The 61,988-nt window shown below is 32.5% G+C and overlaps 9 protein-coding genes across 11 annotated transcripts; 4 read left to right on the top strand and 5 right to left on the bottom strand.

The window, feature by feature from the left end:
- Positions 1–3,900: 3,900 nt before the first annotated feature.
- Positions 3,901–10,559, bottom strand: LOC137831696 (Metallopeptidase M24 family protein). Of its 2 annotated transcripts, none has more exons than XM_068639478.1 (13): positions 10,107–10,559; positions 9,230–9,355; positions 9,020–9,139; positions 8,116–8,391; positions 7,747–7,919; positions 7,406–7,660; positions 7,009–7,160; positions 6,484–6,674; positions 6,160–6,268; positions 5,909–6,063; positions 5,297–5,389; positions 4,610–4,690; positions 3,901–4,216 (listed from the first exon to the last, which is right to left on the bottom strand). In XM_068639478.1, exons 1-13 carry the CDS (start codon positions 10,401–10,403, stop codon positions 4,139–4,141), a joined length of 2,106 nt encoding a protein of 701 aa, XP_068495579.1. In that variant the 5' UTR covers positions 10,404–10,559; the 3' UTR covers positions 3,901–4,138. The 2 variants fall into 2 exon arrangements, with proteins under 2 accessions (XP_068495579.1, XP_090159197.1); XM_090303071.1 differs by having other exon boundaries at positions 8,116–8,398; positions 10,107–10,538.
- Positions 10,560–10,992: 433 nt separating this feature from the next.
- On the top strand, positions 10,993–14,100 carry AXR4 (alpha/beta-Hydrolases superfamily protein). The gene is given in 3 exon segments (XM_068639479.2): positions 10,993–12,286; positions 13,666–13,878; positions 13,880–14,100. Coding segments are annotated over 3 exon segments (1,467 nt in total). The 5' UTR covers positions 10,993–11,098; the 3' UTR covers positions 13,946–14,100.
- A 1,803-nt stretch (positions 14,101–15,903) lies between these two features.
- Positions 15,904–18,210, bottom strand: LOC137833508 (Chaperone DnaJ-domain superfamily protein). Of its 2 annotated transcripts, XM_068641853.2 has the most exons (6): positions 17,902–18,210; positions 17,686–17,810; positions 17,505–17,584; positions 16,729–16,812; positions 16,474–16,582; positions 15,904–16,242 (listed from the first exon to the last, which is right to left on the bottom strand). In XM_068641853.2, exons 1-6 carry the CDS (start codon positions 18,103–18,105, stop codon positions 16,101–16,103), a joined length of 744 nt encoding a protein of 247 aa, XP_068497954.2. In that variant the 5' UTR covers positions 18,106–18,210; the 3' UTR covers positions 15,904–16,100. The 2 variants fall into 2 exon arrangements, with proteins under 2 accessions (XP_068497954.2, XP_090159895.1); XM_090303769.1 differs by lacking the exon at positions 16,729–16,812 and having other exon boundaries at positions 17,902–18,172.
- Positions 18,211–23,106: 4,896 nt separating this feature from the next.
- Positions 23,107–25,297, bottom strand: LOC150027321 (Tetratricopeptide repeat (TPR)-like superfamily protein). Its single transcript, XM_090302983.1, has one exon. It carries the CDS (start codon positions 25,231–25,233, stop codon positions 23,266–23,268), a length of 1,968 nt encoding a protein of 655 aa, XP_090159109.1. The 5' UTR covers positions 25,234–25,297; the 3' UTR covers positions 23,107–23,265.
- A 567-nt stretch (positions 25,298–25,864) lies between these two features.
- LOC137831698 (mannosylglycoprotein endo-beta-mannosidase) lies at positions 25,865–32,208 on the bottom strand. Its single transcript, XM_068639481.1, has 11 exons — positions 31,866–32,208; positions 31,638–31,776; positions 31,019–31,246; positions 30,756–30,814; positions 30,612–30,660; positions 29,942–30,172; positions 28,932–29,101; positions 28,623–28,827; positions 27,306–27,974; positions 26,958–27,185; positions 25,865–26,730 (listed from the first exon to the last, which is right to left on the bottom strand). The coding sequence occupies exons 1-11, from the start codon at positions 32,012–32,014 to the stop codon at positions 25,942–25,944; spliced, it is 2,916 nt and encodes a 971-aa protein (XP_068495582.1). The 5' UTR covers positions 32,015–32,208; the 3' UTR covers positions 25,865–25,941.
- Positions 32,209–37,204: 4,996 nt separating this feature from the next.
- PGSIP4 (plant glycogenin-like starch initiation protein 4) lies at positions 37,205–40,658 on the bottom strand. The gene is made up of 2 exons (XM_068641476.2): positions 39,881–40,658; positions 37,205–38,221 (listed from the first exon to the last, which is right to left on the bottom strand). Exons 1-2 carry the CDS (start codon positions 40,620–40,622, stop codon positions 37,317–37,319), a joined length of 1,647 nt encoding a protein of 548 aa, XP_068497577.1. The 5' UTR covers positions 40,623–40,658; the 3' UTR covers positions 37,205–37,316.
- Positions 40,659–46,921: 6,263 nt separating this feature from the next.
- LOC137833105 (Cyclin family protein) lies at positions 46,922–47,866 on the top strand. The gene is made up of 2 exons (XM_068641478.2): positions 46,922–47,389; positions 47,586–47,866. The coding sequence occupies exons 1-2, from the start codon at positions 47,007–47,009 to the stop codon at positions 47,740–47,742; spliced, it is 540 nt and encodes a 179-aa protein (XP_068497579.1). The 5' UTR covers positions 46,922–47,006; the 3' UTR covers positions 47,743–47,866.
- Positions 47,867–49,355: 1,489 nt separating this feature from the next.
- On the top strand, positions 49,356–52,254 carry LOC137831700 (Rrp15p protein). Its single transcript, XM_068639484.2, has 9 exons — positions 49,356–49,468; positions 49,836–50,371; positions 50,452–50,553; positions 50,681–50,762; positions 50,886–50,905; positions 51,028–51,088; positions 51,254–51,333; positions 51,781–51,879; positions 51,963–52,254. Exons 2-9 carry the CDS (start codon positions 49,862–49,864, stop codon positions 52,023–52,025), a joined length of 1,017 nt encoding a protein of 338 aa, XP_068495585.1. The 5' UTR covers positions 49,356–49,468; positions 49,836–49,861; the 3' UTR covers positions 52,026–52,254.
- Positions 52,255–54,826: 2,572 nt separating this feature from the next.
- LOC137831705 (uncharacterized) lies at positions 54,827–59,743 on the top strand. The gene is made up of 6 exons (XM_068639488.1): positions 54,827–55,002; positions 55,080–55,119; positions 55,199–55,279; positions 58,377–58,563; positions 58,955–59,222; positions 59,331–59,743. The coding sequence occupies exons 1-6, from the start codon at positions 54,946–54,948 to the stop codon at positions 59,535–59,537; spliced, it is 840 nt and encodes a 279-aa protein (XP_068495589.1). The 5' UTR covers positions 54,827–54,945; the 3' UTR covers positions 59,538–59,743.
- The last annotated feature ends 2,245 nt before the right edge of the window (positions 59,744–61,988 follow it).

The following is a 61,988-nucleotide window of genomic DNA, read 5'->3' on the forward strand; positions in this document are numbered from 1 at the left end:
TTGTGATACATAGTGATCATGAATCTCTTAAATATTTGAAAAGCCAAAACAAACTTAACAAGAGGCATGCTAAGTGGGTGGAATTCATTGAGCAATTTCCTTATGTGATCAAACACAAGCAAGGCAAAATAAATATTGTGGCGGATGCTTTCTAGAAGATACACCTTGCTAAATCTTTTAACCTCTCAATATCTTGATTTTGATCACATTAAGGAACTTTATCATGATGACCTTGATTTTTCTCCCATCTATCAAGAGTGTCTTAAAGGAGGACACAAAGACTTTTTTTATTCAAGATGGCTTTCTTTTTAAAGGAAAACGTCTTTGTGTTCCCCAAAGCTCTATTAGATTATCTCTTGTTAGAGAAGCTCATGAGGGGGGTTTAATGGGACATTTTGGGGTTGCTAAAACTTTGGATGTGTTGCATGAACATTTCTTTTGGCCACATATGCATAAACATGTTCATAGTTTGTGTGATAAATGCATAGCTTGCCGCAAAGCTAAGTCTAAAATGCATCCCCATGGTCTTTATACTCATCTTCCTATCCCTTCAATGCCTTGGGTAGATATATCTATGGATTTCATCTTAGGCTTACCCAAGACATCAAAGGGAAAGGACTCCATTTTTGTGGTAGTGGATCGTTTTTCAAAGATGGCTCACTTTATTCCTTGCCACAAAGTGGATGATGCATGCCACATAGCAAACCTCTTCTTCCAAGAAGTGGTTCGCTTGCATGAGATTCCTCGGTCTATAGTGTCCGATAGAGATCCTAAGTTCTTGAGTCACTTTTGGAAGACCTTGTGGGGCAAGCTTGGAACTAAGCTTTTATTTTCTACCACTTGCCACCCACAAACTGATGGTCAAACCGAGGTGGTGAATAGAACTTTGGGACAACTATTGAGATGCTTTATTTCAGGGAATCCTAGAGTGTGGGAGAATTTACTACCCCATGTTGAGTTTGCATATAACCGAGTAGTAAATTCTACCACCTCCCATTCTCCTTTTGAGGTGATCTATGGGTTTAATCCCCTAACACCTCTTGATCTTCTTCCTATTCCCCTTCTTGGAGATGTCTTGTGCAAAGATGGGGATGAAAAGGCTTCTTTTGTGAAAACTTTGCATAAAGACATCAAGAAGAGAATTGAGAAGAAGGTTGGCAAGTATGCTGAAATTGCCAATAAAAGGAGAAAAGCTTTGTTGTTTGATGAGGGCGATTGGGTTTGGCTTCGCTTGAGGAAGGATCGTTTTCCTACCCAAAGGAAGTCCAAACTAATGCCTCGAGGGGATGGACCTTTCCAAGTCCTCAAGAGGATTAATGACAATGCTTATGAGTTAGATATGCCTGATACATTCTTAGGTAGTCATACTTTTAATGTTAGCGATCTAACTCCCTTTTCTGTAGGTCTCCAGAATTCGTGGTCGAATTCTCTCCAACTCGGGGAGTATGATGGAGATCAAGCTCAAGAGGACATGGAGGCCAATCAACAAGATCAAGAAGAGGTGGAGGCACAAATGGAGGACGCCCATGGAGGTCAAAGTCCACCTCAAAGGATTACAAGAAGCATGTTCAAAGCTTTGGGAGCTAGAGGACATTTATTTTCTCTTTTTGTAATTTCTGTAGTTGAAGGTGCTTAGAGGGAAACATTAGAGGGGGGGGGGGGTGTATTAGTAGATAGGTGTAGGTGTAGTTTTTGGGAGGTGTCATAGTAGAAAAAGGTCACACCTCCCATGTGACTTGTTTTTTGTGGGAATTTCAAATGAGTTTATTTGAAATTTCCCACCTATTTTTCAGCACCTTAGGCTATAAATAGAGGTGCTTCCTTTGTAAAATTCAGATTGAAATTAATCTAAGAAAACTCTACTCAAATTTTGAGTGAACTTTGGAGAGCTTTTGGAGCCTTCTTCTCTAGTCTTATCTTGATGGATCATTGGAGTCCTCAAGTGGCGGCATCACTCTCATCTAGGAGCATTCCACACTTCTAGTGGCGAGATCATCCAACATTCTTCCATCTTCATGAGCACTCTCTTCTCCTTCCTTTCTTCTCTTTCAATTGTTCATGTTGTCTTGTGTTCTTGAGTTTTTTGGTTCGGTTTTTCTGTTTTTCCAGCACCTATGTTCTGTTCTTGCCTTTTAATTTCAATTCTGTTCGGTTCCTTTTAGTTTCTCCTCTTTTTTGGTTCAATTTGACTAAAATTGGTTCATCCAAATGAGTTTGGGATTTGGTACTAGTTTTTGGTGAGTTCTTGTCTTAGAACAAATGATCCAACTCTAAGAAAAGTGCCTCTATAATGTCCAACTCAAGGTGATTCCTAAGAAGGTCAAGAACCTTTCTCTATATGGCTAGTGGAATCACATCATTATCCATGTGACTTAAAGAGTAGGTGTAGGTGTAGTTTTTAGGAGGTGTCATAGTAGAAAAAGGTCACACCTCCCATGTGACTTGTTTTTTGTGGGAATTTCAAATAAGTTTTATTTGAATTTTCCCACCTATTTTCCAGCACCCTCACACTATAAATAGAGGTGTGGGCTCTTGTAAAATTCAGATTGGAAAATAGCAATAGAGAAACTCTACTCAATTTTTGGAGAGAATTTGTGAGAACTTGTCTTCTCCTTCACCTTGTCTTATCTTGAGTGTATTTGGTTCTCTCAAGTGGCGGCACTAGCTCACTCATCTTGGAGCCTTCACCATCCAAGTGGCGTGATCATCAAACCAAAGCATCCATCTCCATAAGTTCTTCTTTCTTTCATCTCCATGTTCATATGAAATTCCTAAAACATGTTTAGCTTCTTTTTGGTTCGGCAATTCTGTTTATTTTCAGCTTTGCTTCGGTTCATAGTTTCATTGGCTGTTTCTATTTGTTTCTTCTTCAATTGTAGCTGATTTGTTCGGTGCATTTCTATTCTTGATCTTTTTAATCGGTGCTTTTTCCTTTTTACACAATTTAATCGGTTCAATTGGCAATAGATGGATCTTCCATATGAGTTTGGTGTTGGTGCAAGTTTTGGTGAGTTCTTGAAACATAGAACCTTGATCCAATTCTATTAAAAGTGCCTAAGCTATCTCCAACTCAAGTTGATTCCATAGAATGTCAAAGAATCATCTCTTCTTTACTAGTGGATTCATATCACGGTGTCGAGCCGAGTGGGCCTGGTATGATGTCGAGTTGAGTGGGCCCGTGCCGATGTCGATTCGAGCGGTCCCGGGTCGATGTCGAGTCGTTTGGGCCTGAACCGTTGTCGAATCGTCCATGCCCGAGACGGTGTCAAGTCGTGTGGGCCTTGGCTAATGTGGAGTCGTTCAGACTTGAACCGAAGTCGAGTCGTCCGGGCCCGGGCCGATGTAGAGCCGAGTTGGTCCGCGTCCAGGTTGAGTAAGCTTAGGCCTAATTCTAACCTAGTTAGTTTGTGTCCATATCAAAATGGATTTAATGTAATTGACAAAGTGGATTTAATATAATTAACAAAGTGGATTTATTCTATTTTTAATCCACTTTAAATGGATTTAAAAAAAATCGAAATATATATGATCTAGTTAAAGTGGATGTGGATTTTAAATTCAATCCATTTATTTGGATTTGGATTGGATCTAGATTGGATTTTGAAAAATCCAATCCATGACCACCCCTAGTGGCACATTCCTACACACTTCCTTGAGTGTATGAAGATCTACTGCTATGTTTTCAAACACATAGTCCAGATGATGACCAAACAATACTTCATCACACTAGGAGCATACTTGTCCAGTGAGTCCTCCAACATTATGTTACCATGATTTTTTTATTTTATTTTTCTAGTATCTAATATACTAGTCCGATAAATGTAACATATATTCAAATGGATCGTCATTCTTCATTTTATTCCTAATAGTAATTGATACCATGGAAAGCAACAAATGCCATACTTCATAATTTTGTTTTTTTATCATTTCTATAATTCAGAGTTAAGAGTGTTAACTTACGCAACAGCAAAAAAATTACATTGAATCTCATAGAATAAGCATAATCAAGGGCAGCAATGGCTAAATGTTCGCTTTTCCTGCCAAGATCCTGTGATCAAATTCAAGTTGTCCCTATTCGTTTGTGAACCAGGTAAGGGCCAGAATGTGAACCTGGTATTCCATAGCACATTAACATGAATTAAATTCTCTCATGGATGATAGGTCGAGTGTTGCTCCAAAGCCATTGGAGAGCAGAGCCATCCAGCAATGATGAAACCTGTGATACAAGATTAAAAAACAGAAAGTTTGAGTGGGTTTTTGGGACAGGTGGCTGGAGAAGTAAGGGGACTGAGCAGACTGCACAAAGCAGGACTAAGGACGGTTCCATTCCGTGGACAGCTAAAGAGAGAGGGTGATCAACACAAACACAAGCATGCTCTATGATGTTTAAGTATTCTTAAACTGTTGAGGGGCAGTGGAATTAAAAATAGTATTTTAAAGAACCATAAGTCTAAGGATCGGGCAGTTATAAAAAAGCAAAGCCATGGAATACGTTTAAGTACGAGATAGGGAAAAAGGAACTAAGGAGAATCAAAACCACAACAAAAAGCAAGTCTTGGAATACACTAGAAGGAAATCTAATGTACCTAAAATAGACAAAGCAAAATACCTTTTCCCAGACTAGTGAGTGATAATTGTTAAGCCAATCAATCTCAGCAGCCGATAGCAGAGACAAATCAACCAATTTAATCTGCAGGATATGCCCAGGTTAGTAAAAAGAGTACAAAAAGATATATGGCTCGGATAGAGTTTCACTGAGAAGACAAAATGAAAACTGAAAGCATCACTTCAAGTCCTCATAAATTATATTAAAATATAAACAGACATTCAGAATGGAATGAGCAGCCAATTCAAGTTAATGATAAATTTCTTGAGGATACTTTCAGCAATGCAGGTATGTAGAAAATACATAATTTTTAATTTCTGGGTAGTAATTTACCTTTTCTTGTGCTTTATAGGATTAATATTCTATAAAAAAAATCATAATTGATTGACTAAAAACCATTAGGCACTGAATTGTCCACCATCAAAGAGGCCTCAATGACCGCTGTGACTCCCTTTTCAACTCTTATTAAAAGAAAGGACTGTTGTCACTACTACATTGGTATAGAAGCATATTTAGATCAAAACTTATGAGAGAATAAGCTATTTTACATCCTCAATGTCCTGATGCTGAACAATAAGCCTACAAGAGGCATTTTACCTTACACAAACATCACCCAAAAAGAAGAAAATAAAGCTATCAACTGCAGCAACAAAATTATGAGGAAAAGATGACCAACAGGCAACGACATACCTGAATGGGTACATAAGTAAGTTTTTCAAATCCTAGGTATTGGATTCCCCCAAAACGATTTGGTGTCTCAACATTTCTTACATACAGGAGATTCTGCAAGCCAAAAAGTATCATCATCATGCAAATCAGAATATAAGACAGTCAAAATGTTATTTTAACAGTTAGGAGAAAAAAAGGAATAGTGTGGGACAGTATCGTGGCACTTTCTTCTCATTACCAAGTGATGGTAAGAATAATGAAATATAGAAAATCTTGAATCAAGCAATTCACTGCAAGTCTCTTAAAAGACACTCATGGTTGATGGAAAGTTATGCAATGCACACGTGAAATTGAAACTGCCACTTAGTAACCAGTAAGAGAATCTGGAAAATAGCAATCAAGCTTCATAAGATCTCAAAAGAAAGCCTTTCATTAGAAATTTAGGATACTTCTTGAATTCCTATACCCCTCAACTTTCCTTAGGCGTAAAGGGTAAGCTTCTTAAAGGAGATAAAATTACTACAAGTATTAACAACTAATAAAACTAATTGAATGATAATCTAAACAATACAGCAAAACTGGAAGCTAAAGTTAATATTTCAAAGCATATAAGATAGCTTAGAAGAAAATTACCTCAATCCGAATACCAAAGGCATGGTCTTCATAATAGCCAGGCTCATTGCTAACTACCATGCCCTTCATTAGAGGGGTAAAATTTCCAAAACGGTGACTAATACTTTGAGGGCCTTCATGAACATTTAATGCAGCTCCTACACCATGCCCAGTCCCTGAACAGATGACAATTAAGCAAAATTGTTCAATCAATCAATGAATCCATTCGCTTTTAAGAAAATAACAGCCCTCCATTTGAAGTAGGAACGTACCATGCCTGTAGTCAAGTCCAACTTTCCAAAGAAAGGAACGGGCAAAAGCATCCAGCACAAAACCAGGGGTATTTTCTGGGAAGACTGACTGATCAAGAGCTATATGGCCCTGTAATAAGGTATATGGGTTTAGGCAGAATTATTTAAGAAGGTCAAATTACCAGGACGGAGATGTTAAACATTAATGACAGCCATTTTGCATCTACTCGAAAATAAAAACAAATTTGTATGATTGACGCATAACCTAGATTGCTGAGAATTGTGAGGACATTTACATGAATAAAATGCAGAAATAAACCCAGGAAAGAGGTGCAAGCAAGATACCTGCAAGACTCGGGTAAAGCATTCTTTCTCTCTTGCAGTAGGCTTGCCAAAATGAACTGTCCTCGTTATGTCAGTTGTGCCATCAACATATTGAGCACCACTATCCAATAAGAACAATTTATTGGCATCCACAAAACTACAGCTCTCTGGTTCTGGTTTGTAGTGTATGATAGCCCCATTTGGACCAGAACCTGAATGAACCAATAAAATGCGCAAACTATTGGTCAAAACAGAGGAATTGTACTGAAGTCTAAGAGAAATAAAAATATAAATGGAACTACTGGTAAACATAAGTACTATGAGGAATAATAGCAACGTATTTTTATAGAATTACCATATCTGTTACATAGGATTACTAAATGATGTTCCTTTACACTCCCTATTTATAACAGGAGGTATGTTTTTTGAATTTTTCCGTAAAATAATTGGCAGTTAAATAAAACTGAGGAAAAATTACGGCAGTATATTTTCATGTTTCTTTTACCATAATTCAATAGAATATATTAAAAGAAACTGACAGTCTACCACTTATTGTGTCAAAGCTAGTATCCAGGAAATCAGCTTGTTTTGAGCGAAAGTCAAGAAGTTTATCTGAAACCTCTACTTCTGTCAATGTTCTATCCTTGGTAATTTCTGTTTCTAACCAATCCCAGAACTGAGCAAGGGCAGCAGCATCCCTGGAAATGAAAAGATAGAACAATTATATGTACATGTATATGCATGCTTCTGCTTGACAAGTACATTGCTTTAATTTAACATTTTGTCAAACACCTATGAATATCTAACTGGAGGAAGAATGAATTATGCAGCCAGTCAGTCAGCTACATGAAGAGCTCCCATTCAGAAAAGATCATTAAAATACAGATATCGAAACACGCAAAAACCATCCGCAATAATCCTCACAAAGGTAAAATAGGCTTACCTTAAATGACAGTTTTGCATTCCTTCAAGCTCTGATTCGTTTTTTATGGCCTTTGAAATAGAAACAGGAGAGACTTTATGGACAGCAAAGGGTAAATCCGAGCTCTCAATATATCCATCAAAACTATTTGTCCTGGTTTTGTGTTTTTTCTCCCGGTTCTGATAATATTTGTCGCAGGCAGCTCCATAGGCATTTACAATAGCAACATTAACAGATGAAGTGTCCAACCAAAGAGGAGCACCTTGTGCTGCCAATCTTAAAATGAAAATCAAGCTCAATTTCCAAAGCCATGATGCTTTTAAAAAGAATCATAAAAATATGAATGAATTTTCCATAATCACCTTTCGATTTCAGATATAATTGAATTGTAGGGCCTGATCTGTATATTAGCTTTCTTCAAGTGATCCCTCACCTCTTCAGTAACTTTGGAATCATCTACAAATAATTTTGCTCCAGCAATCTCCACAATCAAGTATGCATACACAACAGGTGAATGCGGAATATCATTGCCTCTCTTCAAAAGAAAAAGTCAAAATGTTACTCTCACTGGGTGAAACATTTGAAAAAAGGAACCCATAAGTTACTTTTATACTTAGATCAAAGCAACTTTAATAAGATCTTGAAGAAGGTTTACAGGGATATGTGATAGTATAAACCAAACCATCAGAATATCAAGGAAAAGAAGGTGCAAATAGTTAAAGATACATTACCAAGTTCAACAACCATGCAATTTCATCAAGCATGGAAATGACAATTGCAGAAGAGCCAGCATTGACAAGTTCTGACCTCAAAGATGACAATTTTGATGCAACATCTAAACCAGCATACTTTAAGTCATGCACTCTAACTGGATTATTTGGAGGTTTTGGCCTAGATTCTTTCCATATTTCATCCACAAGATTTGAATTGTACAAGTAAACAAGCTCATGATCTTTCTTAGATATAACCCCCTTAAGTTCCTCTGCAGCATCCGAAGTAAAAAGAAACTGCCTCCTTAACAATATGGAAGAGAACATTGTATTAGAAAAAGAAACCAAAAGAGGGGCATGCAAGATCGAAAGGGGAAAAAAAAGTTTTTAATTGTTCAAGGTAAGTATAAAGATAATACTTCAACATGACATTCAGGATTAGATTAACAATTACAACAAATAACCTAGGCTTTGTTTGGATAAAGAGTTCTTCTTTAGAGGAGAAGAAAATAAATAGAAATAATTAAACATATTAAACATAATTCTCCATAAGCTAAATTTTAACATATGCACAAATAAGTTTTGTAAATCTTTGATTTAGCTTCTCTAAAAGTTGATTTTAACTAGTGTGCATAAACAAATTTTAATTTATGGAAAAAGTTTATTTAATTTTTTTCTTCTTATTTTCTTCTCCTATTTATAGAAAACTTTATCCACACATGACACTACTACTTAATTGGCTACGCTGAGAATACAAGATTGTTCATATGACCGGGCAATAAATAAAGAGAACTTCAGTTTGTTTTGCTGAATGTTAGAATGAAGAGAATTAAACATACAGTTTGCAATAAAAATAGAAAACAATATTTAACGAAATCAGCATGCAACATAAAAAGAAGATATAAATGCCCCAAAGAAAACTCACGGGATCGATGCCAACTCTGCCACCTGGAGCCAAAACCTCATTGAGCCATTCACTCGCAGTAGGGACTCCTGGGTTTCCTGCTCGCATTAAAATCCAATTGGAGCTAAGCTGCTTCTCCGCCTGTGAAATGATAGAAAATAAATCACAAAATTAGTTCAATTCATTCTGGATGAAGATGAAATCCGCAGCTGGAGTCCAATAAAACCTAACCTGGAGAAAATATCTGCCATCTGTCCAGAGAGCAGCTTTGTCCTTAGTAACCACAGCAGTTCCAGCACTGCCAGTAAAACCTGATATGTAGGCTCTCCTCGTATAACACTCGGCAATGAACTCGCTCTAACACCAAATTCAAATTATCATGTATATACACCCGGGGTCTGTTTGGTTAGAGTGATTTAGGAAGAAAAAGAATGAAAGGATGAAGACACACAATCCAAAGGGATGTTTATTTGAACATTTTCTATTTCCAATTTCAAAGAAAACAAAACACAAAGCTGAAAATATGTCTGGTTGAAGATTAGAAAACATTTTCTTTGAATAAATTTAAAAAATATGCCAAAAATTGAATAAGAAACATTTATTCATTGTCTGTATTCTTTATATTTTTTCATTACGGGTAACCATTAAAACCTCTTATCATTACTACCAAGCCCTTACCAAACCATTTAATGGTTTCCATCCCTGACTTCAGAACATTGGTGACAGTGTTTGATAAAACATAAACTTCGTTTAGGTGACCATAAACTCTTGCCCAAAAGCTAGTTGGTGTATTGTCATGTTTTCAACACCAGGGAGGAACCTTGACAAGCAAGGTAACAGTGAGTCAGGAGGAAAGGCACTAGATGCGAAGGTAGGGGAAAAAGAAGGAGGAGTGATACCAAATTGACTTAAGAGACTATTCACTTTAAGGGGAGTGTTTACAATTGTGTACTTTCGCTAACTAAGTAACTTAAGAGACAATATTGATTACTCATCCTTCTTTTTATCAAAAAATCGTGTTCATTTTCTATTTGTTTTTCATTCTTTCATTTTCTTTCCTGAATCAAGAAAATCATTACATCGACAGAGACATTGAAGCAGAGGAAACCTGGTGAGCGTCTTGAGAAGGGATGACGTAGGCGTCAATGTCGACTCCAGGTTGGGAGAAGAGGCGTCGGAGCGCGGTAAGCTTGGCGTCAGGTTGGGATTCAGCGAGGGGTTTTCTGATTTCGGAAGAGGGTTTGACTTTGAAGGAACTGCTGCCGCAATTCCGAACGGTGAAGGAAGGTTTATTGGATTTGAGATTGAAGAAAATTGGGTTTGGGCGTGAGAGGAAGAGAGGGAGGGGAAAGAACAAAGAGCGCGTTGAGAGTGAAAGAGGGGATGAAATCAGAGCGAGTTGCATCGTAAGTTGATAATTTCTGCCTTTTCAGAATTGGAAGAACAAATTGCAGCGATGCAAGAATTTATAGTTCTCACGCGATAACGTTCTTTCGTTCGTTAATAATAACAACCTGAAAAAACAATGAAATGTTCTAGTAAATTAAGGTACGAGAAACATGTAAAAATCAAATTATTATTATTATTTAATATTTCTTTAAAAAAAAGTGAGTGAATATTTTATTGCGAGTTAGGTATGACAAATATGGTAAAATTTATAAAATTAAGATACCGAGAAATGGATGTATATATTATATAATTATGAATTATATAAATTGATAATAAAAATTTATGTGTATAAATATGTTTTATATTTTTTTTAAACAGATTTTTTTTTGACTGTTTTATAAAAATTTGTTTTTTATTTTTATAATTATAATAAATTAATATATTTTTATTTTTAAAATTATATTAAAACTGTATTAAAATTATCAAAAATCTAACGTATAAATGTCAGTGTACACACTATTTAATAATTCCGAGTTTAATTGGGAGAGAAAATAGATTGAAAATATTGGCTCTTTTTTTTTTAAAATATAAAGTACCTCGGAGTTGGAGAGCCGCACTACTACACCCATGAGCAACGCAATGATGGTGTCTCCATAACTATCACTCAAAGCTTCAAAGGTGGTTTCAACTTTCAAGCTCAGAGTATCGACCATGGCTATCATCACAGAAGAACCAGAACCAGAGCTACAACAGCGACAACAAGAACAACCCCGCAAACCCAAATCCAAACCTCCCTCTTCTCCACCACCCCAGAGCAACACCGATAATAGCAACAACAATCCTTTTTCTTTCTGGTTCTACTTCATTCTCTCCGTTTCCCTCCTTTCTCTCATCTTCGTATTCACCTCTTCCCTTTCTCCCCGCGACCCCAAAGCCTGGTTCCTCACTCTCCCCACTTCCCTCCGCCACCACTACTCCAACGGCCGCGCCATCAAGGTCCAAACGCACCCCAACGAAACCCCCATCCAAGTATTCACCTTTCAAGAGGGTCTCACATCGTCTGAAAACGTAGTCATTGTGCATGGTCAGGGTCTCAGCTCATACTCCTACCGCCAGCTCGCCAAATCTCTCGCCGCCGAGGGAGTGCATGTAACCACCGTTGACCTCCCCGGACACGGCTTCTCCGAGAAGTCCGTGGAGGTGTCTGTGGAGGGGGTTGATGGGGTTTTGGGGCGGTTTCAGTACGTGTACAGTGAGATTCAAGAGAAGGGTGTCTTCTGGGCGTTTGATCAGATGGTGGAAACCGGTCAGATACCGTACGAGGAGATTCAAGCGCGTATGTCGAAGAGAAAAGTGAGAAAGCCCGTTGATTTGGGTCCAGAAGAGATGGGGAAAGTGTTGGGGGAAGTTATCGATTCGATGGGGCTTGCTCCTGTTCACTTGGTTCTGCACGATTCCGCGTTGGGGATGAGTGCTGATTTTGTTTCTGAGAGGGCTGAGTTGGTGAGGAGCTTGACGCTTATCGATACGGCGTTGTATGGGGCTTTTCCCCTTTGGGTGCTGGAGGTGCCTGTGGTGAGGGAAGTGGTGTTGGGGGTTTCTTTTGTGTATGCTAAGGTGGTGGCTTTGTGCTGTTCCAAGAGGGTTGATGTGGTGGATTCGGATGCTTTGAGGATGTTGTTGAAGGGAAGAGATGGGAGGAGGGCGGTTGTGAATGTGGGGAAGAGAGTGAATTCCAGCTTTGACTTGGCAGAGTGGGGTGAGGGATTGAAAGGTATGCCAATGCAGGTGCTGTGGTCTGCTGGCTGGTCTCAGGAATGGAGTCAGGAGGGTGACCGGGTTGCCAATGCGCTTCCACAGGCCAGTTTTGTTACACATTCTGGAGGCCGCTGGGCACAGGTGAGATCAAGATTTGTTTTTGCTTTGGTTTTTGTTGTCATGAAGAGATTGTTTAACAGAATTGAAATGGATGATGGGATGAAATTTAAACTGGGGTGGTTTAAACTTTACATTAAACTAGTAATTTATGGATTCTGAAGTTGTCATCTTCTCTCTAGTTTATGAGTTGGTTACGGATGATATTGTTGGTAAGCCTTGATCAGTTGCCAAGTAACTTCAGTATTAGGTTTTGTGTTGCTGTGAGATGTGATGTGACTATGCTCTGATGCTGTATTATGTTGATCTAAACTTTCTTGAAGACTCCTGCTTGCTGAATTTTGAATGAGCTTTTTTATATATTCAAGTTGTCATCGAATATAGATGTTAACTTTTCAACTTTTTAGTTCACCTAGTGATGAAGCTATTGGTTATGCATGCATTTGAACTGGCCTGTGTTGTTTTTTGCATGGCCAGTTTTTGTGGGTTATGGTTTCTGTAATAAGTCAAACGCAGTAGCTAAAGTAGTTCCCTTTTGTAAGGTTTGTTAGTGATGTGGCAGATGAAGAATTCATAAACCTCGAGTCAACTATAATGATTAGATGATGAACAATTTATTGTATTTTATATGATCATACAATATGCTTAAGTATTATATGTGGGTTTTTCCTAAATCCTAATTCGGTGTGAAGCATGAACCATATTCTCCAACTTAGCTAGTGTCTGGCTTTGCAAACCTCTTCCATGTATAAATCTGCTCAGTGTTTACTGTTTTTAAGTTCTGGAGGAGTTCTATATTGCTTTTCAGATATCTGTCTGTCATTGTAATTTGTTGTAGGACTAATTTGTTTGACGAATTTGCTTGCTATCTGTTACAATAGAAATTTTTTCCAGCAACAATAACTACTTGTTGTGAATATTTCCTTTCGATACTGTAATGTATGCACTATGGTTCATGTCGTGGGGAACAAATCCATCATAGTTGCTTCCTGAGAGAAGCAAGGTATCACTACCAACAGATATTAAATACATTATGGTAAATCATAACGCGTCAAATTAAATATAATCATTCCTTGTCTCGTAGAGATTTTCTATATAAAAAATATAAGAACTATGCAATCATTTCCCCTTAGTAGATTAATCCTCATTTCAAGAAGAATGATCTTGGTTCCTCTTGGAAGAGAATGTGAAAGTAGGAGATCTGAGGGATGGGAAAGAAATATGTTTTTGAGTCAATGAACTATTTTTTGGTTTTGCCTGAAGATGCAATAATTAAGAAATCTTTCCTGTTTATTTTCGTATTCTGTCCACTCATTATACTATCTACTTATTTTTCCATATCACATAAATTTATTATTTTACCATCTAATCTCAATGTTCTTTCCTTTTGTTGTTGAAACTAGGAGGATGCTGCAGTGGAGATAGCTGACAAAATTTCTCAGTTTGTGTTGTCATTACCAAAGTCTGTCAGGAAAGTTGAGCAAGAGTCCATCCCAGAGCACATACAGAAGAAGCTTGATGAAGCAAAAAGCAGTGTTCATGATCACCACCACCATCATAGTCATGGTCATGATCACCACCACCATCATAGTCATGGTTATGATCACTATGATGAACTATGATGATGCTCATATCCATGGAGCCAATTATTATGAGCTGGGTCATGGACCTCATGGTTGGTGAAAGTGAGCACTGGATATTACTAGCTAATGTTCACACTTGCAGATAATACTCTACTGCTCATACATTGTATTAGTCAAGAAGCTTAAGCTTGCACCATGCTAGCTAAAGCCTACATGTTGTACTTTATTTATTTGTACTGTTTTACATTTTCAAAATCTTCAAAGGGTGTCACTCGTAACAACAATTACATCACTGAGCTATGCTCTACTTTGGAGCTACTTTTTGAGTTTTGGATTTTTGAAAGAATAGATTTTTATCAGTGTAATTGAGATATTTGAGTAATTTAGATAGCTGATTGTGTGATATTTGTTACAGTGATTAAAATTCTGGTTGCAAAAAGCTAGAATTATTAGAATATGAAAAAGGGGCATTCCTACTGTTTTGACAGGTAATATGATGAGTGATAGTGGTAAAGTATTAAAGTTTAGGGAAAACTTATTGATCCATGTGATAACTTTATTGTGTATTGAGCTGAATGTCTGGTAAAAGAGAATGTCCTCATAAAAAAAGTCTTACAACTCTCCCTTTCTCTCCCTCTCTTGCAATCTAAGAACATACTAAAATTACTATTTTTATGCTTTAACTTCGATATTTCCATGTCTCAGATTAATTAATAATCATCAGATTTTTAAACTAATAATCATTATCAATTCCAAAAACAAAATAAATTAATTGGACAATGTTACAATTAAATTTGCCAATAAACTTAATTTATTTTTTATATCACATCAAATTGATTGATAATCCCGGTTAAAATGACTAAAGTGTTACTCTTAAAAAAATTATATGTAATATAAAGTAAACTATGAATTTAAAATTAAAAATGTTTACAGTTGAAAAAGGTAAGTGCATGGATGCGTTTTGAAAACCATGTAAATCTTTGTACATGTGTTGAATATTTATTGGAACCCGTGTAGTATTCCAAGATAATTGATATAAAAAAATGTGTTTTACAATAGTGTAGAGCTCATCAATGCTTGCACTAATAATATGATAATCAATTTTTTAAGAAAATAGATGAGTAAAAAATGTTTTTAATAAAAATTAATTAATTACTTATAAAAGTTGTATAATCACTACCAAATATGACAAAACTTAGGTTTAATTCCACATTTTATTATTTACCTATAATCAGGGTGTGAATTTTATCCCTACAGTTTTTTTTTTTACATTTTTCCATCATTATTCATTAAATATTTAACTTTGTGCTAATGTGTTATGAAAAAAAAGTTTTTAAAAAAATTAAATAACATCAAAAAAACTCTATTTATAAACTATGTAACAAGATGACAACCCTTTGTTTTTTTTTCATTTTTTGTTTAATTACAAGTTTTACCACTTCATTTTTTAAATTTTGTACTCCAATTTTTTTTGGTCTATTATATTATCATATTTTTGTTTTTTCATATTTTATCAATATGTTGAATGTTTATCGACTTGTTTGTTAACACGTCAAAAAAAAAAATAATAAATGAAACGACATCAAATCATATTTTGTAAAAATGCTAATTATTTTTTCATGACTTATAAATTTACGAAATAATGATGATAGATTTGCAAAACGTGGAATTAAGTTTCATTTGTACACAACAAGACGTTGTAACATACAGGTAAAATACGTAAAAAAAATTAAAAAAATCTGATAATAAGAATTTTGGGTCATAAAATTTATTAAATAATATATCAAATGTAAATTAAAATTTATTATATAATTTTACCGTGAAAAAAGAGATACGATATGGTAAGCAACATAGTAATGAAAAATAAAAATATTGTAAAAAGTAAAATAAGGACTGATCAAGTGCTTGCAATCTAAAAACTAGTTTCCAATAAATCTGTCAAATAGAAAAACTCTCTTTTTCCTATTGATATACTCGAAAGTGTTTCTTATCATTTCTCTTTAATTCTACATTTTTAACTATCAAGATTTTTAATCTGTCTGCAGTTAGATAAACTAGTTTTACACATGAAAATGGACATCTTGCATTGCAACTCTGTAATATCTGCTGCATCACAACCTATGTATAATATGTTCTTCTACTATGTTTCAGACGAGGTGTAAGCCTTCTATAAGAATCTGATATCTAGCCATTGGCACTGTCATGAAAATCTCAGTCCTATTGACTGTATATGAACAGAGTTGGTATCCAAATGTTTAAAACCAATCGACATTTTGGCTTGAACCTTTGGGTTGCCTCTGTGGTTTTTGATATCGGTTATTCTCAAACTTAGCTTTATTTATAAGTGAATACAGCAAATCTGCATCAGCTGATGTATCATAGGGTGCTTCCAGTATACTGCAACATCAACCAAATGGAAACAAGAAATTCATGGAATATAATGAAACTCCGGATTCTCTGATGAATTTGCAAAAAATTGCCACAGAAATTATGGCATTTTATATACTAGTGAAGATTGATGGAAAAACAAGGCAAACTTGTATCCTTTCAATTCTGTCAGAAATAATACATCAACAATATGTAATCCCGCATCTTACCAGAAAAGTTTTGGTGGATGATTAAGGTTACCTGTCAAGTAGCTCCTCCAAGAGAATTCTTTGTGAAGGGGTTACGTAGTAAATGCAGTTTCTAGGGCATTGTCCAACAGCACACTGAACTGGGTAATCATCCCCATGACCTTAAATGTTTGTTGATGGTGGCAATGTAATTAGAACTACGAATAAAATGATGTTTACACAAAAATTTAAAACTAGGTGAAACATATGTCATTCTTTGGCATATGCCTTGCTCAAAATTATGTGACTGAATTTCAGGTAAGAAAACCTTGAGAAGATGCACGTGCTGTTCCAGTTGAAGAGGCGTATGTAAAAGCATGAGGGGCTCTTTTCACACAGGAATTTGAACACGCTACAGAAAATTTAATTTTGTAAATGAAATGGAAAAGTAAATATATATTGATCAGTTCCTAGTTTCCAAGAGCATGTAGTATACACCGATAGTACTAGAAATCTAGCAAATTCTCTTCCTATCAGAGTTTTTTTTCTGCATTACAAATTCGAAGGGTCATCTTCTATCATCTATATAGAAGAGACACGAATACTGATACAACATGGATACAGTGATACAACATGGATACAGAGATATGTAAAAAATTTTAAAATATAGAACACGAAAACACAGATCTATATATTATATAATTATGAATTATATAAATTGACAATAAAGATTTATGTGTAAAAGTATGTTTCAGATTATTTTTTGAAGAAGAAAAATATTTTTTATGACTGATTCATAAAGATTTGTTTCTTATTTTAATAATCATAATAATAATTTATACAATAAAATTTGAATTTTTCGAAAATTAATGTAATTTTTTCTTTTTAAAATTGTGTTAGAATCATGTACTACAATTGTCAAAAATTTAACAAATACTTTTTAAATTGGACATTTAACAAATATGTGTCCTACAGATTTCATACAAGTGTCATTGGATTGGATACTCACACGTCATTTAAGACGTCATAGATCATCACTGTTCTACAGTATAAGAACCCGAGAACAGAAGAGCATAAAGTAAAATTGGAGGGCATGTCCCTTACCTTTGCCGACACAAAGCAGCTGGTTAACAAAAAGATCAAAAGCTTCGCACTCTGGCGTGTCAAAGGGATCTAAGCATTCACTAAAAACGAAACTCCGAATGAAAAACAGAAAACAAAGATTGTGGAAGGTTTCCAATTTCAAGAAGTGAAAAGTTAAAGAAAAGACTGAAATCATCACTACCTTTCAATTAATTGTGATGGGGTGCAGTTGGATAGGATCCGGTAGGCTTCAATTACGCGGCGAATCATAGCATCAGAATGTGTTGTGTTAGAGTGTCTGTTGAGGTCTGGATGGAACTGCTTCACCTTTGGGAGCAAGAGAAAGCGAGAAACAAAGATGAATGAGTAGTGAAATTGGGATGAGGGAATGGAATAATGATGTTGGTGACGGCGGTACTTTGGCTCGAAAAGCAGCTTTCATATCGGCGGCGGAGCAGGGAGGGTCCAGTCCAAGGACGGCGTAAGCCGAAGCAGAGGACAGAGGACCATCATCGTCTCTGCGACTGCAACTCGCTTTTGTCTTCTTCTTCGCAAACTCTGGAAAACCGCCATTTCCAAACACGAGAGATGTAGGGATCGTTATAAAGCTCAAGCTGTTCATTTTCGCTACTCTATTTGTGGTCACAGCTACACAATGGTTGCCAATAGCACTTGCTCTTTCTATTTTTCTTTTCTTTTATAATAACTATTATAAATTAAACTCTTGTGGAGCGGGTATCAAACTGAAGTGGGTCGCTGAAAAAACGCGGAGCGGGCGGGTTGCTTTCAATCTGTTCTCGCATCATTCACATAACTTTAAAATTAGAAAAAATTTATCTGTACTTTTATATTTTTTTTTATGTAGCTTCATATTTCACATTGTTGAAAATTTTAATAAAATCATACTACACTCATAAAAATAATACTATAAAACCATTTATCTAATGTATATAAATAATAAAAATTTAATTTTTAAAAAAAATATTCTTTTAAAAATATTTTTTATCCGTGGATCAATTCTTATGCCGAAACGGGCTACAAAAATTAGTTCACAGATTCGAACCAACCCGGAGACAGGTATCCACCCGCTCCTGACACAAGTGCCACTTGAAGCTACCCTTTATTTTGAACTAAATTAAACGAAAATTGGTTTTCTTTTCTTTAAAATAAAGTATTTCGATAGCAGCTTATTAGTTACCATTAAAATCTGCGTTACCTTTTAAAGTAAAACTTCAATTATAATTAAAAAGTCCAAAAATCACTTTTAAATTGTATGTGAGTTTGAGTCAACATTTTTTTAGTAATTCCTTTGGGTCATCGTGATCTTGCATATACTACTTGGATATATTTTTCATAATTTAAGCAACTTTGAAAAACTTGGGATTATTTGTGTTTGGTAAAAGTGAAGTATTTTAAACTTTTTCAATTAATGAAAGATTAGTAAATTTGCATCAAATAATAATTAAGAATTGAGATCACATGAAATGAAATAAAAGAGGAAGCTAAGAGTTTGGGGTGCTCATGACAGAATGTAATATACTTTTATAAACTTTTATTTGTATTTTAATTTTTTATAATTAAAAATATATTCATTAAAGCACTTTTGTATTCTTAAAATAATCTCAATTTAAGATACACCTATGTCATTTTTTACATATTTGAATGAGATTTTTTTAATAAATTTAAAAACTTTTGTTAAAACCTGTACGTTAATTTAAGAATAAGGATTTGTTATGCATGACATGCATACATATATATTCTCTCACTCTGGATCAATACAGAAAGAAAACATTACATGCCGTTTCTATTCTTCTCTCTCTCTGTGATTCTCTAAACCTTTCATGGTCTTTCATGGTATCACGAGCTTCTTCTTTTTTTCTCTCTTTCCCTCACCATGCTGGCTTCTCTCAAGAACCAGTCTTGCATTCATTTTCTGGAAAGTCTTTATCGGATTCTTCCCTCCAATGGTTTTGCAGTGAATTCTGTAAACTCTCTGCTATTCTTCTTCACGAGCAACAATATCAACGTCTTGTTGTTTCGTTATTCGGGTAGCAATATCAAACCAAATATGACGAGTAGTGGGGTTTTGAGCTAAGCCTTTAGTAAAACTTGAAAATCTTAATGCTATAATGATTTTTAAATCCTCCTAACTATTATCCTATTGCAATAATTCTTGCAATAATTCTTGCAAGAAGAATGTCCATGTTGTGGCAATTCTACCTGGTAGAAGGTAATGTGTTGCTCCTACAACACGTCCTTGTACAATGCTCAAGGCTTTGGGCTGCTTACCAGGAGCAACTTTTAATTTATTATGTGCCTAAACAATGGATTCAATAAGTTCTTGCCAATAACCACACCTGCTGAATAGAAACATTAAACTAAAAGTCCATACAAATGCAGATAATGAAGAACCATACAAATGCAGATAACGAAAACTTAGATTTGCTTTATCAGTATCAATAGTGAACTACGAGCAAATAGAAACCTTTAAGAGTATCAATAGGTAACAAAACATGAATATGATGGACCAAATAATCCGTAGTTCCTAATGGAATAGGTAACAAAGTAACTTCTACTAAATTTTCACCTCCCCAAATAAAACTGGTACTTGTTGCTGCACCTAGGGCTCTTATACTGATATGAACGATCGTGTGTAGAAGCGTCTAGGTCCTCTCGTAAGAGATTTCGAAGAACGATTAAGCTTTGGACAAAGGAAACCTTTAGGTGGCTTCCGATTATACCAAGAACAAGAACAAAGATAGAGAATTGAGTAAAGGAAACAAGGTGCATATATTATTCATATATCAAATAATAGTTCAATACTCTATTTATAAGTACTAAAGATTACAAATGATAAAGATAAATGATAGAAAGATAAATGATAAAATCCTAATAAAATCCTAACTAATTAAATAAATGATAAAATCCTAATAAAATCCTAACTAATTAAATCCTAAAACTTTAGAATATAACAATGCCCTCCCCACAACAACATTCTTGTCCTCAAGAATGGAACAATTGGTACTTTACAGGCCTTTTGTTGACGGGATTAACTCCCTGAATCAAGGGAATATGATGATCATGGCCTGGTCGAAAATGTGGTAATTGTTGTGGTTCTGGAAAAACATTTGCAAATTCGTGGAATAGATTCATGAACTCAGTTGGAATTTCCTTTTGTGCGGCATATGTAGTCAAGGAATGCAACAACATCTCCTCCTTTGCACCAATGTGAATCATAGATAAATGCACATCTTCAAGAAAAGCTTTACTCAATTGTTGCTTGGGTGTAGGTTTGATCTTGGGGCCATAGAGCCACGTAGAACATGTCGCCTTCCTTGTATATTGAACTCCATAGTGAGTTTGTCGAAATTCCATAAAATATCGCCCAATGTTATGAGCCACTCAATTCCTAGCACTAAATCGCAACACCCCAAAGGAAGGAGTAGCATATCAGCAGTAAAAGTTGTGTGCTGAATTGTCCAACTAAATTTTTTGACCACAGGAGATATCTTGATCTTTGACCCATCTGCTACCATGACATTCAAAGGGGCAATCGTCTCAATTATGCACCCATATTTTTGAGCCATTTGGGTATCTAAGAAATTATGAGTGCTGCCACTATCAATGAGAATATGTAAAGGTCGTTTTTTATGATATCCAGTTATTCTCATAGTTTTGAACAATGCGTAGACTGAGATTTGTGGCTCCTTTCTTTGCAATAATTCAGTCGCGTCACTAGGAGGACGATCAAGGGGGTCATCTTCTTCCTCCATCTCCATGACGTGAAGCTGTAATTTCTTGTGTACCCTACTGTGCTCCATTGAGTAGGGTTCATCACAAAAATAACAAAGGCCTTTGGCTCTGCGTTCCGCTATGAACTCTGACGTTAAGTGGCGATTTGGGTTGGGTGTGGGGGCCACATTGATTGGAGCAGACGACGACAGTGGCACTGGTGCTGGACCCAAGACTCCCCTATCTAAGTTGGCTATCGAATTGCTTGAATGGGCTGCTTCATACGTCCTAGCCAAAGTAAACGCATGTTGTAGAGATGTAGGCAGGAACATGCGTACCATCATTTGGATGTCTTGCTTTAAGCCACCAAGGAAGCAGCTGAGAATATGATCATTAGCTAACTTCAATCTTGTAATGATTGAATCGAACTCTTCATGATAGGCATCAACGGAAGTCTTTTGTCGTAGACGCATCAATGCAACCATAGGATCATCGCCAATTGCACCAAATCGATCTTTTAGACTTTTGGTGAATCCTGGCCATGAAGGTGCATCCATATCTAAATTAGAGTTCATAAGTGCAGTATGCCATTGCAAGGCCTTGCCTTCTAGATGCACAAGTGCCAATTGTACCTTGAATTCCTCTAAAGTCTTGTCAATGAGAAAATAATTTTCGCATTGATAAATCCATTGGTTAACATTTTCGCCATTGAATCGAGGAAAGTTGATGCGTGCCAACCGCGTGCCACAAACATAAGAAGACCCCGTTCGAGGTCCGCGCGTTTCATGTGAGGGTCCATGGGAGCGTTCACCTCGAGATTGAGTAAGTAAATTCTGAATGGTGTCTTTCATAGAAAGAGTAAAGGTTTCCTTCAACGTAGTCGCGAGTTCCATAAACCTATTATCCATCCTTTGGGAGATTCGATCTTCCATCTCCTTAGTAGCTTGAGCGAAGCGTGTTGAATCTGCCATTGAAAGTACTGGAAGGTCCTAGCTGATACCAATTGATATGAACAATCGTGTGTAGAAGCGTCTAGGTCCTCTCGTAAGAGATTTCGAAGAACGATTAGGCTTTGGACAAAGGAAACCTTTAGGTGGCTTCCGATTATACCAAAAACAAGAACAAAGATAGAGAATTGAGTAAAGGAAACAAGGTGCATATATTATTCATATCTCAAATAATAGTTCAATACTCTATTTATAGAGTACTAAATATTACAAATGATAAAGATAAATGATAGAAAGATAAATGATAAAATCCTAACTAATTAAATCCTAAAACTTTAGAATATAACATATACCAGGTGCTAAAGTGTGGGTATTTTGTATCCATTTGAGAAAAGATCAATTGTAATTGTATAGCGGTATCTGAAGTGAAAGAATCAACGAGAAGATTAATTGTATTTGACATTTTTCAGAGTGAAAATAATTTTTATTTTGAGTTTTGTATTTTATTTTTGCACTTGTTTTTTTTTTCAAAAGAATGAAAAAAATAAGCTAACAAAAATACAACTACCACCGACAAAAACACTACAAAACTTACCTCAACCACCAACTTTCACCATCAACCATTACAAGACCATCACTTGAAAATGAAGAAGAAAGTACTACACTCTTCATCATAGTCATCATAGTCACAAGAGTATTGTTGAAATTAAAAAAATACAATGGTGCATGGAAATGTGTGAAGGTGTACGGAGAATTTGACAATAAGAAAACAGCAAACGTAGATTGGAGCTCAAACCTTTTCAATATTTATTGCGGTTTAAGGTAGTTAATTGTGATCTAAAAATTATACAGTTATAGTTTATTGTAATGATCATGTTTTTAACACCTTTTAATAAAAATAAAATGAACATTTCTCTAAAAATAATTATTTCTAAACAGCATGCTTGTAACAGTCAATGATCAATTCAATTAAACAGTGAATTGCAACCTTAAACTTGACATCCCCGATCCACAAAATCCACACAAAGCTCTAGGATGGCTAGTTTTCTGACTAAAATCAATAGGGTCCTCACTGGCAAATGATCCATTAGTATATATGCAGACTAATCCATTTTATCCTGATCCAAGTAATAGAGAATACACCTTTTATCAGGAACATAACCTTCATCTTTCAGGTGTTCCAATAACACGGACAAGAGCCAGAATATACTATCAGCTTGAGGATGCATTTTATCCCCTACTACGAAGCTATTTACTTTCTTTTCGATTTCAATCCAACTAATACCCACTTCTTTTGCTACGCCCATCTCTTTCATTCTCTTGATGGCACGTGCTCTCTCTTTCCATTTCCCTTCACTAGAATAAATGTTGGCCATCAATACATAAGGAGCTGGGCTATCTGGTGTAGCCAAGAATAGTTTATCAGCAGCATATTTCCCCATTTCAGAATCACCATGTATGCTACAAGCACCAAGCAATGCTTGCCAAACTAGGACACCAGGATTCTCAGGCAATCCCTCAATAAAAAATTTAGCTTCCTTAAGAAGTCCAGCCCTCCCCAACATGTCAACAACACAGGCATAATGTTCGGACCGTGGACTTAATCCATGATCTCTAGTCATAGATTCCAGAAACTCCATGCCCTTCTCAACTAAGCCTGCATGACTGCACGCATGAAGCAATGACAAAAATGTAACATCTGTTGGTCCTATACCGTCCACTTTCATAGCATCGTAAAATTGAAGCGCTCTGAAACCATCCCCGTAGCGAGCATAAGCTGCAATCACAGAGTTCCATGAAACTGAATTCTTTTGAGTCATCTCACGAAAGATTTGCAGCGAGTCGTACAAATCTCCACACTTGGAGTACATGTTTATGAGTCCGTTACTAACAAACAGATTTTTACTGAAGTTCTTCTTTATAATTAAAGAGTGAATCTGCTTACCGAAAGTCAAAGAAGTACCAAGAGCAAATACTCCGAGAATGGCAGAAACCATGTTAGGATCAACTTCAATTCCCAATTTTACCATTCTCATAAATATCTGGATAGCTTCCTCCTCGAATCCATTTTGCGTAAAAGCTACAAGTATTACAGTCAAGGAAACCTCATCAAGTTCTTCAGCAAACTCAAAAATCTGCCATGCTGCTTCCAAACTTCCACACTTAGAATACAAATCCATCAAAGCACTTTCAATGCATAAATCCGACTGCATTCCCAATTTCCATAGTATACCATGTATTTTACAGCCATCCAATAAAGCTTGTAAACCTGAACAAGCCATGAGTGCACTCAAATATGTCAAAGAATTAGGACTGACTGACCCACAACGCATTTGATTGAACAATCTCAAACCATCCTCATAAAATTCATTTTTTGCGAGGCCAGATATCACTGCCGTCCATGTTACAACATTCCTCTCAAGCATCTCATAAAAAACCTGCTTACCTTCACTAAAACACCCACATTTAAAATATGATGTTATAAGTGCATTCCCCACTGTAACATCCCTGTCAAACCCACCAACAAAAACCAAACCATGGACCATTTTGGTCACACTAGAGAACTCCAGTCCATCACAAGCTGACAACATTGTAGTCAGCGTTGCTTTGTCAAATCCACAACACACTGTCCTTGACTCATTCATTTGCTTAAAGAACCTAAAACCCGTGTCAAGATCCCTGTTCCTTAAAAACCCAGAAATCATTGTATTCCATGACACGATATCTTTCACAGGCATACGATCAAACAGCTTAACGGCATCCTGCAGTTGACCACATTTTGAATACATACAAAGGAGAGAGTTCCAAACAAAAAGGGCATTGCGGGGGGAGCCATCATAATCGTAAAATGGGGGTTGCTTGATGACACGGGCATGGATGGAAGAACCAAGATTAAGGTTTCCATCTCTGCCGCAAACCGAGAGAAGAGAGCTCAAGTCTGCATGGTTGAGGGCAGATTTTGAGGTTGCAGGAAATGGGTTTTGAAAAGTTGGTGCCTTCATGGTGAAGGGTATATTCAGAGAATCCAGCCATGAAGGGAGATGAGCGTTGAAGTTCCATCTGGATTTCATCCATGAAAGGGAAAACAGTGATGCTAATGGGGGCGCCGAGGATACTATTTCGAACAAAATTGTAAATAATGAGACAAATAAGATGAAAATACAATAAAAAAAATGTGTAGATATATGATTTCATTTTTATTTGTCTACAAAAATTAAGACTTTTTTTTGAAAATAATGCATATAAAAATTAAAATTTATTATTATTATATTAATAAAAGAAGTTATTAAATAATTGTATTTTGAAAAGAAAAGTGTCAAAATATATTTTTCAAAAAAATATTTTTATTGGAAAATCTATTTATAACTTACTCTCAACTCAATCACTCAATACTCATATATTAAAAATAATAATAATAATAATAATAGTTTTCCTAAACTTCAACTATATATAGAAATACGCTTCTTAAATTTTAATTTTATATGAATTGATACTTAAATTTTATCTTATTTATAAATAGATATTTTAAACTCTAATTTTGTTGTTGATAGTTAATTTTTTTTTTCTTTTGAAGTATACGCTTAAAATTTTAATTTTTTTCTAACAAGTTTGAGTTAAACCATCTGCAATGTCAATAATTTTTATTTTTCTTTCTTACGGTTCATTTTTATAAAGAACATAACAAAACGAAAACAAATGAAATTGAAAATCATGAAGGTCTCTCATGCATTTATTAATAATGGCAAGATACACCAGCACAATCCCTGATAAGGTGATTGTTACACAACTTCATAAATGAGTTCACCTCCTTTGTAGTTCCAGCCATGAAGAATTACTCGAGGAGAGACACCTTGGGGTGACTCAAAAGATATATTTATAGGCATTGTCTCTCCTGGGACTAGTGAAAAATAGTTATCAGAGTAATGAACTGGAAGAATTCTTGTGTCTTCCCCTTCCTTGTAGTCCTTCTTTGAAGTATGAACAGAGATTTGAAGAAAGAAAGCAACGCCTACATCAGATCCATTTATCTCTGTAACTTTCAAGCCGCCGTCACTTTTCCCAGAAAAACATCCCTCTATCCCCTTAAAATCAGTTTGATGTTCTTTTCCAACACCAGAATCCAGAGTTTGCAGTGATTGTGTGCCATAAAAACCATCACTTGGCCTAACTGTTGAACTTCTTGACTCTGGACTTTCAGATGAGTTTGTCACATGCATTTGAATATTATAAATGGATTCTTGAATTGAAACCTTCGATGTTATCTTGAGAGGTATTTTCTTCTCCCTATATGGCTCCAATAACTTGTAATCTCCACCAGAAAGATGCAGCCAGTAAAAGTTTCTGGATATAACACGTTTATCTGACATGTTATAGAGTTTCAGAAGAAGAAAGTAGACAGGCTTTGGATCTTTTGACTTTGGATACTTCATCTCAACAATAGGTGCAACTTTTTTTGGCAGCAAAGAGAGATTTTCATTAAGGCTGTAGTACGGGCGTTTTCCTTCAAGATCCCACACTGAAGTTTCAATGGCAACATTAGACAACTCTTCTGATGTAGTATTAACGACCTGTTTTGTGGAGGAAGATAAAAAAAATGCACATACTTTAAGAATTACCATGCATAAATTGCAAAGAAAATTGTAGATCAAACAATTTTCACAATTTCTTTACCCTTCAAATCTTTTTAACTTGCCACTTTGTCTTCCTATCTCAATTTTAACTTGTAAAAAAAATATTCATCAAATCGGTAAAATAATATCTCTATTTTCATGACCTACTACATTTCGATACTCACCTCTATCAAATATGTAGCAAGATTAAGCTGTACATGAATTGGTTCTGCAGCACACCGACAACCATAGAAACCTGCTGTTTGATCAAGTAGATGGTCGTAAAATTGACCTCTCAGACCAGTCCAAGGATTTTGTGTCTTCCATATCAATACACCTGTATATTTACTCCACATGCGAGAAGTCCATCCCTCCAGAAGAGCTCTGTATTGTATGTAGTTAACAAGTTGAGCCTGAGGAGATTATAACATCTAAATTAACCATCAACTTCAGCAAAAAGATCAAGAAAAGTATGATGACGAAATATTCATCACTAATGGCCAACAGGATGAAGGTTTGTACTCTCTTCTTACCTTCAAACAAAAATCATCAAGATCTTTTGCATCACCATAAAGTTGAATCTGATCATGAACCTTGGTTGGTTTTGAGTAAGGAATATATTTATGGTATTCCCATATGGCATTTGGAACTTCTTCAACATAACCATTGGGATGTTTCTTAAACAATGGTATCTGCCAACCTTCTGAAGGCATTGTTGCTCGTATGGTAGCTGCAACTGGCATTCCCACAGAACCAACCTCTGGATTGAATCCATACTTATAGTAGTCATCCTTGAAGAAATCTTCAGGATTTTGAATTTCATAAGGACCATCAGTGAAGTTCCCCATCCCATCAGCAAACCCATCCCACATTGAACCTTGTATGTAAATGCGTGTGCCATCAAGATACTGACTAGGATCTGACAGCGTTGGGGACACATCTCCTACAGGTTTGCTGTTTTCATCCTTACTTTCAAAATGAGGATGAAGCCTTAGATCATATTTTAGAGCAGCGTTTATATCAGCTGGTGGAATTTGCTCATTCCCCCCTACCCAGAGGGCAAGACTGGGATGATTTCTTAGAAGCTTAACTGTGTCTCGTGCACAAAACAAGAAAAGATCATGGTCCAGAGGACCATCTGGATTAGATACTGGGTCACCACGTCCATCAACATCCCCAGTTATCCAAAACTCTTGCCATACCTACAAAATTCAGCCAGCAGCTAGAAAAATTTTCTAAGCCAATACTGCCACTAGTGTAGTATAAAACATAAAGAACACAAGATATTGGCCAGGACCAAGGATTATATGGTAAAACTGTCTAAGCTTCAAACCAGATAACTCATCAGTGACCATCTGGTCTAGCTGTAGCAGGAGTACCACTTAAAATTCACATTTCAGAAATACTACCTGGGTATACCAACATCATAATCACCGCATAGCAACCATTTAAAATCACTATCAAGAAATCCAAACAAAATAATGGATTTTAGAAAAAGAAGATTAGAATCAAATCTCCACTTACACAACATAAAACTACAAAATTAGAGAAGAATAAAAAGTATTCAATAACGAAGATGAACAAAAAAAAACTGCCCTTAGAAGGGTGATTGAGCCATTCAAATTAATACAAACTGCTATCTACATGAAAGTACTCAGAAGTGAGAGAACATAACAAACCATACATGCATGTATGTTACTCAGCTGTGCATACACACATTGAGGGGATTTTATCACATTAATATAAACCATTTCTTTCTACACTTCCAAAGTGGCCTTGCAATTTGAATCTTAATTTGTTCACATGCATATATAAGCAAAAGTAAGGATGTGGTAGCAGTTTTAGCTTACCAGAAGGCCATAATAATCACAGTAATGATAAAATTCTGGTCTTTCAGCCAGCCCACCTCCCCAGCATCGAATCATGTTAAAATTCATATCTGCATGGAATTTTATATCTGTACTATACCGCTTCTTCGAAAACCGCAATAGTCCATCGGACAATATCCAGTTACCCCCTCGAATAAAAATTGGTTCTCCATTGACTTTAAATAATCTGTAAAATTAAATGTAGACAACAAAACATATACAGAAACAATTAAAAAAATGAATCCATTCTACCAAGTAAAAGGTAGATAAATATAAGATTTGAGAAATCACCTTCCACCAGTAGCATTATCAATATGGCTCTCAATTTTGCGGAATCCAAAGTGATGGCTCCAAGAATCAGATTCACCAAATCCTTTAACATCAATGCTAATAACAACATTATACAAAGATTGCTTTCCCATTCCATTCGGCCACCATAAATTGGGCTTGGAGAAGATAAGCTGTTAATTTGGATCATTAGCAGTTGAAAAGAAGCATTGGAACTAAAATCCCAACATGTGCAGAATAACAGGATCAGTAGTAAGAGGATACTTGAAAATACTATCTATTTAGGTTTCCTTGTGTGCAATGTAAACAAAAAAAAAAAAAAATAGTGTTGTCCCTATGATCACTTGGGTTGGTTTAAATTTTTCTATATGCTTTATTGTTTTATCTATCCAGGATGACATATGTTCAATGTAAAAAAGGGAGCAAGGGTGCCCATATGATAACTTGGCTACTTTGTGATCAGTTGGCTTGTCTAAATGTTTTGCCATCAGCTTTGTTACTTCAGATCATAGCATAAACAGTAAAGAAAGACATCAAGTAACAACTTACAAATTATGGATGTTAATTTGTAATATATATTCATCAAATTTATCCAAACATATCTGAACCTTTGTTCCTTTGATAGGTAAGGAAATATAAGAGCTCCATTATTATTTAGGATATTGTGAAGGTAAACACAATCATGCAGTGTAGTAAATAAAGATTGTCTGGTTACAGTACAAGCTCAAGAAATTATAGCACACTTCAATTATAATTACAGTAAATTAGAGCTATCTAAAAGTTAGACAAACTCATATAGCACAAACACATGACATAAGCCATATACATAAACATACACCATGGATGTCCAAGAACCAAGAGAATAAGGGTGTGAAATTGAACAAATTTCTTAAAATAACCAAATTCATTGATAAAGGTGTCTTGAATTAACAATTAAGTTCTTCAAATGTACTAAAGGTGTACGCACATTGAAAAAAAAAATTGTCACAAGCATAATGAATGCAATCACTGACCTCCGGAAATGTATATTGCACCCTTGAGTTTGCAGGTACCGAAAGATTTTGAGTTTGAAGATGCTCTACTAAGAAAATGCTATCCTCGGGTTCTAGTGTCACTTGGACACTCAAAGAACACTCAGCAGTCCGGGAGCTCTTGTTTTGCAACTCAATCGTTGTATGTAGATATGCCTTCTTATAGTCATCAGAAAATGTTGAAACCAGGTGCGGATCAATTATTTTTACTGGCTGCACCAAACACAGACATTAAAATTATCCCACCAAGGAACAACTAGAAGCACCATCGTCTATAAAAGAAAGACAATCAACACTTTAGAATATTTAATTGGGTTTGTTGATAGCATGGACTGCACTAAAAGCTAAAATGAGCATAGCAATTCTATGTCTGGTTCACGCCTCTGCAATATCCTAGTTTAGTTTTCCAAACATCTCGATGACTCCCCGGACTATATTTCATGAAGCGGGCGTATGCTTGGATTTGGAGTTCATCAATATTTACTATGAACTACAAAAACAAATTAGTTAGGAGCAAAAATGCAATAAGCACAGAAGAATCAAGAAGGGAAATGAAAGGCCTCCATAATTGGTCTCAGCGGCAAATCCTAAAGTGATTAAAAAAACAACAGTGAAGACTTTGGGATGTACTTAAACAATTAATACTACTCACCCCAGTAACAGAAATAGAAACCTCGTCCCATATTCCAGTATTCCTATCTCTGCAATCATATTAAACACTAGCATTAGTTATAGATGCACTTTGCCAATGACCACACATCAATACATTTATACAAACAAGTATTAACAATGTCACCTTATAGGAGCCATCCAATCCCAACCTTCAACATATTGTGTGGCCACATCCTTTCCTATCTACAAAATACCCGGAAAAAATTAATTAGATATCCAGAACGCGACAACAAGCATTGTTCCTCTTCCTCTTTCACTGTCGTCCTAACTGATTCCAGAAATTATGAAACACATGAAATTGATATTTAAAGGTTTCATGTAACAGGAAGGTTAAGTAGTTGAAAAGGATAAAATTAATTGATCAGAAGTGTGAGCTTAATTTCCAACCTCGTGATCACCACCTTGTCCCCCCGTGGGAGGAATTCTCCCTGGATGATCTGGAGGATGAACAAGAACAGCAAGCAGGTTTGTGCCATCAGCATGAACAATATCGGTGACATCAATGGAATGCCTTCGAAACATCCCTTTTGGTAGAATGATTTCATGGCCATTCAAATACACATCAGCAGAGTAATTAATTCCACGAAAGTTCAGATCACAGTGCTCATTGCTTGACTGCAAATGCAAAGGGGTCAAGTAATTAGTGATGCCCCTTCCATCAAAATAAGAAACCACCATCGTATATTCAAAAGCAGATTAATGTTAAGACCCTAAAAGGTTTTAAAAATGGACTCTCCACAGCTGCAACTTGAAGCTACATCACCCACATTTGTCAACAAACTTTAGAAATATCCAAGATCATACATAGCTAAACTAAACCACAACTGTGAGCCTATGACTACCCACAATTTAAGACCTTACAAACTGTATACTGTTCTCTATGTTTGGAAAACTAATTTCAAAAACTTGAAACCACAAAATATCAGTATAAGAAAATTGAAATCAAAGGGTACCACTTGAAAATCCAAATCTGTAAAATGTAGAAGAGGTCAATCACAACACGTACAAGTTTGCAGTTAAAGGTTGTAAAGAACCAGAAGGTGTAATAGTCTCTTCCAGAATCAGCAATGTCAACGATGTGTTCATTTTGCAGACCATAAAAAGGATCGGGCACAACTTTGTTCTTCACCAGGGTCGCCAGAACACTGTTATATGATATCACATTGTGAGGAATCAAGTAAACATTGTATTAAAGTAAGTAAAATAACAGAAATGGAAATAAAGTTGTGATTACGTTGCTGGAACGAGAGCTTCCATCCATGGTGAAGTGGGGCCAGTTGGAGGGTGAGTAGTGGTGAGCTGGGTTCCGGTGAATTTCACCTCAGTGGACCTTGCTGCGACCCACCCTGAATCCAGCGTTGTCTTACGGTGTTGCTCCGCCATCACCGAAAAGCTTAGATCGCAGAAGAGGCTTGTTCTTCATCGCTGCTCTTGGTGAAGCGGTTAAATAAGAAAGACTCTTGGCGTGACAAACTTGAACTTTGCTCCTGCCATGTGACGATCGTGACGATCTCCGTTAAAAGATGTACATTGAATTAAAAGGAGCTGTTAAAGTAGCAAATTAGCAAGGTTTAGACAAGTTATAACCTCCTTTAACCTCCATTAACATTACCAACCCCAACGCCTAACTTTTTGAATTTTTAAATATTATTATAACAATATTATATTACAAATTTATAATTATTATTTTTTATTAATTTATATCTATATATATAAAAAAATTATTTAATATACTTATTTTATTATTAGTACAATAAAATATTTTTTCATTGAATTATTTAAAAAATAAAATTATTTTTTTAAGTAAAATTTAGGAAATAATTTTTTTATACCAATTAATTCTCATTTTTTCTAATTTCTTATTTTAAAATAACAATCACCTTCATTTCATTCTCTAGATATAACGTGATATTATATATCATTCTCACATCTAGATATAACGTGATATTATATAATCTAACAATCTTTATATTACAATGGTTAGAAAAATTGAAGGAGAAGTGTAATTAAATTACTAAAATACCATAAATGATATAGTGGTGAAAATAGAACCACATTCAGTTAATAGTGTTACTACATTACTTGGTCTCGAATGTGTTTCATTATGATTAGAGGCAAAAATATAATGTGATGTTAAATAAATGAATAAAATTATATAATAATTTTTTTTTAATGTTATATATTATTTAGTCTTGTGTTTCATTATCATTAGACCTGTGGTACAAAAGTATAATTTATTATGTTAAATAAATAAATGAAATTATATAACAAAAAAATTAAAACAATATATATGTGTAAGTAGTTTTTAATGTAACAATATATACACATTTTTAGACTACAAATTAAATATTAAATATAACTGCAAAAAAATGTAATCATATATTTAGTTATATAAAAAAAATATATAAGAATAATATATAATATGTTGCCTGCATTATTTATTGATAAAACTAAACGTCGAAGAGATGTCAATCTTATTTTTTGAACAATAGTTTCTAATTTAAAATTAATTTAGAATTTAAAATAATTAGTAGTTAAAATTTTGGTAACTAATGTTTGATATCAGTAGAATGAAGTTCAGTGTTTAACTGTGTAAATTAAAATTAATGATTCAATCAATATGGTCATCCTACAAAATAAAGTACAAAATAAAATATAAATATACTCTCACAATAAATGATAATTCAACTGATTCAATATCTAATTTGAAAAAACATTAGCATATTTCTTTATCTATATTTTGAAAGTATTGTCAACCATTCAATATTTACTACCAAAATCTTTTACAGGACCTGTTCCAATCAGATTTTGTTTTGATAAACAATGATAACACAAAGTCATGTTTTTAGTTGTTCAACTCTGTAAATTAAACTCAATGATACTGTCTTTCGACAATAAATCAAAAGATTTTTATTGTTGAGTTCGCCCCACGCTTTTGGTTAAATTGAGAGCATCATAAGTTAAAACATTTTTAGGACACCTCGAAGAATGTTGTGAATATATGGAGTATTGGAGATGTTGGACATAGAGTGCAGAGACGTGCAAAAAGACAAAATCAGTTATGATTTTTTCTGATTTTTTGCCTACTATTTTTTATAACTCTTATTGTATTTCTCTGTTGTATTTCTTTCTGTTGTGCATATTATAACTCACAGAGTATCCTATTTATAGACTTTAGGAAACTCTTATAGAAAAATCTTCATTATGGCCTTAAAATCCCACTAACATAATTAAAATTTCACTCACAACTTTTGACCTTTCACATATCTAAACTCTCATTCTACTATTTTATAGTACCTTATAATTTTAAAACCCACAAATTACATTTAAAGTTTATTCAACACTTTTTTTAGCTTTTCTGTTTTAGCTTTTTGGAGGTAAGAGTGTAGTGTTTAGTAACATAAAGTGCGGTCTCATGTGTGAGAGTGGAGTGTGGTGCTAGGAATGACAATGTTGGCTGATCCGTCTCGCAAAATGCGGGTCAGGTTGGTCCGTCAAGACCAGCTCGCATATAATTTTTTGTATTTTAGAAATTCAATAAAAAAAAGTGTATAGTTCAATCCAATTTGAAAAACCATTATTGACAGCGTTTCTTTTTCTATATTTTGAAAGTATTTAAACAACCATTCAATATGTATTAACAAAATATTCTGAGTACGTGCTTGTTTTAATTTGTTGTGACAGTAACGGCACCACACAACATACCGAACACAAGCCTTTTTTTGTGAGTCAACGGACAAATCCTGTTATGGGTTTCTGACACGGACATTCGGCAAACACGAAGACGATACCGTGTCAGAGGCATTGAGCTGGGCCGGACACGACCCAGATTGTGAACACGATGGATACTTCTAAGTGTGGAGGACGAAGAAGATGAAAGGTTGTGACGAAGATTGTGAATGCACCGATGAAAGAAAAAAGAAGATGAAAGGTTGTGAAGGCACGATGAAAGAAAGAAGAAGAAGATGAAGGGTTAGAGAAATTTTGTTAAAAATGAAAGTGAAAAGCTTGGAAAATTAGGATTTATTATTACTGACATGATGTGTCTGCCATACTTTATTTACTTTTACTGTTATAGTGACATGGTGCTTTAACATAAAATTATTTTTTTAAACAGTAATGTTTTATTAAAGATTATAAGGTGACACGGTGTTGTGTTTGGCATAAAATTATTTTTTATAATTTAAATTATTTTTTAAACAGTGATATTTTATTAAAGATTAATATTATAAAATTAAACTTTAACTTAAAAGAAATAAAATAGTTTAAATTACAAATTTTTTATATTTAATTATAATATTTTAAATAACTTCAAATAAATATAACTTTATTAACTACTAGTTATTGATAAATATTGATATGATGATATAAATGTAATCAAATATTATCCATAGTAATTTATGTATTTTATAAAAAAAATCAAAATATAAAGAAGAGAAAATCAAATTGTGAGATATTGCAGGAGATGATTTTTTAGTAGATAAAAATATAATTCTTGAAATTGCTAATTTATCTCTTGATGAATCAAAATTATAAACCGTATTTTTCAATGAACAATTGAAAAAAATTATAATTTAAATATGTTTACATTTTGTTAAAATTTTTTATAAATATTTTTTTTTAATTTTTTCAAATTAAAAAATATATTAGTATATTTTAACATTATGAGAAATATATAAATTCTTGGGATACAGACGTACTATGCAGGAAGTGTAGTATGAAAATCGTATGCAGATGTGTGGTAAAGTGCTGCACCAAGTTAAAGACAAAACCGGTTAGGATTTTCTGATTTTTTACTTTTTGAATTTGATTTTCTTCTTTTTTTTTAGCTTTTTTTTTAGTTTTTTTGAGTGTAACCGTGTTTTGTAAAATTATGTGTGTGGAAAATTAGAGAGTGAGAGATGTACGGTGTGTTGCCTTTTTTTGAAGAGCGAAGGGAGAAAAGAAAAAAAATAAAAAAAAGTGTGGCCTATGGGTAAGAGGGTGGAGTGTGGGTACTACCTTGTAACATATGTTTGTCCTGCGTTTGTTCCGTAAAATGCGGGTCAGGTTAGTCCTTCGCACATAAGGATTCGTCCACGTACAATTTTTTTATTTTAAAATTCAATAAAAAGGTTTGTTACTATTGAAAATTAATTTAAATATAAAGAAATGCATTGCCGAATGGTCTAGGACCTATCAAAACTCGATACTAACGGAATGATATTAACCGAAGCTTATATTAACAATAATTAAACTATACGAAAAATTAGATATTACGAACTTCAATTATAGTAATGTCTTAATCTAAGTCCAACAGCAAAGGGACTCATCAAATATTATAAATAAACAGAACAACTAAGACAAAGACAAATATACTTTATTATTATATTGTATTGAAGTTTTTTTAATTTAACTTAATTGAATTATGAGTATTTATATCTCGCATTTAACTACTATACTTATTTTATTTTAATTAATAATTTCAACACATTAATTATATTGATATTAGTCTAAATGAATCCAAATTAATGTAATTTATAACATATTTTTTTTAATTAATAATTTAAACACATTAATTATCTTGATATTAGTCTAAATGAATCCAAATTAATGTAATTTATAATATATTTATTGATATTAAATAAATATAAAGCTAAATTCATCTCTTTCAACTCTTGGTTACGTTTGTTCCACCAAAACTCAATATTGGTGTAATAGGCTAACAACGACTTGTATATATTATTAAAAATAAATAAAAAAATATTATTAAACAGTTACACTTTTTTTTTTCTTAAAAAATGTTAGGAAAGACTTAGTTTACGATGGACTCCCGAAAGAAATGTGAAAAAAAAATGAATAGACAAGGGTGAAGTTGTTATGTTTAAAAATGTGCTTTAAAAAAAGTGATTATTATTGAATAATTATTATAAAAACAAATTATTTATGTTTGATTATAATTATAAAAGTGTGTTTTTAATTAAAAGTATATAAAACAGCTTCTTCACTAATTTCGAAATGAGTTGGTTGGAAGCTTATTTTTTACTTCTACATTTTTTTAAAAGTTTAAACAAACACTCAAAAATATAATAAATACTTTGTGAATTGATTTTTTTTTTTCTGGAGAAAACAAACAAATTCATTTATAATATAATCTTAATGGATAATGATATATTTACAATCCACATTTTTATCCAATCACATTACACCTTTCATATTATTATTTTATTATTTTTTCATATCATTTAATTCTAAATTTACCTTTTATTATATATATATATATATATATATATATTTATTTCTAAACCCCTAAAAGAGTTTTATACAATTCTATAGCTTATCATTTTCCAATCTTTAACACACATCCACCACCTTTATTGTAAGTGATTAAAAATCACTAAAAAAAAACCCTGTAATACTACTGTGAAATATTACCACTTTATTTAATTTAAAATAGATAATTATTTTGTTGTTAAATTAAAAGATGCTTGCATTATTATTAGACTGTTTCATGATTGAATATCATGTTAATTAGGTATCATAATTTCAAAATGCAAACAAAGTGAAGTTTATTTTGTTAATATTGTGAATCAAAGCAGAATGAAGAAAAATGTTCCAAAGTCTATAAAGTCAATATTAATTAGCAACAACACTATAAGGGTTAAATCCAAACCTTTATGGATCATGCAACACCACCATGTTTGTTCTAATCTGAATGATAATTACCCTTTCTAGGATCTTCCACCTTCATCTTCCAATGGCCATCAGACAAACTAGAATTCCCTGCTATCCTTCTCCACTTCACGATCCTCTCATTCATTTTCTGTGTAAGTCCACAGTAAGATTGCAACTCTTCAGGCATAGCATCATAAACCTGCCACCACCTCTTGTGAGCAGAATCACTTGCAAAAATATGATGATTCTGCATGTCCCAGTTGCAATCATAGTCCCTATAACACATCCATGGCTTCAAACCCAAGTAGTGTATGGCATAAACGTCCTCAGGGACTTCACGTTTCTGGTCCTCGCTATGAAAAGTTTTGAGCTGATTAACCTTGGCTGGCAAACGGTGCCACCACGTGAAGATCTCGTTGAGAAAACCTTGGTCACCACCGTTGTAGGAACGTACCTCGAGGGTTTTGTTCATCATCTTTTGGAAGATGCATTGGGATGGCTCGATCACCATCAAGCCCGAGTTGAACAAGACTTTCTCGTTAGGTGCTGCTGACAACTGAGGGTACACGAACAAATGGTCGAGGTTGTTGAGGAGTACGAGGTCGGAGTCGATGAAGATGATTTTGTCGTAGGTGGTGAGTTGCCACATTCGTAGCTTGCTGTAGTTCCACTGGTTGTATGCACCCCTTTTGGCAAAGGGGCTGAAGATGCGTTTCATGCGTTGGATCTTCCACCCTGCAGCTTTTAGACCAGTTATGGATTCAGGACCAATGGATTTGTCAACGAGGAGGAGAAGATTGTTTGGAAAATTGGTATTTGCTTGAAGAATGCTTTGAGCAAGTGCTATTGCACCACATACATAAGCTTCTGAAGAGTGAAGAATAGATACGTAGGCTAGCTTTGGAACACCTAAGAAATTTCTCCATATCTCTTTACCTGCAAAACCATTACTCATACAATCTTGATCATAAAACTGAATAAATTTATCTTTTATATATATGTATGTGTTGATAATTGTAAATTAAAAAACTTTACTAAAAAAATCATATTTCATTGTATATAAGTGAGTGCAAACCTCAATCCCATAAGCCGGTTTTATGGGATTGAGTTAGGCTTAAAGTTCACTTCGTAATATGGTATCAGAGCCATTTCGAGTCTATCCTGGTGAGTGTTTATTGGGCTTATCAGGTCACACGCTATCTGGTCGTTATTGGATCACCCATAATATGTTATCCAAGCGGTCACTCTCGACGTGAAGGGTGAGTTGAAAATCCCACATCGATTAGAGATTAAGACATTTTTTATTTCTATTTCATGATTTTCTTGTAATGCATCCATCCATCAGTGTATAATTGTGATTTGATCAATACAATTTCAGTAGTATAATTAGGTTTTTTTATAAAGATTAAAATATCTAAAATATTTCATTTTAATTTAATTGATTCACTACTAATAAAAATAATTATTTATGATTTATCTCTGTCAATAAACATGTAACTAATAATTTTTTCAAAACTTATTATTCTAAAAGATTGTTGGAGTGTGCTTTTATTTATTCATGCAACTTCCAATTTTTTTTATTAATAAACCTTCCAAAAAATTTGTTATTGTAGAGAACTAAATTTATTAAAATAGTGTTATTATGATGAATCATCACATTGAAATCAAATATTATTTATAATCATCACAATAAATATTATTATTAAGGTTAATAGTTATGTCTAATAACAGCTATGACACAATTCTTTGCTTCTTCCTTCATGCTTTGAAATTTTGAACATGTCATTGCAAACAGATTTTCAAAAGTTCATAAAATGATTATAGTTTAATATATGAAAAATAATATTATAATGTTACTAAAGTTATAACTAAATAGATAAATCATAAGCCCAGGTCTAAAAGATGACGGTTAGAAAATTCAGAGTTAATTATAGAATAAATTATACATAATTTTTAGATACTCATGTCTTTACTTATATGAAAAATATGAAAATAGGAGAAAGTATTAAAAGTTACTACACCAGCACAATCTGGCTAAGAGGTTGGGTATACGGAATAATGTGTGTACGGATTTGGAAATTATGATTAATTAAGGAAGATTGTAAATTACAACATTCCTTAACTGCTAAGAAATTTTCTATTATATCGTAAGTTAATATAAATAAAACTTTTATTCATCATCAATCTAAGATCAACTAAGCTATCTGAAAAAAAAAACTATCAACTAATAAAAAATATCATAAAAAATTAATTACTAAGAAGTAAATTTAAGTTTATTAGATAAAATTTACATTATTTATATATAGAAATTTTTTATAACAGTCAATAAGTTTAATAACTAAAATAAATTATAGTCTAACTCAATCGTAAATCTGTTTATAAAATAAAATATGTATATATTATGAAATATTTTTATTTTAATTATTGTGAGATATCTAACATTAATAATTTTAATTTTCAATGAATGTAGTAATTTGATTTTTCTTTTCAAAGTCCCAAAACATTGTTTAAAAAAAGTAAAATTAAAAATTTTAAAAACAAGGAAACAATATTAAAAAAAAAACATATATCAACCATAGAAGGATTAAGGTGTACCTGTTTTTGCATAATCAGAAGCAATTTGACATGAACCAACAGGCATAAGTGTTTTCTGTTTTAGGGTCCATAAATCAGGTTTATACACCCAATATTGCTGTTCATGTTTCAAAAGGTTGTCACATCTGAAAATCTCTTCCATGGGACCACAAGAACCAACAAACACAACATACACATTCCTATGATGATTCTCCATCTTGTTCAACCATCCACTTCTCACAGCCAAATTTGCCACCACCAAATTCACCTGCAACCTAAACACATCTCTAACCCCACATGGAACCTTTGCCACCACAGCATTCAGATCTTCAAAATTCTCCAACTTTGGCATTGGAATTCTTGGGCACTTGGCTTCACCCCACTTCCCATTTTCATCAATCCATTCTGGAAAAATCTCCTCCCATTTCAAATTCCCATCAACATGATCAAAATCCACAAACACACTCTCCACTTTACCCTCAAGTGACTCCAATTCTTCATACACATCACCATCATCTCTAGCATCAATGTTAACAAGACCTACCTTAACTTTCTTCCTGTTATTCAAACCTTTTCCTATGAGATCAAACCAAGGAGGACTTGGTCTTGGCTTGTGATCCACCTCAACAGTTGTTTTGTTCATCCTCTTGTGCTTCTCTGAAACTGTGAACACCAAGAAGGGTAGGGACACAAGTAAGATGCAAATCACAAAACGTTTTCGCCTTGAATGAGATCGAGAAGAAAAGGACTTTACAGAAACCATTTTTCTTCTCCTTTTGAGTTTGGTGAATGTGGCTTTGGTGTTGATGACTATTTGAAAAAAAGGTTCCTTTGTGTATTTATACTCAACAAGTTTTAAATGATGATTTTATCATAGAGTTTAAATTCTATGTCCCTTTTACACAATCAAACAATTTTATAAAACATTATTAATATGATTTTCAAATAAATATTAAAAATTTATAATATATATATTTTAATTAAACTTTAAATATAACTCAACGATTTAATCGTTGTATGAGTTAAGGTTTGTTGAGTTTAGAAATTTTTATTAGTATAAACTATAATAACTCGACTTTAAATTTAAGTTAATCTTATAAAATTGACTTATAATTAAAATAAAATTTATAAAAAATTCTTATTTTTAAGTGGAAGTCAAATTTTTAATAATATAGTGCTTTATAATTTTATAATTTATAGTAATGTATATACTAATAAAAGTGTGAATTTTTTTAATTTCACCATATTTTTGTCATTAAAAATAAAAAATGTTAATTTTAGAGTTTAAGAAGTCATCTTCGATTATAATTTATTCCATGACATTGAAGTTTAATTCGCAACAATTTTTTTTTTACTTTTATAAAATAATTAATCAGAAGATTCACTACAAGAAAATCATGAAATAGAAACCAATTTGTAGAAATCAAAATAATTAGTTGTAATGGTAACTAAATTATAGATCATTTTATAAACTAAAAAGAAATTTGGTTTCTAAATTAGTTTCTATTATTTTCTATTATTGTTAAATAGTTTCTAAATTGGTATCTAATTAGCAACTAAGGTTTTAACTACCAATTATTTAGTTTCTAAATTTGGTAGCAAAAACTTTGGTTGCTAATTAGATATCAATTTAGAAACTATTTAACAATAATAGAAACTAATTTAGAAACCAATTTTTCTTTTAGTCTCTAAAATGGTCTCTATTTTAGTTCCTATTGTAACTAATTATTTTGGTCTCTAAAAATTGGTTTCTATATTTCATGATTTTCTTGTAGTGATTTCAAATGGAAACAATAGATATTCATGTAATATAATAAACTCACGAGAACCAGAATAAATTATTAAAGCCACGAAAATAGGATTTTACAATAACTATATATGCATATATCTCTAAAGCAAAGCTATTTTTAATTTAACTCAAAATGAGACAAGTTCCAAGTTGGATTACAGCACTTTATTTTTAAACTTAATACCTAGTTAGAGTGTTTTTGTAAATTATAGTTTTGTTTGGATTTTACAATCTGATTAACCTAATTAATTTAACACTTAATGCAGCAAACTCATTAATACTATATCGTCATACCAATTACAGTTATAGTATGCTATTTAATTAGTAATTACACTTTATAAGTTTTAACTCTTATTTATAGTCACTTTAATATACATATTTAAATGAATTTTCTAAAATTGGATTTTTTATTTCTTTTATAATTCTTTATTATTCAACTAATTAAATTCAAATTTAAAAATATGGTTCTACTTTTTTATTAATTTACATATACAAATCCTAAGTCAATTACAGGTTTATAAACAATAAATTTCATCAATAACCCAAAATCACTTTCTATTTAGAACTTAATATTATAAGAACTTGTATGTATATTAACATGTAATAGCTTTTAAGATGTTTTCTTAATTGATTGTATAAAACTTGTACCCTAAAATTAATTTATTTTGCCTATTTGTTATGCCGGATTAGATATAGTAATATTATATTAATTCATATAGAATTTGTAATATCGCTATATGAAAATTATCTCATAAAAAAATAATTTTATTCAAAAAAATAATTAATTAGTATATTGATTAAATTAGATTCTATTAAAGAAAAAAAATATTGATATATAAAAATAGTTTCTATTATTTTATTAAATTATTTTTTAAATTGATATTTAATTATAATTAAAATTTTAGCTACCAATTAATTTAAATTTTAAAATTAGTAACAACAAATAGGTAATTAGATAATAATTTAAAAATTATTTTAAAGTTTTTATTAATAATAAAAATTATTTTAGATACCAATTTTTGAAATAATATATAATTTAGTAATTAATTATTTTTTCTTTAGAATTAATTTCTGTTAATGACTTTTTAATGGACATTCATACTTCTCTATTTAAAACTGATTAAAAGTATAAAATGTCATAATATTTTATTTTTTAATAAAAAATATATTTTTTTTCTCACTCAATTATCCTCCATCATTTCTCACCTATATGATTTTTTTTATAATCTGAAAAATTATAATGCAATGGTTAACACAACAAGTCTCTTTCGTCTTTCGTCATTCCGTTGGCATGATGCATTTTTCATCCAGAATTTAGGATGCTTATGGGAATGAAGAAGCACTTAAAGAATGAAATAAAAGGTTTAGGTATTAATGGTAAGGACGTGTGAGTTGTGGAAAGAATTTGAAAAAAAAGTAGGAATAATAGTCATTTCAATAAGGTGGGTGGAGAGTTAATGAATCACAATGTTTTAGTGTTACTCATCTTTATCATTTTTTAGGATATTTTTTCTATCCATATTTTTTATTCTTGTTAGTTGATGGGTCTGGTCCGATAATTAGTTATTTATTATCGTTTCCTAACCTCTGTATCTAACATTATATTTTGTATTAATTAGTGACTAAAGGTGGAGAAGTTACAGTTCAATCTATATATACTTGATTATATAAAAAAAAATAATATAATACACAATACAAAGAATATTCTCAACTTATATTTTATCATATACTCATTATATTTTTTGTTCTTACTCAGAGTGTCATCGCAGAGAAGGAATCTCCCTCTTTTCTCCAAGGTTTAATCACTAGAGGTCGAAAGAAGACCACTAAGAGCTCATCCGGACCGACCACGAGCTGACGAGAACATTTCATAATAGGTCTCCAAATTATAAAATAAACACGATATTATTCAAACATAAATTATAAAAAGTATTTAATAAAATTAAGTCTCTTTTAATCATTTTAAACTCACTACAAGAAAAACTTGATTTAGCTTCCAAATTTTTGTGTGGGCCATTTGCGGACGCTATTCTCGTCGGCCAAAATGAGTAAAAGCCACGCAAGATTTACATTCGACGCAAAACGGACGCATATATTGATTTAAATTTTTTTTTTTAAAAAAAATTTTGCGTCGGCCGCGGCCCACGCATATGCGTCCATTTTGTGTTGCCCATAGAACCCACACATATGCGTCCGCTATAGCCCACGCATGTTTAGAATTTTAAAATTTAAATATTTTTAATGTATAATAAATATTTTAATTTTGAATTCTTTATTATATTTATTTTAGAATTATTTCATAATAAATTATTTAATTTATCAATTTTGAATATAAATTAATTAAATTAGATTTATTAAATTAAATAAGCGTTTGATTTAAAATTAATTGAGTAAAATAAAATATATATTTAAATTATTTAAATGTTATATAAAATATTTGTTTATTTTAAATATTATTTATTTTAAATTTATTTTATTTATATATTGTCATAACTATTTTATTTTTGAAATTATGATATAAATTAGTTAAATTAAATTTATTAAATATTAATACTAATAATATGTATAATAATATTTATAATAATATTAATTATAATATTAATAATAATGTTAATTATAATATTAATAATAATGTTAATTATAATATTAATTATAATGTTAATTATAATATTAATTATAATGTTAATTATAATATTAATTATAATGTTAATTATAATATTAATTATAATGTTAATTATAATATTAATTATAATGTTAATTATAATATTAATTATAATGTTAATTATAATATTAATTATAATGTTAATTATAATATTAATTATAATGTTAATAATAATATTAATAATAATTTAATAAGTATAATTTATTTTATTATTATTATTAATAATTATATTAATATGTATAAATTATATTAATAATAAATATAATAAAAATGATAATATGACCAAAAAATTTCTCTGGTCTAGTGGTTAATGCTACCCTGGGTCACTGGAATGACTCAAGTTCAAATCCTGACTGCTGCAGTTTCCTTGGAATATTAATTTAGGGGCTTGGTTTCGAGTCTTATGACTTGGGTTCGATTCCTATCTAGTGCAAAATGTTTCCAATATCTATAAAAAATATAAATAGTAATTAGTAATAATGAGAAAATTAAAAAATTAAATTTTTGTAATTATGCGTCGGATAGGCCCACGCAAAAGCCGTCGCATGTGCGTCCGCTTTTTGCGTGGTTGCGTGGGCCAAGCCCATGCAAAATGCGTCCAATTTGCTGGCCCACGCTAATTTCGATTTGCTTCCAGGGTTTTTTCGTGGGATGCTTAGCGGACGCAACGTTTTTGAAGTTTTGCGTCCGTTTCTGGCCCACGCAAATCCATCATTTTCTTGTAGTGACTTATAAAAAAAAATCAAAACGTTAACCTACCAAACATTCTATACCACTAACTACTCTAAATCATAGCAGATTTTAGTATTTTCAACAATAACAATAGTTAAAAAATAACTTCCTCTACCTGGAATTTACTTATAGTCATACCAAAAGATAAAAGTGACTAAAGTAGTTGAAAACTAAAAAAAAAATTGTCACCAATAAGCTTAACACCAAAAACAACCAAAACACAAATTAAAAAGAGAAGTAGTTGAGAGGATAAAAATTCTCAACAATTAGGACCAACACAAAAGTTAATTTGTCACAAGCCCACGCAAAATGCGTCCAATTTGCTGGCCCACACTAATTTCGATTTGCTTCCAGGGTTTTTTCGCGGGATGCTTAGCGGACGCAAAACGGACGCATAAGCGTCCGTTTTTGAAGTTTTGCGTCCGTTTCTGGCCCACGCAAATCCATCATTTTCTTGTAGTGACTTATAAAAAAAAATCAAAACGTTAACCTACCAAACATTCTACCACTAACTACTCTAAATCATAGCAGATTTTAGTATTTTCAACAATAACAATAGTTCAAAAATAACTTCCTCTACCTGGAATTTACTTATAGTCATACCAAAAGATAAAAGTGACTAAAGTAGTTGAAAACTAAAAAAAAAATTGTCACCAATAAGCTTAACACCAAAAACAACCAAAACACAAATTAAAAAGAGAAGTAGTTGAGAGGATAAAAATTCTCAACAATTAGGACCAACACAAAAGTTAATTTGTCACAAATATAAGCGAATTATAAAGAATAAGAGATTATAAACCAAAAAATAATTATCTTATATGTATCAAAATCTAGTAAAATAGAAATCTTATATAATCTAATATCGTATAGATCATATGATTTATTTGTGAATGAGATAAGAAACAAAATCAAAAGGAGGTGAAAAAAAATGGACTTAAAGATCCAACATATTTCATTTAACCCACTAATTTGATGATATTAGAATAAATAATCAAGTTAATTTTTATTTTTTTATAAACTAAAATATACTATGTATTCATCAGGTGAGTTTAAGTCACATTTAAATAATGAGACTCGAACTTATCAAATAAAAATAATTATCTTTTAATTATCAGTCATAATTTTTGGACTAATAATAAATAAAATCAATAATCAATATAAAAGTCAAGGTTATATAAGTTTAATTATACAGGAATAATTAAAAGTAACATTAGTTGTCCGTGACATAAACCAACAAAATAAAATAACTAATTTAAATTATTAATTTTTTTATATTATATTGTTTGAAAAATATAATTATATAACTGTATAGTAAATTAATATATATATATATATATAATATTTCTTTCAATTTTTTTAATTAGAAGTATTAATTAACTAATTAAAAGCTTAAAATATATTTACAAAATTAAATATATTTTTAATGTTTATATATATATAATTAAAAATAAAAAAGTACTAAAACTTAAAAAAAAATCTCAGTTTATTTTTTTGAATAGGACTCCCATAGTCCATTCAAACAATGATAAATGACTGCACCATAATCTACTACTATGTAACAAATTAAAATAGAACCAATTAGTTTTAACACTTAGTTGATATATATATATATATATATATATATATCATTTTTAAAATTTATTGATGTTGGAAGAAAATGAAAGCTTCATTAAGTTTTGGAATATATAGTGTTGTGCCCAAATTGATCCAATCAAATGGAATTGGTTCCATTTTTTGTCAAAACATATATACACAATATTCTTTGGAGTGTCATTTCTGAAACCCAAAGGAAAGAATACACTTTTGTTAATATTCTGCAGAAAGAACCAAAAGCAAACCTTCTCTACCAATCTAGAACAAACCGCAGCATAATAATTAAACTGCAAATACTATGGTTAAGGCATGCCTAATGATGGTGCAGCACTTAAATAGAGAAAACAAACACCACAACACCATCTAAAGGCATGGCTATCATAAAATCAGAGCTCTTTAAATCATTAGAATTTGGTGCATCACTAGGTAACAGCCATGTCTCAGAAACTCCACTGCTCATGAAATTGTCTTCACTTTTGGAGATATCCATTTTGAAGAATGAGAAGTTGTTGCTGTCAACAGGAAACAATGATCCTGTCACCATCTTTCATGGCTCTAAAGCACCAAACATGAGTGTTACACAGTACATGGAACGCATTTTCAAGTATTCTAATTGCAGCACTTCTTGTTTTGTGATTGCACATATATACCTGGAAAGGTTCTTTCAGAAAAAAAGTGGCTATCTCACTTCCTTCAATGCTCATCGCCTCCTCATCACTAGCATTATGGTTGCTGCCAAGTTTCTTGATGATAAGTGAGTACTTGGCAAAAATAACTTGCAAATATTATGCATCATGCATGTGACATTGTATAGCAGTTAAACATGACTTGAAAATTAGGGGTTGCAGGACTAAAATAATGAGTCTATGTGATTTTTATTGGGCTGATGTTAGATTTATTGAATGCAATGTGCATCAGCATTAAGTTCTTGCAGACTTCAATTTGTACAGGTACTATAGCAATGCTTACTTTGCCAAAGTGGGAGGAGTTAGCACAGAGGAGATGAATAGGATGGAGATAGAGTTTTTGTTTAATCTGGAATTTAGACTCTTTGTCACAACAGAGTTGTTTCTGAAGAATTGTGAGAAACTTGATAGAGCTGTTTAGAACATGTGTTATAATGTTTTCTGAGAAGCACTGATTTCTCTGAATTATATATTATGGGGACAATGATAACATGTTATTAAAAAATTTATTTTAAAAATTAATTTAGAAGTTAAATTATATTTAATGCAGGTTATAAAAAATTAATTAAGAGTAAAATCAGTACAAAGCTATGTAACACAATGATACGTACACCGATATGCATGGATACGAAGATACGTATAATCTATAAAATTCAAGATAAAAAGACTCTATTTTTTACAACTGGTTGGAAAGGATTTGTTCCTTATTTTTATAATCATAATAAAAATTTATATAATAATTTTGAGTTTTTAAATATTAATATATTTCTCTTTTTTAAAATTATATTAGACCTGTGTTAGAATTGTCAATCTAACAAATATTTTTTTGAATTGAGTGTTGATATGTATATTCGACACGGATTCACCATTTAAAAGTCTGAGCTTCATAAGTATAAAGACTATTCTATCTAAATATGTAATTAAATATTTAATTTTATTTTTAGTCTACAAGTACTCAAACCATTTTTTTTTAAATTTGAGAAATTGAAATAATCTTTCTTCAATTTTTAAAAATCTAAACGAGATTCATCCCAAGTTATAAGATTAAAAATATAATTACTGCTAATATTTTTATTGGAAGAAAAATTCTAAGAGTATATACACGAATTTTCATATTTTAATACATGCACCATAATTCATATATATAATTTGAAGAAAAGTTACATATATGAAATACGACTAAAATATTCACATAAGACTAAAATATTCATATTTATAATATGAGAAGAAATTATTTACTGATAATTTGAAATTTATAAAATCTTTAATAAACGGGTTTGATTTAGTTTTTTTTAATATATAAAATTTTTAATATTTATATATATATATATATATATATATATATGATATTTCCTTATTAAACTTTCTGCATAATGTTACAATTTGATAAAAAAAAAACCACTCTGTTTCTTTTGTCTATCATAAATATATCAATTTACTGTTTTCTTTCTAATTTATAACTAACAGTGTCAAATGATACAAAATCATATATTCTTCTAATCTTATCTAATTATGAAAATGAGGAATTTGGAAATTTATTGCAATGCAATATTTGTACACATATTCATAATTTTTAATATTTCAATATTATTTTATAAAATTTAATTTCAAGTTTTTTCATTAAAATAAAAAATAAATTAGATATAATAAGTTTTTTTTATACCTTAGTCCGTATAAAAAACTCTCATTTTTTAAACATTTGTTATACTCACTATTTAATAAATATATGAATTTTATCCTAATAATTATTTTATTAATTTTAAATTAAAAAGATTGAGATGTAATCATTAGTGAAATACGATCAATTTTAAAGATATCAAAATATTATTTAACCTCTTTTAAATATTTTTTTCTCAGGCTAACAACTATTATTAGTAATTAAAGAAATATAAATTTATTATTTTTTCAGTTTCTATTTTGTATTTATAAATATATTAAAACCTAAAAGAATACTGATGGAAAATTAAGATATTAGCCAATATAAATTATATAAAATAAATAAATAATAAACCGGTTAAAACTCATGGAAGAGAAAATAAATAGGTTTAAATATAGATGCATCACCCTAACGTCTCTACTCCGGCGGCCACTGCAAATTCTTTCCTCACAGACATCGTCATTCTTTCCTCACAGACATCGTCAATTCGGTATGACCCATCACTCTGTTCTGTTCTGCTCGCTGATTTATTCTTTTATTGTGGATGTATTCTAAAGGTCTCGTCTTTTCATGATTAAGTGCAAACCCATCTACATTAATCAAAGGTTTATCATTGTGAATGAACAAATGAGTATGTGGGTTGGATTGTTTTTGGTTGTTCTGCTTGTTAGGTGATGATGACTTGAAATTTGAATTCAGACTGGTTTGGGAATTGTTTAGGGTTTGTTCTTCTTTTATTTATGACTAGTTTCACATTCATTCCTTTCTTGGTACCTGTGTTGCACCCTTTATTTTTGGGTGGATGCTGAATGCTGCAGTTTTTTTTATTACTGGTAATTTACTCATGGCATATACAGGTTGGAGTTGAATTATAAAACAATCCATGGCTGAAGAAATGGCAATGGCGGAATCTGGAAGATCTAGGAGGAAATTTGTTAAAACGCAAGGCCGAAAGAAGTCAAATAAGAAAACAAAAGGGAGGCCATCACCACATGAACAGAAGAAAGTTAAAATAGACCAAAAAATGAAGAAACTTTTCCGCAAGCGGGCACGGGAGTATAACTCTGATGATGAAGAAGATGAGGCAACTGTCACTGCTGCCTCGGAGACTAGACTTTTGCCTTCTATCACCAATAAAAGGCCTTCTATCACCAATAAAATAATTGAGGAGGATAACATAGAAAGTGAGGATCAGTCTGGAGATGAAGGAGCTGCAGGGCCGCTAAAAAAATCGAATAAGAATGCTACTGATGTGAATAATCACAGTTCTGATGATGAAGGAGAAGATGAAAGTGAAATTCAGCCAGGAATTACAAAATTCACTGAAGGATGCAGAGCATTCAAGATGGCTTTTAGGAATGTTATGAAGAAGAGTATTCCTGATGATATGTTGGTAAGTTATTTGATTATAGGAGATTATGATTTTACAGAACATTGGGAAACTAGGTTTTTTAAGACTTGGATAATCTGCAGGGTCCAATATTGTCAGCACACAAAAAACTTGTTATAGAAAAACTTGGAGAAGAGGAAGCAGAACGCAAGATCAAGGGAGAGGCCAAAAAGGAAAAGCAGACGGTAATCTTAAATTTCATGTTGAAGGATTTTATTGTTATTCAAAGACTGTAACAATTTATTTGTATGCTCACTTTTTGTCACCCAAAAGTTTCCCTGTTTTAAATCGTAATCTTATTGCTTTTTACAGTTAGCAGAAAAGGGGCATGTCAAACCTGCTACATACTTGGACTCACATGACAAGTTTCTAATAAGTGTTGCTACAAAAGGAGGTAAATGGGTTGAATTTCTTGAATAAAAGTCTATAGCTGTTTTGATTTTTTTGACAACTTGCATCTTCTTGTTATTGATTTGGACTTTTGTTGTGACCATGCATCAAATTGGATTACTTTCAGTGGTCAAGTTGTTCAATGCTGTAAGTTTTCACTTAACATTTAACCAAATTTTGGTTTCTTCATGGATTTTGTATCTGTGTCTCTGTGATGGTTGGTATCTCTATCATTATTGAGCCTGGAGATTTGTTCACACCTGTTGCAGGTAAATAAGGCACAAACTGCTCAAAAAGGGTTGAACCCCTCAAGGATCAAGGAGGCAAAAGGTTAGTTGTTTAATGTTGTATTTCCTTTTTATTCTTATTATAGAACTACAGTACATTATTCTTGATTCTCGGTTCATTCCTATATGTTCAATTTTCTTGGATCTTAACATGCTCATTCTTGGTAATGTGTGTATAATTCTAATTATCAAATGTGTATGCTGGCAGAGATACGAAAACGGACCAAAAAAGCCTTCTTTTCAGAGTTAGGGAAACCGTCATTGCCTTCAATTGGCGCCACCACAAAGGTGATCTGTAACTGCTCATTCTCTTTTTGGTGTCAGTATTTTAAAAATGGTCAGACTGGTTTGATCTCAGTTTTGCCAGTTTATCCTCTCTTATTTTATTAAAGTTTAGCAGCAAAATCTTGAATGTGGAAAAATTTTAGTCATACTAATTTGGATGAGGATTTAACCATTAATATAAAAAATATTATTATTTGGTCTTCCATTTTGAACTTTTATATTTTATCTGGTCTGGTACAATTGTCAAACTGGTTGAACTTGGTTTGGTATTTTAAAACCAGTGTCTTCAAGTTTCCTCTAAGAAGAACATGATGTTTTAGATTTACACGACCATGAGTAATTTAGCTACCTTCTAAAATTTCTCTTTTTTCCCAATAAACTATAACAAACCTATATTATAGGTTCTTTCTTTGGCTTAGTTATCGAACTTTGTTGGTTTTTGATATGCAGGTGACTGAAGGCACGGATGACCAACAACCTGCTTGGGCTCCATTACGAGATAACTATATGCTGACAAGTTCAAAACTAAAGGATTGGGACAAAATGCCTGTAAGTATCCTTTGAAGTTGTAGTAACAGGTTACTTTTATGCTGCACAGTTTACCTTCCACTCATAACTTTGCATATCTGCAGGATAAAAACGTATCAGATGACATGGGAAGGGCTTCTGAAGATAGTAGTTCAGATGAAGATTAGTATATTAAAACTAGAGTAAGCAGTTTTGAGATATTTTTGGCGGGGAATCTGTCAGATTTAGAATATTGGAGTTGTTAAGTTGTCACTGGCAAAGGTAGAAGGAATATCTTGTAACCATACGTTTTGCTGTCAATGGAGTACTAAGACTAGTAATGAATTATTCGTATTGTAATTTCAAAAGAAATATTGTAGTTTCAAAGATCATTTATTGGTGTTGTTGGATATTCTATTTCAGCTAGAGACATGGTTAAAATGCAATATATCATAGGAATGGAAACTTTACTTTACAAGGCAATTTTATGGAATTATGATATGTCTAATCCTATAATTTAAAAATCATATGAATGTCTATTCTAACTATTATTGTGGAGTCTATGATGTCATCTTCTTTTATATTGTTACCAATTTATCTTAATTATTTAGTTTTATGTTGAGATGTGATTAAAATACATTAGATAATAGGGATATGAATCTCATATCCACCTATCAATTTTGTGATGGTTAAGTTGAATTATTAATATTGTGTTTAACACGTGTGATTTTACACTAACTATATGAGATTAGAACCGAAGCTGTTTACAATTTTTGTAGACACAATGGAAAAAATGAAATCTTGCAGTGGGTTTTAAAAAAGGAGCTTTTCTAAATTGAAAGATTCTGAATAATATAATAATTATGTGTTAAATATATATTTTTTTCTATGTAAATTGATTTTGTTCTTAGTTTAAACTTTAGGTGTCCTGATTACTCGTAATAAGGAAACTATTAAAATAAATTTGTGTTGGTTTGTGTGGGCTAGGATATCAGCAGCCTCATAGGTAATGTAAATGTTGTAAATCAGTTTGTTGTGTAATTTTTTTTTATCAGCAATCAAAATTAAATAAATGCGAATCATTTTAGGAGTAATTCAACCCTTATACAAAATATACAATGAACAACTTCTAACTTAAAGCCACCAGACTAACCAACCCAAAACACGAACCTTACTAAAAACCTAACATATGTCAAGAAATCATTCTCGTACATTCCAAAGGTTCCAAACACCAGCTAGAGAAGGAAAATGAGGCAGAACGACATTTTTCAGAAATCCAAGACCACACCTTTATTTGCACCATTACACACACTTCTGACGCGTCAGCCACCCTTCTATTAAAAATGATAGAGTTCCTGTGATTCCAGATTTCTCCCACAACCCCAACCCAAATTGTGCTCCATACATCATTAAATGAATAAAAAAACATGCTCAATTTGAACTGAGCAAAGTTTGACGAAGGATCAATGTGAGACACAAAAACACCAAACCCGCCAAGCAAAACTGCAAGCGAAAAACAAATGGCGGTGAGACTCTTCCTCCTTCCCACACAGACAACACAAAGAACTTTCCACCAACACCCCACGTCTTTCCAGATTGACCCTTGTAGCAATCTTATTCTCCAGCACCCTCCAAGTTGTAAATAAAGTAGACGGTACAGCTTTACAACTCCATAACTTACTGAAAACTGGAGAAAAATCCACCTCACAATCTCTCCTAACAAGAAAATAGGCAGAATTAACTGAAAACATCTGAAGAACCCCAACCTTACAAACTCACCTATCTGTCTCTCCTGAAGCCAGCCTAGCCTCAAGAAGTGTCTGACACAATTGATTTGTTGTGTAATAAAAATACAGTTAAGAATCAAGAGATTTAAAATTTGAATTAAAAATAAAAACCATTTTTTTATTATAAGATGAAAAATATATTTAATTTTATAATTATTGATGAAATATTATCCGCTTTTGAATTTTTAGTATGAGAAAATATGTTAGAGAATTTATTTAAAATATTTGACTAAATTATAATACATATTATTTTACTTGATTTTATAAAATTGATTTAAGTCCAAAGTCTCCCATATTAATTTTATTGTGAAAATTTGATTTTATTACAATCACAAGAACTCAAGAACTTAAATACAAATTCAAAATTTATATAAAAAAAACTTGAAACAAAATTCAATTAAAAGAATTAAATATAAAAGTTATTTTCAACTTAGTAGCTCGTTAAAGTAATTTTTTTTTAAAATTTCATTCAATGAATAAATATATATTTTTGTTTATTTTAGAACTATTAAAATGGATTTCAATTAATGTCTTAGAATCTTTTAGCCCTACACCTGTAAAGAAACTTATATTTCAAATCCCGACATATATCTTGATTTAAATTATTTATAAACTTATTTTGAAACTAAAATCAACTCGAAAATATGGGTATAAATCCCCTTGTATGTTTTTAATTTATTTATTTTATATAAATTAGTTTTAATGTATGATAAAATTATTTATTTGTTCCCCTTTAGTAAAATTTTATTCAAACATATCAGTCTGCATGAACATGCTGTGTTACATAGGAATTTACCTTTCTCACCGTAATAAAACAATGGACAGAGCATGACAATGTGATTTTCTTTCAAAGTAAAATAATCCAAATTTATTATATAATTTTTTTATCGTTAATTTATACACAAATTAATTTGAACTTTTGAAAAATATTTTTTTTTCTATAATAATTTATAACATAGACACCGATTAATATGTATATTATAAGTGTCATACATTCTTATGTGTACGATGCATATATTCGACACTAATGATTTATATATATATATATATATATATATATTTTAATGGTATTTACGGGAAAAAAAGTAAAAAGAAAAACAAGAATAAAAGCAAAATATTTTTTATTTAGTTTATGGTTTAAAAAACTAAAAAATATTAGCTTTACAATTAGTTTGAAAATTACATTTGTTAAATATTTTTGAAGAGAATTATTTAAATAGAAAATGAAGAGAAGAAGAGAAGGGAAAAGAAGAGAGAGAGATCTGAGAGAAGGAGGAAGAAGAAGGAGAAGGAAAAGGGAAACGAAGAAGAACAAGTCAAGATGATGTCGGGAAAATATACCTCCATTGACGCGCAGCAAGTTCAGGGATCTGTTCCTGTAAGTTTTCTCTGTCCGAATCTTTCATTCCGTTGTTAACTCTTCAATTTCTCACTTCTCTCTTTCATTTCTTTCAGGCTGTTCCAGATTCGCGACACGTCACTGTCAATTTTGCAGGTTCAATTCTCTCCTCTCTCTTTCTCTCATTGTGTAATGCTGGATCTGATCTTGGATTTGTAATTTCTTTGCATTTTAGATTCAAATCTTCAGACATTTCCTCCTTCTGCAACGCAGGGGAAGATCACCGCTGCTTCTGGACCTCCTCGTGATGCCGATGGTGTGTGCTAACTACACTCTGTTCATTTTTTTAATATCTTTTTTTAAAAAATAGGTTAATTAAAAGCTTCCCTTTCCCAGTGATTGGATTATTTTCTAATCCATAATGGAAGTTGTGTAATAGTAGTCTATTAGAGGCTGTGCCTTAGTTAGGACTTCACTTGAATTGTTAAGTTGACAACTTAATAAAGAAATTAGATGACATCCTAGGAACTTGGGTTTACAGACAGTGGTGATGATGCTTGAAAGGTTTTCAGTTCTTGATTTAATTATATTCCCCTGATCTAGCTTTGAATTTCATGAACTTGTCTATTCTTATGCTTTTTATCATATCTATGTTATGTGTGTGTGCCGTATATCTTATTAAATTATGCGTTGATTTGTCTGATGGGATTGTTAGAAGGTGTGCGTGAAGAGGGAACTATAGTTATCGGTAGTGCGCTATAGTAGTGAAGCAGTTGTGGGCTGCTACTAATTTTGCATTAAAGTACATTTTTGAACATGGTTGTCATGGCTGATACTGCGGCCAGAATAGCAGCCTGCTACAGCACTATAGCGGCGCTACCATGAAACATCTCGAAAACCCATATTTGCCCTTGAAATGAAACTGCGTTGTCTGTGGGAGGTGGAGTTGAGATTTTCCTTCCTCAGTCAAAGTTAAAACAAACCATTATTAGATGTAGTTCCCCATGGAACAGTTGTTAAAATCGTGATTCAGATTGTGAAATCGCATAATCCTAGGTGCCAAGCAGCCTTGTCTGTGCTGAATTGTCGCCTGGATCATTTGTGAGGAGGGCTACAATCTTCCACGTGGAATGGTTGATCCCAAGTCAGAAGTTGGCCAAATAACCAGTTTTGGAAATCCTAAAATCACTTTTTCCAATCGTGTTTCTCATTTGTTCCCTTTTGCGATCTGCTCTTGTTTGCTGGCTGCTTCTCTTTCATTATTTGCTACTGCCAGACCTTCATCCTTCACCATCATCGCTGCCCAGGGCCACTGCTGATTGCACCTCTGTTGCAAAATATGTTAATTATGATTATGTCATGACTTTTGATCAGCAGGGAATAGTGTGCTCTTATGGCGCTATGGCATTCAGAAAGCAATATGGTTTTCAATTGTGGCTTTTTGCATGCCATTGCGGTGCTACCATGCTTCAGGCTTCCAAACCCATTTTTACTCCTAAAACATTTTTTTGGGTAAAATTGTGATTTCTTCTTTATTTTCTGTTGCATTTTATGCCACAGAAACAATAGGATTAACCAACCCTTCTTCCTTGACTATTTTACAGAAAGTTAACCGTGTTTTGCCATTTGTTCCTTAATACTTTTCAGGACTATTTTCTTTTGCGTGTTTTATTCTTTCTCCTTCCTTTAAGGTTCCTAGTCATATTCTGCTCTTTTTTTTTATCTAATTTGTTATGTTTCTTTTTTTTCCACCAATTTCACTATCATCTTTAATTTTTCTGACATATGTCCGAAAACTGTCTTGAGTTATTATTTTTTATGAATTTCTTTAATTTTTCTTTTGGTTTGATTTTTTATGTACAGTATAAATTTAGTTTGTATTATAGTATTTAAAATATAGGCCATCCCACTTCCCTCTTTTAAGGTTAAGTTATGATTATGTTTTTTTACACCTGTCTTGTTATTTTTTGTTTAAGTATCGACATGAAAATAATTAAATTTTGGTTCATAGAAAAAATTATAGATATCCCAATCATTTATTGAAGTTGTGATGATGTTAAAGAATTTTTCATGTAAGGACTGAGACCTAAAATATTCATCATGTGTAGGGACCAAATATGTGGAGTTTTTTACATGGAGGAGTTAACATAATGTTTAATTTCTTTTTACAGTGTAGAGATTTATACAAAAATGTTGTCAAGTATAAAGACCAAATTTAATATCATAACTTCGATAGATGGTAGTGACTAATCTGTAAAAGGTTTTTCATATTCAAATGTAGGATTTTTTTCATGTAAGGAATAAAACAAAAAAAAAATAGTGTCAGTTTTTTAGGGACTAGCTCAATCTCGTGAGCCATCTCACCAAGGGTTTGAGCCGGTTTGGGTTGGAAAAATTATAGTTTTTTTTAATTGTAGGCCAAATTGAACCCAACTTACTTAACCAACGGGTTAAATACATCAAGTGAGTAGGAGGTGGGTTGACTCGTAATCCACCAACAACAATCCTTTATAATTTTTTTGATTATAATTATTTACTTCTTTTAATTATGTAGGTTGACACTTTGGTTTTTTTAATACTAGAATGTTGTTCAATAGTATTTGAATTGTTTAGATGCTTAATTTATTTGTTTGTCCAATTATATTAGTCAACACTTTGATTTTTTATTTACTATCTTTATAATATCACTTTCTAATTGTAGTTAATGTTTAGTGAAATAGGTGCACCTTGATTGTAATACTATAAATAGGTGGGTTGAATCAATCCACTTTGATTGTATTGTAATAAATATATGATATAAGTCAGGAGAGTAAAATATGTTTAAATGAGACAACCCACTTAACGCATCAACTCGTGGTAGGTCGAGCCAGTTTACAAAATTTCTCACTCACCAAAAAGTGAGTTGTGTTGAGTTGACTTGTTTTTAGTTCAACCCGTGTAAGCCGAGTTGGCTCACTTTGATACCCCTAACCTAACTATATGTATATGATAAATTATGCAATATAAAGTTTCAAGATTTCACTATGGTATTTGGGGGCGTGTCTGCAAAGTGTTGCTATTCGATATTGATAACTATGGACTTTGGTGGAAACTGTGCAGGCAATTTGGATGGATGTGATGTGATGCTGACACCTATTAACGTACTTTGTATAATTGTGTTACAGAGATGACTGTTACTACCGACTTAGAGTCAAAGCCAGTCCATGCATTTTTTTCCTGTTGTGTTTGGTCCGATTTGAATCTTGCACCTATTTCTTTTACTCTAGAGGCTGATTGATGCATATTACTTACGGAAATGCTTTCTGTTGTACTTTTGGCAATTTTATTTTATGGTTGGAGCTGTTACTTTCAATTATTTTTCTTGGATATCTGTTTGACATGTTTGTGTTGAGTTATTCGTCCATTTTATGCAGATTCATTTTCAAAACCTATATCTGGTTCTGATGAACCCCAGCAGGGTGGTTGGTTTCGGACTTTTACAGTTGCCGCTTACAAACCATACTTTGATGTTGACACTTCAGATGTTCTTGAGAGGATTATAGACTCACTATTTCCATTCAGAGGATCATTTAATGAAAAAACTGCTACCAACCCTGATTTGTGAGTGGACTGTCTTTTTTCCATGTCATATTGACTGAACTACTACCAATTTGCGGTGTTGATTTCTGACGTTTTTGAAATTATGATATGCACATTGTTAAATATAATTTTTATGGATAAATGGTGTAGCTATGTTGTTGTGGCCAGTTTTAATATGCTAATATCTTCCAAGCTAAAGTCATGTCTTTAATGATCTGTTTGTTTTGTTTCATTTTTATGTAAAAATTTATTGAAGTATCTTCTGTGGCCTAATCTCTTATCACTTAATACTGGTGTCTGGACAAGATGATGTTCGCCATTTTTTATTCTTGGAGAACAACACTTTTATAACTTTGTCGTAAAATGAGTGAATTTTGTGCATGTAATTTTTAGTTCACATAAATATATGCAGGTATGGTCCATTCTGGATTTGCACTACCTTAATATTTGTAGCAGCATCTATTGGCACCTTTGTGACATATGTAGCACACAAGCTGAAGAGCAAGGAATGGAACTATGACATAAATCTGGTGACTTGGTCTGCTGGTTTGTTTTATGGCTACGTTACCATAGTTCCTCTTTGCCTGTATGTAATCCTGAAATACTTCTCTGCACCTGCGGGCCTTGTGCAACTATTCTGTCTATATGGGTATTCCTTGTTTGTCTTTATTCCGGCCTTGGTAAGTTGTTGTTCTTCATTTTTCTGCCTTTAATTTTAAGGAAACATGGAATATGACGTCTGCTTTGTATTGTATTCTCAAAAGTCAAACCCCCTTTGTTTTATGCAGTGTATGTCAATTGTGCCACTGGATATATTTAGATGGGTGGTTGCAGGTGTGGCCGGGTTCATGTCTGCGACATTTGTGGCACTTAACCTCCGGGCACATATCAAATCAGCTGGTGAAAGGTGGTTCTTGATTGTTGCTGGCATTTTTCTGTTGCAGCTGGCTCTAGCCGTTGTACTAAAAATTTACCTCTTCACAGTATCAGTTTAAGAGGAAACTGGACATCATGACTGAAATATATAGAACGAAGGTATAGCTTTTTGGCACTTTAGAATATGTAGCTGAAACACAATCCAAAGATTAAATAATCATGTATTCATTCATTTGTGGCAATATAGAGGCGATAACTTGTGATTATCATAACTACAAGCTCTTGTCTTTTGATGTTGTTAATGCAAGTTATAAGGCTTACTTCAGTGATTTTTTGTTACGCCTGTAAATTAAAGCTTCTATTATTAATTATTGGGGCTGAGTTTTGGATGATTTTTTACTAATCGAAGTTCGGACTGTGCGGATCGATGATTAGAATGTTTAAAACTCCTCCAAAATTACCTCGAGTGAAAGATACGAAGTAGTTCTTTTCTGAAAGTATGTTCTGGGTGCTCCAATGGAACACGAACAGCAACAACCATAGAAGTTTCATTTAAAACCTTGGTTTGCAAAATGTTATCCAAATAAATAGGTAAGCATATATTATAAACTCTCTTTTCACATTAACCACACACATCTCTAAATGGGTGGCTAAAAAGTTTTCATCACTACAGAGCATAAAAAATTTGAGTCACTCGTTTTTGTGCAGTCCTATGACGTTCACGCCCTTTTTGACAGTCCCTTGCTGAACGTATCTGGATTTGCTTGAGTTCTGATCGTTCTTTTGTAATGGCATCAACCTTGGATAAGCCCGAGTCTTGCTTAGATTAGGATTGTGGGTGTGTACCTCAAACCAAAATGGTAATTCATAATTGTATGACATGTAAAAAGCTTTCACTGCAGAACTTTGGATTGTTTTCTTTCAAGATTAATTTCTTTCCAAATGATAAATATTATTGAAATAGGTTTTTTTTAAAGTCTTCATTCGTATGGTCAATAATTAACCCCTGATAAGACATTCAAAAGACTCAAATATCTGCCAATTTTGTCATACTTTCTCGATATCAAACACATACATAGTAGAGTCACAAAAGTGACAATTAAAATTGGTTTTCATATCATCTTATAGGATTTTTATCTCAGGATTTCTGATCCTATTTGAAGACCCTGTAATGTAGTTTTTTTTTTCTTGAATCAGGTCAAATTTGTACATTTTACTAAATCTAGCTTTTTTGAATAATCTGCCGACATATTAGAGTAAAAAGTTTGAAATGAAAGCTGATAAAATCTGGAGTATGTAACTATGCTTGAGTGCTTGACACATTTTCAACTTGAGCACAGCTTGGACATGATATGGCTCTGAAGAAAGTCAAACTACAGGGATTAAGCAAAATCTACCAAAACATTAGTGTAGAATATTCAAATAAAGTAGAAAAAATTCAACAATGGCACTGCTTGGACATGATTTCGGACTGAAAATAGCCTAAAGTGAGGGAATAAGATACTAGGCAGAAAATAGACACAATGGCAACGCTCTGCATCAATACGAACCACGATATGACTTTATTTGTTTGCTTCAATAATTTCTAGAGGCAATAATCATATCTGTCCTAAGTCTATAAAATTAACACCATAATTTTTCCTCCAGAATTTGACCCCAGTTGCACTATGTGGACCATTGGGATTTTTCCCAATAAGAATTGGTATAGTTAAGTCAACACAATCTCGTAGAAGTCTTTGAACATGCTTAGAGTTTACGCTAAACTTTCGTAATTACCAGTATGACCTAATTTAATTTTCAGGCAGTGCCAACCAAAGTTAGTGAAGAGAAACAGTGATTTGCCCTTGAGAACTTTGATGATGACCAATAGAAACCGACCAAAACACAGGTTTTGAAGCGATAGATTAATTGGAAAGAAGCTTTTCTTCACAACTTACACAACTATCATCTTACATTTGATATAAGGGATGTGGTGATCACAGATACTTTCACTATTTCCTTCTCATCCTCGTCTCTTAATTTTTATATTTAAGGACTATGAATATTTTATTTTCAAGGACAAAAATAAATATTGAGATAAAAACTAAACATATATATTCATTTTACTTTTCATATTCAATTTAAAAAATAAAATATTATTAATCAAAATTGAAACTAATTCGGATAATAACCACATGAATTCATTTTGCATCACACAAGAAGGACTGCTAAGGTTGAAAATGACGAATCCCAAAGTTTGAAATGAAAAAGATTATAGAATATGAAAGCTGCCACAAGCTAGTCCAAAGAAAGAAACAAACCCCACTAAAATACATTACTCTAGAAACATTAAGCCAAACAAAACATGAGCTAAAAGATGCCTTTTCCACTTTACTGAAATCTCTTACTCCCTAGTCGAGCAAGTAACTCAGTTTTGTGAAACATTTGTACTGCGAAAATATGAAGAGACCATAGGAAAAAGAAACAAAAGTCACAATAGACCTAGAAAAAAGCATTGACCACCCTATAAAGCACATTTTGGACTTTAAAGGTAGAAAAAAATAACAAATAAAATAAACTAATGTTAAGAG

Source organism: Phaseolus vulgaris, chromosome 6 (assembly GCF_051622355.1).
Source record: "Phaseolus vulgaris cultivar YP4 chromosome 6, ASM5162235v1, whole genome shotgun sequence".
In the NCBI taxonomy this organism is placed as follows: domain Eukaryota; kingdom Viridiplantae; phylum Streptophyta; class Magnoliopsida; order Fabales; family Fabaceae; genus Phaseolus; species Phaseolus vulgaris.

Bases quoted from the DNA above. Each gene is read 5' to 3' on its own strand.
- LOC137831698 (XM_068639481.1), bottom strand. From the start codon at position 32,014: ATGGCGGAGCAACACCGTAAGACAACGCTGGATTCAGGGTGGGTCGCA. The intron at 31,777-31,865 runs GTAATCACAACT...ATCATATAACAG, and splicing joins GAAGCTCTCGTTCCAGCAAC to TGTTCTGGCGACCCTGGTGA. The intron at 30,173-30,611 runs GTGAGTAGTATT...TGTTTGGTGCAG, and splicing joins TTTCTATTTCTGTTACTGGG to CCAGTAAAAATAATTGATCC.
- LOC137831700 (XM_068639484.2), top strand. From the start codon at position 49,862: ATGGCTGAAGAAATGGCAATGGCGGAATCTGGAAGATCTAGGAGGAAA. The intron at 51,334-51,780 runs GTGATCTGTAAC...TTTGATATGCAG, and splicing joins CAATTGGCGCCACCACAAAG to GTGACTGAAGGCACGGATGA. The intron at 51,880-51,962 runs GTAAGTATCCTT...GCATATCTGCAG, and splicing joins AGGATTGGGACAAAATGCCT to GATAAAAACGTATCAGATGA.
- LOC137833508 (XM_068641853.2), bottom strand. From the start codon at position 18,105: ATGAACAGCTTGAGCTTTATAACGATCCCTACATCTCTCGTGTTTGGA. The intron at 17,811-17,901 runs GTACCGCCGTCA...TTGCTCCCAAAG, and splicing joins AAGCTGCTTTTCGAGCCAAA to GTGAAGCAGTTCCATCCAGA. The intron at 16,583-16,728 runs GTTTTCTTACCT...CAAACATTTAAG, and splicing joins AGCACGTGCATCTTCTCAAG to GTCATGGGGATGATTACCCA.
- LOC150027321 (XM_090302983.1), bottom strand. From the start codon at position 25,233: ATGAAATCCAGATGGAACTTCAACGCTCATCTCCCTTCATGGCTGGAT.
- LOC137833105 (XM_068641478.2), top strand. From the start codon at position 47,007: ATGGCTATCATAAAATCAGAGCTCTTTAAATCATTAGAATTTGGTGCA. The intron at 47,390-47,585 runs GTGAGTACTTGG...CAATTTGTACAG, and splicing joins GCCAAGTTTCTTGATGATAA to GTACTATAGCAATGCTTACT.
- LOC137831705 (XM_068639488.1), top strand. From the start codon at position 54,946: ATGATGTCGGGAAAATATACCTCCATTGACGCGCAGCAAGTTCAGGGA. The intron at 55,120-55,198 runs GTTCAATTCTCT...TTTGCATTTTAG, and splicing joins CGTCACTGTCAATTTTGCAG to ATTCAAATCTTCAGACATTT. The intron at 55,280-58,376 runs GTGTGTGCTAAC...CATTTTATGCAG, and splicing joins ACCTCCTCGTGATGCCGATG to ATTCATTTTCAAAACCTATA.
- PGSIP4 (XM_068641476.2), bottom strand. From the start codon at position 40,622: ATGGTTTCTGTAAAGTCCTTTTCTTCTCGATCTCATTCAAGGCGAAAA. The intron at 38,222-39,880 runs GTACACCTTAAT...ATGGTTTTGCAG, and splicing joins TTCTGATTATGCAAAAACAG to GTAAAGAGATATGGAGAAAT.
- LOC137831696 (XM_068639478.1), bottom strand. From the start codon at position 10,403: ATGCAACTCGCTCTGATTTCATCCCCTCTTTCACTCTCAACGCGCTCT. The intron at 7,920-8,115 runs GTAATGTATCTT...TTTCTTTTGAAG, and splicing joins TTGCATGGTTGTTGAACTTG to AGAGGCAATGATATTCCGCA. The intron at 4,217-4,609 runs GTATTTTGCTTT...CTTGTATCACAG, and splicing joins ACTCACTAGTCTGGGAAAAG to GTTTCATCATTGCTGGATGG.